General features: G+C 57.0%; 2 protein-coding genes and 1 non-coding gene across 3 annotated transcripts in view; all 3 read left to right on the forward strand.

Annotated features, from left to right (window-relative positions):
* Nucleotides 1-21490: 21490 nt before the first annotated feature.
* LOC133769222 (U6 spliceosomal RNA) lies at nt 21491-21597 on the forward strand. The gene has a single exon (XR_009867124.1). It is a non-coding gene; the product is annotated as a U6 spliceosomal RNA (small nuclear RNA).
* A 2340-nt stretch (nt 21598-23937) lies between these two features.
* Nucleotides 23938-46516, forward strand: BPI (bactericidal permeability increasing protein). Its single transcript, XM_062202353.1, has 15 exons — nt 23938-24067; nt 26357-26471; nt 27427-27555; nt 29420-29578; nt 30694-30757; nt 33658-33721; nt 34560-34651; nt 35317-35493; nt 36526-36585; nt 37974-38141; nt 39435-39502; nt 41195-41237; nt 44452-44515; nt 45164-45240; nt 46460-46516. The coding sequence occupies exons 1-15, from the start codon at nt 23938-23940 to the stop codon at nt 46496-46498; spliced, it is 1449 nt and encodes a 482-aa protein (XP_062058337.1). The 3' UTR covers nt 46499-46516.
* A 7559-nt stretch (nt 46517-54075) lies between these two features.
* The window catches only part of LBP (lipopolysaccharide binding protein), a 21638-nt gene continuing 6826 nt past the window's right edge, over nt 54076-68887 (forward strand). The window contains exons 1-10 of the mRNA XM_062204189.1: nt 54076-54252; nt 56571-56685; nt 57634-57762; nt 59069-59224; nt 59606-59669; nt 63347-63410; nt 64874-64965; nt 65458-65634; nt 67229-67288; nt 68755-68887. The exon at nt 68755-68887 is cut by the window's right edge and continues 35 nt beyond it. Of these exons, the coding sequence (XP_062060173.1) occupies nt 54126-54252; nt 56571-56685; nt 57634-57762; nt 59069-59224; nt 59606-59669; nt 63347-63410; nt 64874-64965; nt 65458-65634; nt 67229-67288; nt 68755-68887 (1117 nt within the window). The 5' untranslated portion in view covers nt 54076-54125. The remainder of the gene's footprint in view (nt 54253-56570; nt 56686-57633; nt 57763-59068; nt 59225-59605; nt 59670-63346; nt 63411-64873; nt 64966-65457; nt 65635-67228; nt 67289-68754) is intronic.

The raw sequence follows: 68887 nt of genomic DNA on the forward strand, positions 1-68887 counted from the left end.
GAGACAATCACACAGGTGTCGTTCTGTCCTGCTAAGGCTGCAAGGAGCCTCTGTCCGTGCCCTGTAGCGGTCATAACATACCTGAGGCCAGGTGACTTCAAAAGTAGAAGTTTATTTGGTCCATGGTGGAAGCTAGGACACCCAGGTGCAGGGTTCCGGCACGTGGTGACATGGCGGGCAGAGCGAGTGTGCCAGCTCGGCTGTCTCTTCCTCTTCTTATTAAGCCACCAATGGCTTAATTGTAGGGCCAATTAGCAAGGAGCTGGGCTAGGGCTTGGTTGGAGAGGAGACTACAGCTGACTTCCTCATCTCATCCTAATTACTCCCCTGAGACCCTGCCTCCAAGTGCCATCAACATGAACTTGGAGATTCTGTTTCCGGCACGAGAACTTTTGATGGACACATTCACACCGCAGTAGAAGTCATGGGTGTGTATATCGCCCCGGAAGCAGGGGCCATTGGAGTGACCATGACAGCCCCTGCCCCCGGGTAACTCGCAGACTACAAGGGCATCGGATGCAATGAACGCATCACAGAAAAAGCCAGTGGGGATCCAGGAGGGCTGCCCTGAGACGCAGAGAGAGAGAGAGAGAAGGCAGGAAAAGCATCACAGAAGGGGGACGTGCCTGCGGCAGCCCTGGAGCAGGGGTGCGTGCTGCAGGCCTGCAGGGCAGAGAGTGTGGCAGGCAGGGTGGGCAAGGCCCTGCGGATCAGGGAGCTTGAATTTTCTCCTAGAGCCATGAAAAGCCATGGGAGGGGATTAACAAGGGAGTCATATGATCAGATGAGTTTATTTTATTTTTTTCATAAGATTCCTCCAGCTGCTGGGTGCAGGAGACGGTAGGAAGGGGCGGGACCTGCAGGGGGACCCTCCAGGGAGGGGCTGCTTTGCAGTTGGAGAAGAGTCAGGCTCCAAGGTTGGTGGAGGCCAGGAGCCAGGGCCCCAGGGAGCCTTGGCGGGGGTGGGGGGGAGGCCCCAAGGCAGGGAGATCTAAGGGCCGCTCGGCTCTTACCCCCCCACCCCCCACCCCTCTGGGTCCTGCACCCCTGCAGTTTTCTTCTCCTCCCAGTCCAGCCTCGCCTTGTTTTCGTGGGACACACGCCATGGATGACTCACGCAGGAGTTGGGTTTCCTGTCCTAGCCATCTCCGCTCCCTGATGACTCCGGCACTGCCCCTCACTGTCTGCGGAGCAGCCGCGGGCCCCACCAGCTGGGGGAAGTCACGGGGAAAGGACCTCAGGCCCACCAGACTTTCCTGCCTCCATTTTGCTCATCTTCTGGGAATCCTGCTCCTCCCTCCAGGACCCCCTCCTCCGGGAAGCCCTCCTAGTGGCTCAGGCGTGCTTCCCCTCTGTGCCCAGTGGCACCTGCCTATTCACCCCCACTTCAGATCTCCTAAGGTCTATTGTCTTTCAGGATCTCATCTTCTGGTGAGGGAGGCAGGGGTACCTGGATGGAGCTGTGGAAGAAAGTATGGTAGAAGCCCAGGGGAAGGAACTGACCACTTCTAGAGGTTGAACCAGAAGAGAGCCCCGAGGAAGGGGCATTTCCATGGGGATTTTGAGGGAGGAATAGAAGTTCACTATGGGGAGAATGAAGAGAAGGCACTCAAGTCAAGGAAATGGTGTGTGCTGGGGGTGATTGCAACTGACTGTAACGTGTGACTATAACGTGGATATAAGTGCTTGTTGAGTGGACACATGGTTGGTGGGGGCATAGAGAAATTGGATGTGGCTGCATCAAAGTCTTCAAACGGGCCATGGACAGGCCAAAGCAGGCAAACAGAAGAATAAAACAGTGCTCAAGGGGTGGTCGGCATCTGCAGGTTGGGAGGCTTCACTTAAACTCCTGGAGCTGGGCAGCAGCTTCTGTCCCGGCCCAGAGCCCTGCTGTGCAGCTCGCCAGAGGCCCTGCCTGATTCACGTCCCATGGCTCTGTGGGCACAGAGTTGCAGCCCCGATCCAGCCGACGGATGTGATCCTTAGGGTTCTGGACCGTGAGCGCAGGACCAGGCACACAGCAGGTGCTCACCGAGTGTTTGCGGGCTTGATGGGGGGGTAACAGCTTCCTAACCTCTATTAGATTCCTTTACCACAACCCCTTCCCAGAGGTGGCGGCTCCTTCCACGTGGGCTGGACCTAGAGACTCACCCACGCAGAGTCTGACGTGGAGGACGGCGCGCTGGGTGACTTCAGAGACCAGCCCGCAGAGACACTGTGGGCTCTGGCCTGCTGCCCTGGGATCCGGTGCTGTACAGGAAGCCGGCCGCCATGTTGGTAGGACACTCCAGCAGCCCTCTGGAATGCTCTCTAGTGGAGAAAAACTCAGGTCTCTCGCCAGCAGCTGGCACCGACTTGCCCATCACGTGAGCGATCCTGTGGCCCAGCCAAGCCTTCCTTCAGATGCTGTAGCCCCGGTGGGCAACTTGACCGCAACCCCGTGAGACCCCCAGCTAGAACCTCTCAGCAAGGCTCCTTCCCAACACCTGATGCACAAAAATTGTGTGAGGCGGGGAACGTTCATTGTGTCGGGTGCTGAGCTGTGTGGTTCATTTGTTATGAGTCAATGGCTAACACGTATGGACGGATGGATTCAGGCATGGATGGAATAGGTGGGTTTTTGGGAGGATGGATGGAGTGGATGGATAAACAGGTGGGTGAGTGGGCAGATGGATGGTGGGTGGGTGGGTGGGTGGAAGGGTGGATGGATGGAGGGAGGGAGGGACTGAGAGGTGGTTGGACGGATTGATGGACTGGTGGGTGGATGGTTATAGAGACTGTCAAGGAGCAGGGAGTTTCTGTTGGGAGGGGTTAGTGCCCAAATGGGTTTTCCACCTTAAAAATGCAGAAGTGGGGGTTGTTGCTGTGGTGTAGCAGGTAAAACCGCTGCCTGCAGTGCCACCTGCTCTACTTCTGATCCAGCTCTCTGCTGTGCCCTGGGAGAGCAGTGGAGGATGGCCCAAGTGCGTGGGTCCTGCACCCATGTGGGAGACCTGGAAGAAGCTCCTGGCTCCTGGCTTCAGATCAGCCCAGCTCCAGCCATTGCAGCCTTTTGGGGAGTGAAGCAGTGGATAGAAGACCTCTCTCTTTCTCCCGCCTCCCTTTCCCTCTCCCTCTCCCTTTCCCTTTTCCTCTCCCCCTCCCTCTCCCTCCTGCCTCTCTGTAGCTCTGCCTTTCAAATAAATAAATAAATATTTTTTAAAAAGAGAGAGAAAGAAAGAAAAAAACTGGGGCATGCCATGGTCAACTCGGAGTCTCAGGTCATTCAGGCAGCCAGGCAGAGAAGCTAAACCTTATGGAGAAGAGATCAGCTTGAGGCTGAGCCAGTGGTCGAGGGAGACAGGGTGCTCTGTCTCCAAGTCCAGCTTCACCCAGCAGCAGTCCTGCCCGGCTCCCTTCTGCCCCACCCCCGTCCTGGCGTCGCCATGCCTCGGCCCCGCTGCCCTCCGACCGTGGAGGAGGTTAGAGCTGCAGCATTTCTCGGATGCCAAGTCTCCTCACCACTCACAGCGGTCTTTGTGTGCAGGGAGAAGTTTCTCCTTCAGCTGGTGGGGGGCTGCCGGTGGGGCCAAGAGAGGGGCAGTGAGGAGCTGTGGCCCTCCAAGGAGACCCTGCTGTCCCCAAAAGCATGGTGAGGAGTCACAGCCACCAACCAGGCACAGGGTTAAGTCAACCCCAGGATCCAGCATCTGCGGTTGTTTGAGATGCCCCGGCAGGTGTCCTGCGGAAACACAGATACCGGCGGGCCGGGTACACAGGCGTTTTACTGCAGATCAAAGCGGCACAGAAAGGCCCTTCCTCATCTGTCGCAGCGGCGGAAGCTCACAAGATTGGTGACACGTGTTGACAAGGCGCCGGGCACAGCGCCACCCTCAAACATGGCTGATGGGAAGGCCAGGTGGTAACCAGCCTCATTGAAGGCAGTTGGGTCATTTCTAACAAAACAGCACCTGGGCTTACCCTCAGCCCCGGGATTTCCAGAACTTACCCTAAAGATAAAAAGCCACAAATAGGGAGAACTTCTGCACAAGGTCATTGAGGTTCTCCTCCGCAGTAGCACAGCGTTGACGATGCTCAAATGTCCATTGGGAGGAAACAGAATGGCCTGGGTGCCCGCCGAGGAGCTGCTATGCAGCTACAAAAGCAAGGTGACAGGGCTGCGGGAACCTGGGGACCAGGATGTGACGTCCAGCACAACACTGAGCTAAAATAAAAATGGGCTGCGAAGGACTGAAAATAATTGCTACCTCTCCGCTAAGAACGGTAAAAATAAAACATTTATTTATTTGCACACAAACTCATTTATTTAACTATGCAAAAGAAACCCAGGAAGGGTAAATCAGAAACTTCGTGATGCTGCTCACCCACAAGGAGCTGGTGGAAATACAATGGACGAGAGACAGGAGCGAGACATCTCTGAATACATTTGTATATGGTGTGGACATGTTTACCACGTAGGCATTTGACATTTACAAAAAACTAAATTCAGTAGAAAGGCAAAAAAACAAAACAAAACAAAAAAAAAACCACGAGCTCTAAATTTGAAAACAAAAAGCGATGATCTCAATTGTGTATCACAGTAATAACAGAACCGCACAAAGAAAACAATCCGTTCAGGACACTGGCTCTGGGTATTGGTGCTATAATTCTGAGATTACTATTTTTTTGTATGACAGAAAAAAAATGAGCAAATATTTTGGTATTTGGGGAATCAGAGTTTTCACTATGGGAGAGGGGCTGGTGTTGCAGCACACATGGTTAGCTCCCACCCGAGATGCCGGTATTCCATGTTGGGGCACTGGTTTGAGTCCTGGCTGCCCTGTCTCTGATCCAGCTCCCTGCTAATGCACCTGGGAAAGCAGGAGAAGATGAGCTAAGTGCTTGAGTCCCTGCCACCCACATGCGAGACTCACATGGAGTTCCTGGCTCCTGGCTTCTGGCTGTTGCAGCCATTTGGGGAGTGAACCAGAGCAAGAAATTATCAAGTAACAAGGGGCTACTCTGATTCATGTGATAAAGTATCAAAGCTGAGGCAGTAGCCTCATAAAGGAACAGCCATACAGAGATGGATAGAGCAAGAGGTAAAAGTAGAAATATTGATAGGTGTGTGTGTGCATAAATAGTACTGTAGAGACACACACAAAGGTATGTTGGAAAGCTCTGGGAAATGGAATAAAAAGACAAGCTAGGGCCGGTGCCGTGGCTCAATAGGCTAATCCTTCACCTGCGGTGCCAGCACACCGGGTTCTAGTCCCAGTCAGGGCGCCGGATTCTGTCCCGGTTGTTCCTCTTCCAGGCCAGCTCTCTGCTATGGCCCGGGAGTGCAGTGGAGGATGGCCCAAGTGCTTGGGCCCTGCACCCCATGGGAGACCAGGAGATGCACCTGGCTCCTGGCTACGGATCGGTGTAGCATGCCAGCTGTGGCGGCAATTGAGGGGTGAACCAACGGAAGAAAGACCTTTCTCTCTGTCTCTCTCTCTCTCTCACTGTCCACTCTGCATGTCCAAAAAAAAAAAAAAAAAAAAAAAAAAGACAAGCTAGGCCAGTACCACGTCTCACTAGACTAATCCTCCGCCTGTGGCGTCAGCACCCTGGGTTCTAGTCCTGGTTGGGGAGCCGGATTCTGTCCCGGTTGCTCCTCTTCAGTCCAGCTCTCTGCTGTGGCCAGGGAGTGCAGTGGAGGATGGCCCAAGTGCTTGGGCCCTGCACCCGCATGGGAGACCAGGAGGAAGCACCTGGCTCCTGGCTTTGGATTGGCGCAGCGCCGGCAGTAGCGGCCACTTGGGGGGTGAACCAACGGAAAAAGGAAGACCTTTCTCTCTGTCTCTCTCTCTCACTGTCTAAACTCTGCTGTCAAAAAAAAAAAAAAAAAGCTAATTTTGGTGTAAAAGATATTTATTTTCAAATTTCATAACTTTCACATTTTCCATGAACTTTTTGTCGTATAGGTGGATTTAAACATTTTTTAGCCAGAATAAGCCAATCTTTCAATTCCGCTTTCTGCAAACCTCTTGGCGTGCTCGCACATGCTCTTATTTCCTGTCTTCCTCAGCTGAGAGAGCTTAAATACAGCAGCGTCCCAGCAGCGACCACACACCTCACATCCAGACCTTGGTGCCTAAGCCCATGCCCCCATACAAGGAACCAGGGCTCCTGGAGGAAATGGCTGGTCCTGGGGTGGGGCAGCAGATTGCCAAGGTGAGCCCAGAGCCTCTGATGGTGCACGGGGTCAGACAGCGGAGGCAAGTCACAGGGACACAGGGATCCTCGGGCAGAGCAGCTCCCGGCCAACACTACAAGCATCGGAGTGAGGACACAAATCCCTACCCCGACATTCAGAGAGGAGTGAATACATAAATAAACGGACGAGAGCAGGCACTTTTCCCAGGCAGGAGGGTTGCTCAGTGGCCACGCACGCCCCACCCGCCAGGAGACGGAGAGACGGTCGGTGTTAAGGACTCGAAGGCACGCGCAGAATTCTGTCGCCGCACTCACGGGACTGATGGGAGCGTTGCCAGGGACCAAATGACTGCACCTCAGCGGCTCGAAGCCACGCTGAACACCCATTGTCACTCACAGTTTCTGTGACCAGGCAGCCAGGAGCGGCTTGGTAGCGTAGTTCTGGCTCAGAGCTGCCCGTGAGGTTCAGGTACCAGGGCTGCGGGCATCTGAAGGCTGGAGCATGGACATGGCTGACGGATGGACGCTGCTGTGGGCTGGAGGCCTGGGGTCTTCGTCCTGGGGGCCTCTGCAGAGGGCTGCCTGGATGCCCCACAGCCCTGGGACAGGCTTGCCCCCAAGCCAGTGACCCCAGGGAGAGCCAGGTGCAACCCAAGGGTCTTAGGACCCCACCTCAGAAGTCAGTGCTGTTACCTGATAATGCCCCCGGTGGTCTGCCCCATGGGCATGTCTCAGGGGTCAGCAGAGCATGATGGGAAACAGCCGCAGTAGCTCGGTTTGTGGGCGTGGTTTGTAAATGTGGCTGAGGGCCACCCTCTGCCTGCCTGGGCTCTCACCTGAAAGGGTGCCCTTCTTCCCGCCCCCACCTCCTATCTGTCACGTTTCCCCACTCCTTCAATAAACGTGTTTTTCAAAAATACTGATCAGATGACTGGTGAGTTTGCCTTCATTTATTGAAACCACAAAGACTGCTTGAGTGCCTCCATGGGCCCAGTGCTGTTCTTGGCACTGGAAGTGGTGTCGGGGACAGAGCAAAGGGAGCCCCCTCGCCAGCCGGCTGACATCCTGGGGCTGCCAGGGCTTGACGCCTTCAGCAATGCACAGTTGTACAGTGCACAAGCAGGGGCCAGAGGGGCCGAGTCCTTCTGAGGAGGGAGGGGCGGCCGGGGTGAGCCGCAGGTCGTTGTCTCACACCCGCACCCACAATGCCCGCCTAGCCCTTAGTGTGACACTGGCCGTGCTGGGGCAGGGCTGGCCCTCATGGCCTCATCTTCACTTGGGTGCCTCTGTAAAGGCCACTCTTTTGAACGAGGTCACACGTTGTGGTGCTAAGGGTGAGGGCATCCACAGAGGGATTTTGGGGGACAGCCATGTAACCCACAGATTTGCCCTTCCAGTGCGGGAGGCAGAGGGAGTAGGGGTCAGGCAGGAGGGCCAGTGAGGCTTGGAGGAGATCCAGCTAGGGACGGACCCAAGGGTGGGGCTGCAGGGAGACCTGGGGGTAGGCAGAGCCTGCTCAGATCCCGTGCTGGAGAATCTTGTGAGCTAAGATCAAAAACTCAGAAATAGACGACAGGACTCCAGTTGGAGGCCCAGCCATTTCTGGGGGCTGAGAGGAAGGGTGAGAGGAAGGAAAAGGCAGATAGTGTGCGTGTGTGTGTGTGGTGTGTGGTGTGCACATGCATGCGTATGCAGGGGCCAGCACCTGTGTGCATGTGTGCAAGCAGTGCGTTGTGTTGGGCTTGCATGTGGGCATGCGTGTGTGTGCACATGTGTGTGTGTGTCCTGTTGTCCTGGGGGGAAAGGGCTTGGTGAGGGAGCAGGGAGCCTGCGGGCGGGGGGGGGGGGGGGGGCTCCCGCTCCTGGCCCCGGCTCAGTTCCCATCCCCCAAGCCCTGCAGCTCTTGTCCTTCCTGCTTCCTCCCAGCTCCCCCAGGGCCCTCATGAGGCCTCCGCATGACGCCTCTGTGGGCCTCCAGCTGTCCTCACTCATCAATGGATGCTGTGTTCTCTCCCTCCCCTGCTCCGTGAGTGCCCCCTCATAGGGGCCACAGGGCCTCACCCCAGGACTCCCAGGCCCGTGGCCCAGGCGCTGTAGGAAGTTCTGTCTATGAGGATGACGATATGCGAAAGCCCTTGGCAGCTGCGCCATCTCATCACAGCCTGCGACCCTGCCCCATCCTCCGAACCCCGCAGCGACACCCTGCTGCCCAGGGAACAGAAGCGCAGCCCTGCAGAGTGGCACCCAACGCCCTGCGTGGTTTTTAAAACGGCTTTCAGTTGAAACCATTTTGGATGTTAAGGAGTTGCGCAGCCAGCATGAAGAATTCCAGCTCCACCTTGCAGCAGCTCCCTTCCTGTTAACATCCCCCTTACCCACAGCCCTGGGGCTTCCATAGTAATAACAAGGAATAGGGATTCTTGTCACTTTTACTGTGAAACATGCCGCGGGACAAAGGCATGCTTTGTGCAGTTGGAGGAATACCAGGGCACCGCAAAAGTTTGTGAAAGATGGAATTCCAAGTGGGAGCTTTCTCTTGGCTCCAGATCCTGACCCCAGCTCCCCGCTAATGCAGACCCTGGGAGGCAGCGGTGAGGCCTGAAATCCCTGGGCTCCTGCCTCCCGCGGAGGAGACTGGATTGAGAACCCAGCTCTGGGCTTTGGCCCTGGCCCAGCTCTGACCATTGCAAGCACTTGTGGAGTGAACCAGCAGGTGGAAGGAAGTTCTCTCTCTCTCTCTCTCTCTCTCTCTCTCTCTCTCTCCCTCCCCACTCCAAACAAATGCTCAAATATATATTTTAAAGTATGATTTGATTCTGCTGTCACAAAATGTCAAATCCATACATAGTTTGTCAGAACACGCGCTCTCCGTGTATTAGGAAAAAGAATGCTTGCACGGAGATCAGTTCCTCACTTTCCCAAGGACTTTGCGAAGCACCTTGAGTTCAGAAGCCCATCTAAGAAAGAGAGCAGGACGGTTCCCTCGCAGCTGTTGGCCCTGGCCCAGCTCTGACCATTGCAAGCACTTGTGGAGTGAACCAGCAGGTGGAAGGAAGTTCTCTCTCTCTCTCTCTCTCTCTCTCTCTCTCTCTCCCTCCCCACTCCAAACAAATGCTCAAATATATATTTTAAAGTATGATTTGATTCTGCTGTCACAAAATGTCAAATCCATACATAGTTTGTCAGAACACGCGCTCTCCGTGTATTAGGAAAAAGAATGCTTGCACGGAGATCAGTTCCTCACTTTCCCAAGGACTTTGCGAAGCACCTTGAGTTCAGAAGCCCATCTAAGAAAGAGAGCAGGACAGTTCCCTCGCAGCTGTCTCCGTGGGCCCCTTCCTGCTCCAACCTCGTCCCAAAGAGCGAGGAGAAGCTGATGGGTGGGGTTTAGGTTTACAAAGGAGCACGGACAGACACGCGCGATGCAGAGTTTGTTGCTCACCTTTTCCAGCAGAAAGGGGGCTTGCCACGCCTCACAGTGCCATGGGGGCGAGCCCCAGGCCTGGCAAGGGCACAGAAGCAGGAAGGAGGGCCCGAGTCTTGGCTGGGGCTTCCACGTTCCGGGCAGGGCAGGAGAGAGGAAGACATCGCAGGGCCAGCTAGTTTCAACACCTCCACAGACTCTGGGCTTCGGAGAGTCTCTGGTCACCTGGGACCTGGCCTTAGCTGGACTTAGGACAGGAGAAATACTGGCTTGACGAATGACAGTCAGAGGGAGGAGGTGCATGGCGGGGGATAGGCCTGGGGTTGGTTGGTCCATCTATGAAAGACACACACCGGGCCAAGCTTTGGCTGTCTCTAAGAACTGGTTGGTCCAGGAGGGGCAGTCTCTCTCCAGCCAGTAAGATTTGTGTCTTCCTTAACACATGACACTTACACTTATTTATGGGGGAAGGTGTCATCATTGGTTATGTAACACAGCAGGCAGCGATCCAATCAGGGTAGTTTGCGTTTCCACCTCCTCGAACATCGATCATTTCTACGTGTCAGGAGCCTTCACATTTTTCTAGTTATCCTGAACTATGTCATAGATTGCACCAAGATTTTGAAGCCACCAAAACACCATAAGATACAGAAAATGAAAAGAAAACAGGAACGTGCCCTTGGTTTTCTCTGCCTTTGACTCCTAATATATAAATCCCTGCACAAAATAGCCTATGATGCTGTTCTCGGACTTTCTCTAACTGGGGCTGTGCTGAATGTATTCCTTTGTGATTGCTTTTCCTACCAACACTCTGCTTTTGAGCATGCCCCTTGCTGACACAAGCCGCAGGGTTCCTTCTTGGTCACAGTTGTGTAGTATTTCACCACATGTTACCATGTATACAGGGAATTTTAAGAGTTCATAGGAATGGAATCAAAAGATAAGTTTATTTGACTGTAAAACACTTCAAAATCTGTGCATAGTTTTTCCAGAATGTGCATTTTTTCATAGACTTTTTTTTAAAAAAATATTTATTTTATTTATTTGAAATACAGAGTTACAGAGAGAGATAGAGAGAGAGAAAGAGGTCTTCCATCCACTGGTTCACTCCCCAGATGGCCACAGCAACTAGGGCAGAACCCATCCGAAGCCAGGAGCCAGGAGCTTCTTCCAGATCTCCCACGTGGGTGCTTGAGCCATCCTCCACTGCTTTCCCAGGCACATTAGCAAGGAGCTGGATCGAAAGTGGAGTGGCCGGGTCTCAAACCTGCACCCATGTGGGATGCTGGCGTTGCAGGCTGGGGCTTTAACCTGCTGCACCACCGTGTCAGCCCATTTATGGACTTTTTGAAGACCCCTCATCTGCATGGATTGAACAAGTGCATATCGCAATGTATCCATATTCCATTGTTTATGGGTGCCTGAGCTGTGTCCACGTGCACAAGGCTCCTATTTCTGTATCTTGCTGACCTACAGAGGCAAGGGTTTCTGCTGCGGGAACCCAAATTGAAGTGCACGTGTGTGTACACGTGTGCTTGCATCACAGTGCAGCAGCCACGGCTTTACTGAGGACCACAGAGAACTGTGCCTGCCAGCGCCTCCACCCCAGACCCCGTCGTCCTTCGGTGCTGTCTGACTCCCACATTTTTCTGCAGTCTCTGGGTCTGTACTACTGCCTCATTAAGTCTAATCCATGCTTCCTTTACTGAGGAGGTTGACAACTCATCTCACATTTGCGTGTCCTCTCTGCTGTTGCTTTTGTGAAGTTTCTGTTCCTGGTTTTTGCTCATCTTCCATTGCACTATTTATTACTGTCATTCCTTTTTTTCAGATTTATTTATTTATTTGAAAGACTAAGTTACAGAGAGGTAGAGGCAGAGAGAGAGAGAGAGAGAGAGAGAGAGAGAGAGAGAGAGAGAGGCCTTCCATCTGCTGGTTCATTCTCGAGATGGCTGCAATGGCTGGAGCTGAGCCGATCCAAAGCCAGGAGCCAGGAGCTTCTTCCAGGTCTCCCACACAGGTGGGACTTGGGCCATCTTCTACTGCTTTCCCAGGCCATAGCAGAGAGCTGGATGGGAAGTGGAGCAGCCGGGACTCGAACCAGTGCCCATATGGGATGCTGGCACTGCAGGTAGCAGCTTTCACCTGGTATGTCACGATGCCAGCCCTATTACTGCCATTCTTATACTCACAGGTGTTTTTCCATATCAGATATTGTTCTTTGGTTGGTTATTTGTGTTGCAAACACCTCATGACAGATTGTGACTTGTCTCTTCATTCTCAACCTGGGGTCTTTGGATGAACGGACATCCTCAATTTTACTGTAGTCTAACTTATCACACATTTCCTTCATGGTTCTAACTTTTCCTATCTTGTTTAAGAAGAGTTTCATTAGAGGACCTTTCCATAAAGATACTCTCTGAAATTTTATTCTAAAGTTGTAAAGTTTCATCATTTTCATTTGGAATGGATCCTTACTGTGTGGTGTGAGGTAGGGAATCATTTTCATGTTGTTCCGTATGAAAGCCCACTTGTCCCCATGCTGCTTGTTGGAGAGATCATCCTTCCCTGCTGGGTTTGTCAGGCAGGGTGAGCTGAATAGCAGCTTTCCACTGTGCACGAGAAAAAAAAAGTTAAGAAAAAAGCCAAGCGAAACAAAGTGCTTTGCAACTCTGTCACAGAAGTCTTTGGTTAGGAATTTATTCTCAACAAAAAACTGTAAATGTGAAAAAATTATTCCACTCGAGGGTGTTGTTCATAACAGCCAAAATTAGGGGTGGGTGTTTCGGCTGCTGGTTAAGATGCCTGCGTCCCAGCTGTGGCGCTTGGATTCAATTCCTAGCTCCAGCTCTGGCTCCTGACGCCAGCTGCCTGCTAATGCAGACCCTGGGAGGCAGCAGGGATGGCTCGAGTGATTGTGTGCCTGCCAGAAATGTGGGAGACATGAGTTGAGTTCCCAGGGCCCGATTTCTGCCCTGGCCTAGCCCTGGTGGCTGTGGACGTTTGGAGCATGAACTAGTAGATGGGAACACACATCCTCTCTCTCCACCTCTTAATTAATGAATTAAAAAAACAGGAAATTTGTTTTATTTGACAGGTAGAGTTATAGACAGTGAGAGAGAGACAGAGAGAAAGGTCTTCCTTCCGTTGGTTCACTCCCCAAATGGCCGCTATGGCCAGAGCTATGCCTATCTGAAGCCAGGAGCCGGGTGCTTCCTCCTGGTCTCCCATGAGGGTGCAGGGCCCAAGCACTTGGGCCATCCTTCACTGCCTTCCCGGGCCACAGCAGAGAGTTGGACTGGAAGAGGAGCAACCGGGACTAGAACCCGGCGCCCATATGGGATGCTGGTGCCACAGGTGGAGGATTAACCAAGTGAGCCACGGCACCGGCCCCAGGAATTTCTTTTTTTAAAGAGGAAGAAAAAACTAGAAAACAATCTAATTGGATGTCCAAAAGGAAGTGATTGTTTAAACTTTTGTACGGCACACTGTGCGGCACTGACAGTAATCCAGAAAGAAAAGGTAGACGGCAATGTGGTGATATGTGAAGAAATGCTGAAGAAGCACACAATAAAGCTGCAGATACAGGATGGCACTTAAAAGTTTGTGGAGGGGCCGGCGCTGTGGTGTAGTGGGTTAAGCTGCTGCCTTCAGTGCCAGCATCTCATGTGGGCACCGGTTTGAGACCCGGCTGCTTCACTTCCGATCCACCTCTCTGCTATGGCCTGGGAAAGCAGTAGAAGATGAACCAAGTCCTTGGGCCCCTGCACCCGCGTGGGAGACCTGGAAGGAGCTCCTGGCTCCTGGCTTCAGATCGGCACAGCTCCAGCAGTTGTGGCCAACTGGAGAGTAAACCAGTGGATGAAAGACCTCTCTCTCTCTCTCTCTCTCTGCCTCTCCTTCTATCTCTGTGTAACTCTGACTTTCAAACAAATAAATACATCTTTAAAAGAAAAAGAAAAAAGTTTGTGGAAAAATGGGGTGAAAATATGAGCACCCGAAAAGTTCGGGGTGCCAAAAGCCAAAGCCCTTTCTCCACAATAAATAGAAGATGTGTATTATGAAGCACTGAGTATATTTCCAAAAATTTTTGGCACGAAATAAACTCATTCCTTTAATTCTACTTTTTCATGAACCTTTTGGGGGTAATCCTTATATGTTCATATATGTGTTACAAACTGCTAGCAGTTTATTTGTATTGTTTCAATTTTTATGATAGTATCAGATAATAACTAAAACACTATTTATTCTCTGTTTAAAAAAAATGAGTTTTGGGGCCGGCATTGTGGCACAGCGGGTAAGGCTACCGTCTGCAGTGCTAGCATCCCATGTGAGTGCCGGTTCAAGTCCCGGCTACTCCACTTCCAATCCAGCTCTCCTCTATGGCCTGGGAAAGCAGTGGAAGATGGCCCAACTCCTTAAGCCCCTGCACCCACATGGGAGACCTGGAAGAAACTCCTGGCTCCTGGCTTCAGATCGGCACAGCTCCAGTCACTGCAGCTATCTGGGGAGTGAACCAGTGAATGGAAGACCTCTCTCTGTCTCTGTTTGCCTCTGCCTTTCCTAACTCTGTCTTTCAAATAAATAAACAAATCTTTAAAAAAAAAAATGAGTTTCACGAGTTTAAGGTCATACCCTAGGATCCAGCCATCCTATTCCTAGGAATTTTCTCAAGAGAAATAAAAATCTGTGTTCATCTAAAAGCCAGAATGTGATGTTGATGGCAACTCTGTGCGCAATCACTCCAAACCAGACACGACCCAGAAATCCTTCAGCTGGGACGTGGCTGGACAAGCGGTGATGCGTCCGGCAGTGACCACCATGCTGCGATGAACGAAGCACTACAGACGGACGTAGTGGCGTGAATGAACTTCCATGCCCTCTGCTCAGCGAGAGAAGCCGGCCCCCAGCGGGCACACACTGCTACGTGACGTTCCGGAAACAGCAAGTTCATAGGAAACGAAACAGGGGCCGCCAGGGCTGGGTGGTGCGAGAGGCCGACTCCACAGAGGCACGAGGGGAGTTTTTTGGGGGAAGGAATTGTTCTGTATCTTGATTATACTGGTGTTCACAAGACTGTACAAGGACGGCTAGACTGTGAATGCCACTGTATTGGAATTACACTTCAGTAATCAGCTAAGGTGCCTGCGTCCCATATGGGAGTGCCTGGGCTCAACCCTCAGCTCCAGCTTCCTGCTAACGCAGACCCTGGGAGCAGCAGCCGATGGCACAAGGGGCTGGGCTCCCGCCACCCACACGGGTGGCCTGGATGGAGTTCCCAGCTCGCAGCTTCAACCTGGCCCAGCTCTGGCGGTTGCTCGTATTTGGGGAGTGAACCAGTGGATAGGAGATGGTTCTCTCGTTCTCTCTCTCTCTCTCTCTGCGTGTATGCATGTGTATGTGTGTGTGTCTGTGTCTGTCTCTTTTCTCTCTCTCCCCCGTCTCTCTGCTTCTCAAAGGAATTTTTAAAAATTAAAATAAAAACCAAACACTGCAAGCTATAAATACCCTTGTAAATTAGAACAAACCAATAATGCGAAAGCTGAACAAAAATATGTTGCATAAGAACATAATGATCTGGGAAAACAGTTACGACGCTGTCAGATGAATATCATGTTGCAGCACTACACAACACACACCCACGCACCCCCGAACGCTCAAATGCTCGCACCCAGGCACCCGCTGGGAGAAAGGAAGCCTGCAGAGCAGCAGCTCCAGACACGGTGTCCGTGTCGCCAAATGAGAGCTGCCACGGGCTGCGCTCCCCTTTACTCCCTGCGTTTTCTCATTTTCCCACGATGACCGCACTCGGCTTGGCGCTTTGAAGCCGCTGGAGTCCAGGGCTGCCTTGGGGATGCTGGGAGGAAGTGGCCACTCCACAGCTGGGAAAACAGCAGCCCCCAGACAAGCGCTGGGCCCTATCCTGTCCACATTCATTTTTCCCCTGGGCAGACAGAATGGGAGACTGGAGGAGGGGGCAGAAATCCAGACGCAGCGCCCCCTCTGGATGCCCCGGGGCAGCAGGGTCCTCTCTGAACTATTGGCTCCCATGTGGGTACCTCTCCCCCGCTGCCTGGGCTCTCGTGGACCAGGCCATGCCAAGGAGGCCCCCCCTGGTTGCTGCCCCATGAGATAGACTCCCAATTAGCCACTGACACTGTGTGACACTGGGCCAGCCACTCAACCTCTCTGGGCCTCCGTGTTCTCCTCTATGACATGGGGACATGGACGGCGCCTGCCCCACAGGAATGGAGCGAGTATGCACACGGGCAGCGAGAGCTGAAGACAACACCTGGCGTCCTTCACAGGGTCCGTGAATGGAGGCACACTGTTGTAAAAATCCAGCTGACACACGCATGCGCCCCCTGGCCCCGTGTCAGGGCATGCCGTCCTGCACCCCACTCCCACCCCAAGTCACTTCAGAACGACCTCAAGCACTCCCCTGTGTGTCTGAGCCTCCCGACGGTGACATGCGTGGGCACGGGGATGCTGCCCGATGCTCCCGCCAGGCTATCACAGTCCTGTCTCCGAGGGTCCCTTCCCCAGACTCCCAGCCAACAAGTGTTTACTGAGCACATCCTGTGGACCAGAGGCTGTTCTGAGCTCCTTGAATAGATCAGCAACAAAACAGGTTAGGACCCGCTCACTGCAGGGGGGTTTGACTCCGCGGTTAGGGCGTTGCCTGGGACGTCCGCTTCCCACACTTGAGTGCCCGGCTCGGGTCCCGACTGCTTCTGATTCAGCTTCCAGCTAATGTGCTCCCTTGGGAGGCTCAAGCCCTTGGCTCCCTGCCACCTCCATGGTGGATCGGGGCGGAGTTCCATGCTTCTGGAGCCAGGGAAGCCAGACACTCTCCAGAAAGCAGGGCTCAAGCCGGGGCTGGGAGTCCTCCACCCTCCAGCACCCTTGAGGTTTCCAGAGCTGAGCTGGGGAAGCAGGGGCCAAGGCGGGGTTGGGGTGATGCTTGCCAGCCCAGCTGTGCTTTCTCCAGAAATCACAGTGTCCCGCACTGGCAAGCACACTCTCCCCTGTCTCCTACCCCGTAGTCCTCGAGGGAGCTCTGTGAGTCCCAGGGGACAGGCAGTGGGGGCAGCAGGAGAGTCTGGGCTTGTCCTGAGCACCACTCCTTAGGCCCCGGGAGGGCTCAACAACCACCCTGACCCTCAGCAGCTTCGACAGCAGAATGCACATGCTAACCACTGCCTTAGTGGAGATTAAATGAGATGTACGTGGAAGCATTTGGCAACACTACTCCTCTCTGTCTAGGGAAGGAAGCCTCCGCCTTGAGGCTATCACGCAGCTGGGCACAGACCCCAGGATACCGCCGTTTGTGGCTTTGGTCCCTGTGGTCGCCTCACTTGCTCAAGGCACACGGAAGCTCCAGGGCGTTGCACCATCCGGGGCTCCCAATTGCAAGCTGTGGCTGATGCGAGCAGAAGAGCAGTTTCTGGAAAGGCTGTCGTTTGGCTCACAGCATCACAGGAAGTCCTGCGGGCCTCTCCAGGGAAGGGGGTGAGCCGATTCCAGCAGTTACAACGTGTACTTGGCATGGTGCTTTGAGCTCAGAAATGGTACTGAGCACTGGGCTGGAACCGTGGCACAGTGGATTAAGCCTCCAGTGGCACCAGTATCCCATATCCGAGCACCAGTTCAACCCCTAACCGTCCTGCTTCTGATCCAGCTTCCTGCTAACAGTCCTGGGAAAGCAGGGGGAGATGAACCCCTGCCACCCACCTGTGAGACCAGAAGGAAGCTTCTGGCTCCTGGCTTCCACTTGGCCCAGCCCAGGCTGTTGGGGCTGTTTGGGGAGTGAATCAGCAGATGAAAGAACCCTCCCCCTCTGTCACCCTGCCTCTCAAATAAATAAGTATATAAAGCTTTCAAAACTGGTATCTAATAACAAAAACAGATCTTAGCATGTAACACTTTGTTCCACTGTCCACCAAGGAATCCAGGCCTCTGGACTGTGGACACTGCTGGTGGAGGTGGGGTGAAAGCTCTGAGGTCCAGCAAGCGCTCTGCCAATCCACGCCCCCAGAAGTATTGTCTGAGCCCACGCACTCTCCAGCGGCCACTGCCTGCGCTGGGCTCCGGCTCCTTCCCCTCCCCTAGGAATCTGGACTTGGCCGCTGGGCTGCATCGTGGAGTACCGACTGGGCCTTGTTTTCTCTCGGGCAGGAGCCCCTGCGGTTAAAAGGTGCCCTGTCTCTGAACTCTGCCTCTTGACCAGTAAACCACGCCTGAGCCTCTCTCCCCCCATGTGGCCGAGTCTGCGGCCACTGCGGCCATTGGTCCCCGCTCCAGCCCAGCTCAGCCCCGGCCAGGGAAGCTGCGCTCGGCTTTGAGGTTCAGCCCCTCATGTACTGGGGTGCAGGGGGCACACACCTGGCAGGGCAGACGTGGGGCATTCTGCTCTGCGGGCCCAAGGCCACACACTAAGAGGTGTCATGAGACACAGCCCTGGCCCCTCACTTCCAGCATCTGCGAACGGGGACCCAAACAGGCGCACTTCCAGGGCGCCATGCCCGCACCCGCATCAGAGCGCCTGATTTCAACTCCCGGCTCTGGCTCTGGACTCCAGCTTCCTGCTAACGGACCCTGGCACGAAGCAGTGAAGGCTTAAGCAGTTGGGTTCCTGTCACCCATGTGGGAGACCCAAACTGGGTTCCGGGCTCCTGGCTTTGACTGGACGCTCTCTGCCTCAGATAAGTAAGACAGAAAATGAATCAACAGAACATGCACATTTCCAAGAGCACAGCTTTGGCTCCATCAGTGCTTGGCGAAGCTGCCAGTCCCGGGAGGCCCTTGAACTTGGAATGCTTAGAGGAGTCACCAGCCTCCCAGAACGAGACCAGAACGTGACCCGTGGCCCGGCCCCTCTGCCTTCCCACGTGGCAGTCACCTGGATTGTGGCCCCAGCCTCCTGCTGTGGGGCTCCCAGCCCACCCCATGCCCCTGCAGCCAGCACTCAGAAGGAAGGTTCCAGACATGCGTGTCTGGGCGCACTGCGTGCTCTGGGCCCTGCTGCAGCCGGGGAGCAGGGTTTGGCATAGTCAGGGTCTCCTACCGGATGTCGGCCGTTGGATGGTGACAGACTTTTCCCGTGCAGCTTTCTGGGGCTCCTGGGGTCAGGGCGATGGGGCAATAGCCCGAGTGAGGGGAAGAGCGCCGTTGAACCCTGCTTCCTTCCCCTTGTGCAGGGGACTCATGCCCTGGCTGAGGGAGGCAGGCCCCTGGCCTCCAGCCCGGGAGACCCCGCCCCTGAATGTATTCAGGCACCTGAACCAAGAGGCAGGCTCCGGTCCACGGGAGACAAAGAAACCAGGCTTTGATGAGCAGCTACCAAGTGGCAGGTCCAAGCGCTGCTGCGTGCTGGGTCCACACAGTCACAAGGACTCCCTGGTGAGCCCTGCACTGACGTCACTGACCCCTCACAGATAAAGAAACCAAAGTATGGGTGTGGGTACAAAGGGGCAGCACGGAGAGCATTTATCCCCCAACAAGGAGTAGTGACTGGCAGGCCCAGCGCTGTCCATTTGGTGTGGGACAAACATGAGACACCACAGAGGGCAGGGAAGGCTCCCTGGAGGACGCGGGCTGTGTTCTGCCTCGATCAACCCCATCAGGGTCCTGGGGGCGGAAAGAGAACACCAGCCTGGGGCTGCCTTGGTTTCCAGCCTGGAGGAAGCCCTTCCAGATGATGGCTCTTGACCCCAGAGCCCAGAGAGGAGCAGCGATTGGTTCAAGTTCATTTGGCCAGGGAGGCAAGACCGGGTCTCGCCGTTCCTCATTGACCTCACCCTAATCCCGGCTTGCCCGTGTCCCCTGTCCCATGGGGCAGAGCCAGGCCAGGAAGCCCTCCCAGCAATGCTTCCCTTGGGACTAACCCTTGGCTCCTGGGGGCTCACCTAGGTGCAGCCCTGTTTCCTGCTGTGGCTCAGAGCTCTGGGTGCCAGAAGCTGTTGGATCTTTGGCCACGGCCACTGATTTCCTGTCTGTGACCTTCTTTGGGGCTGGTGAAGGTCAGGCTGCCCAGAGCCACCGTGGGGACACAGACAAGCTCTGCAGTGTCCTAAGAAAGCCGGGAAGTGCAGACACCCTCCTGCTCCCAGAGCCCACTCCCCGGGGGGGCTGCTTTGCTGTTTCCTTGCCCCTCAGTCTCCAGACACTGCCCTCATGCAGTGCCCAGAAGATGGTCTCCCTCTATCAGCTCCCAGCCATCCCCCAACACATGCACCATGCCTGGCTAGAGTCTTGCCTCCTCCTGGAAGCCTTGGGGGATTGCCAGGCTAGGCTGAGCCCGTCCTTCTTAGTGTGCAAACACTTCCTGCCTGGAATCTGCACTGTGGGTTCTGCCTCCTGTTGCATTATTCACTATGGAATCCGTCTTGTGTCTCCCTTTGGATGATGATGGTGGTGATGGTGCCCCACGTTGCTGCTCTTGGGGGCTGGTGCCTCCAGGACCAGGCTGTTCAAGGGAGCCTTTGTGGGGGGCCCGGCTGTCGCCCGAGTTTGTGGGCGGAGCACAACATTTGCACCTGTCTCTCAGAAGTTGCCCCACAAGCCCAGCCCTGCACCAGGGCCTCCCTTCCACCCCTGGAGGCCGCTGCCCCCAGCCCCTTCCTCAGCTGCATCCTCCCCACCCCCCACCCAGGATCAGAGCGCGGGGCCAGAGGAGGTGGGGCCTGGGCAGGTGAAGGAAGGCAAGGGCTGGGAGGAGGGAGAGGTTAGGGGCCTCCCTGGCCACAGGGGTGGCCTTTGCTTAACCCTGAGCTCCCAGGTCCAGAGCGTGGGGGCAGACAGGAAACTGAGACTGAACAAGGTTAAGTGAGGAGCTCCAGGTCACACAGCCAGGATGTGGCAGGCCAGGGTCTGGGCCAGGTTCGTCAGATTCCACGTGCACACCTTTAACTGTGCAACCAGAGACGCCGGACACAGGGGAGGCCGTCTCGGGTCCTGAGCGCCAAGTCCCACTTCCTTTGCGCTCACCCAGCCCAAGGTCAGCGCCGGAGGCCAGAGGCCCGGGGTGGGGCGGCCCTAGCTCGTCTCCCTGAGGTGCCGGGGCTCCAGGGCCAGCTGGCAGGGCAGCTTGGGTCAAGGCTGTTTCCTGAGGCACCTTCTGCATGCAGGGTGACAAGGTGACTCATGCCTGCGCTCTCCCTGCAGCCCCGGGACAGCCCTAGGGCGGCCACTGCTCCCTCCTGGCAGCGAGAAGCCGAGAAGCCCCGGCACATCAGCGGGGTCAGGAACCGGAGCAGACTCACAGGGGCCTAGGAGTTCACATGGGCCCGGCTTTCAAGCCGATTCGCTTTCTCCTAGACCAAGTCTACAGAGTAAGAACAGCAAGGAAAAAAGAGCAGGAGCCTGAGCCGCCGCCCACAAGGCAGCCTGCGCGCGGAGTCCTTCTGAGACAACGCGTCTTCCTTAGGACTCAAGCCACGTGGAGTGGGGCAGCAACAAGCCCACGTCCTGATTGTGGCCCCGGCCACACGTGATCTGCTCAGGCACTGAAAGTCACAGACCCACGGAGACCAGCCCTGCGAGGCTGGCTCCCGCCTGCTCCGGAATCCCAAGAAACCCCAGGGGAAGCTGACGTTCTAAGTGAATGCTACTCAAGTGAGCGCTTTCTGTGCACAATGAAACGAAGTCAATAGACTCAAGGAAACAGCACCAGGATACAAAGCTTGTGAAGAATCCTGGGCCCGTGAATACAGCTGTCCGGAAGAAGCACTTGCAAAGTGGACTCGTTCCTAACTTGAGGACTTTAGAAAAACGATAGATTCCTAAGCAAAAGCGGGTATCAAGTGAATACAAAAAGTAAGAGTCGTAGAACTAAAAGAAATTATATGAGGCAAATATGTCTTACTGTTAAGATTTTATACACTTGTGCTCGCTTCGGCAGCATGTATGCTAAAATTGGAATGATACAGAGAACATTAGCTTGCCCCCTGCACAAGGATGGCACGCAAATTTGTGAAGCATCCCATATTTAAAAAGAAAAAACAAAAACAAAAAAACGTTGTGTACACTTAGGTAGTCTGCTCTTCTCTGTGTGTCTGAAATGTTTTATAATAATTTTCGGGAAAAAAAAAAAAAGGCAGAAGAGCTGGTGTTATGGCATAGCGAGTAAAGCCGCCACCTGCAGTGCCGGCATCCCATATGGGCACCAGTTGGAGTCCCAGCTGCCCCACTTCCGATCCAGCTCCTACTAATGTGCCTGGGAAAGCAGTAGAAGATGGCTCAAGTGCTTGGACCCCTGCACCCATGTGGGAGACCTGAGAGAAGCTCCTGGCTTCTGATTGGCCCAGCTCCAGCCTTTGCAGCCATTTGGGGAGTGAAACAGATGGGCCAGGCTGCAGCCAGGAGCTGAGGACCCCACTGGGTCTCCCACATGGGAGGCAGGGGCCCAAACACGTGAGCCATCCTCCACTGCCTTCCCAGGCACATGAGCAGGAAGCTGCATCGGAAGTGGAGTGGGTGGGATTCAAACCAATGCGGGCAGCTTTACCTCCTGCGCAAGGCCAGCCCCTTGGGAGTCTAATTCTACAGCCATGTGAGGCATCATCATATGATTGCATCTAAGACTCCTTTCCTAGCTGACACTCTCACAGAAGCAAAATCTGCCCGGGCCTGGGGCCACTCAGGGCCGTAGGGCAGTTAAGAGCTAGAAGGTTCAAAAGTGTGCAAGAGAATTCGGCAAAAACCAGGTTTTATGACAAGTTGTCGATCTCTGTGTCTGGGCTCTTTCCCCCACACGGATGCTCGCGGCTCACCCTGGGTGCCCACGCTGTTCGCAGCAGGGTAGAGCTGGGATGAGCATAGGTCCTTCTTAGCAACTACCGCAGAGGGGTGGGAAAGTCTCCCTGAAAGGCAGAGTGACCACGACAGTCACTTAGCTGCGCTATGACTCAGTTTCATCTCCAAAGCGGGAAAGAATCGTCCCTCCCCTGTGGGGGGCTCTCAGGCTCGCAGATTCCCCACGTGAAGTACCTGGCACTTGGCTGACATCTAGACATGGCCACTGCCTGCCTCCCCCAGCAATCCAGGAGGAGTGCGCTTGTGCAGGCGGGGGCAGGGGGAGCAAGAAGGGAGATCCTTTTAGAAGCAGATGAAGAGAAAAAAAAAATCCTCGGGTTCAGCAGGCTTCTTTAGACTTTCATAAAATCAGAGTCCAGGAGACAGAGCACCAGGGGGCTGATGGGGACCCAGCAGGAGAGAAGCCGGCTGCCCCCTCTGCAGCCCCGCCCCTCCTCTCATCACCATGGAAACTGAAGGGCTGCCCGGCGGGGTTTCCGCCCACCCAGGGCCTGAGGCTGCCGCGAAAGGAGGGGCAGAGACTGCCCAGCAGACGGAAGCACGTCTGGGAAGCTGAGATGAGGCTGGGGCTGAAGCACTCAGGGCTGAGGTGGGACGTGTCTGGCCGACAGCACGGGGACCCCAGCTCTGTAAGCAGCACACTACATGTCTGCAAAACCTCAGGTTCTGCATCTGACAAGGGAAGGGCTGAAAAATGCAGAAAAACCAATGCATGGTTAAGGAAGCTGTGGGAGGACGATGCAATGATATATTTAAGTCTGGGGGAGCCCATTCGCACACACGCACGCACATGCGCACATGCGGTCATGCACGTGCACACCGAAGGTTCCCAGGCGCCACTTCTGGCAGCCTCGGGGGCTGTGGCCCCAACTGTCATGGAAAGTCCACCGAATCAGAACCACAAGGACAAGGTTCTGTGTGAACGACAGAGAACACTGACTCTGTGGATTAAGGAGGAGAGTCTCAGAGAGCCCGCTGTGCTGGAGGAGGGTGCTTGGGCCCACAAGGGGCTGCAGGGAAGGGGGTGCTGGCATGGCAAAACCACAGAAGAGCTGCAGGTGTCTGGTGTTAGGGGCCAAGGCTGGCCCTCCATCCATGGCAAGGTGTTCCTGTTGCATCACGCAGGTGCCTGAGGCCCACAGGTGGGGAGATTAGACCCGGTCTGACAAGGTCTGACAAGGTCCTCCAGCTGCACAGAAGAGACTTGAGATAAGGAACAAAGCAATGTGTGCCTTAGGATACAGCCGAGTGGGAAGCCAGCTGTCCAGCCCTGGAAGCCTCGGCTTCCCGGCTTTACATTGAAGTAGTACAAATTGTTTGCTTACGTTATTTTATACCTGGTTACACAACCTGGACAGGGAGCTGCAGCCGCCCGCCCCTCGCCCGCCCCCATCCGGTCCCTTCCTCCTTTCCAAGTCCTACTGGCTTGCACTTCCCCAGCCGGTTCCTTTATAGCTGCCTGCTTCCCCTCCAAGGCCTCGAGGTCGGTCGGGCAGCGCTGGAGGACCAGGGAGGACATGGCCAGGGGTCCTGAGGACGTGCGGAGCTGGCCAGCCCTGGTGCTGCTGGCCGCCGTGGTCACTGCTGTGACAGAGGCCACCAACCCTGGCTTCACGACCAGGATCTCCCAGAAGGGCCTGGACTATGGTAATTGGACGCCTTCCTTCCCTCCCCACCCCACCTCTGAGGTGCACTGACTGAGCACCTACTGCGTGCAGCCCTTTAAATCCAGTGCACAGTATGCTCACAGCTCTGCAAGGTAGGTGTCCCTGTTGTACATGTTGTACATGTGAAGGAGCCATGGCAAAGTGAATCAGCCAAGGCTGGGAAGTGGCGACGTGCGGACTGCAGCCCTCCGAGAGGACTCCTCGCCCGTGCTCAGGCTGCTAGGTTTCCTCGTGGTCCCCTCTCCCTACCCGACCTCCGTCTTGGGCTTCTAGGTCCTTCTCTTGTTTCCAAAGTCGGTGCTCAGGCTTGCTGTTTATGCCTGGAAGTTGGGCAGGGACGAAAGGGAGTGTGGGCTTGCAGAAGGGATGCAATTTCAGCTCTGGTCTCATCAATGCTGCAGCACAGGGCTGCTCAATGCTGCCTCTCAGTGGCCAAGAGATGAACTGCAGAGCAGCAGCAGATAGCCCCAGGGAAGCTGGCGCTGGGGGACTCGGATCCCCACCAGCTGTGTGTGTGTGTGTGTGTGTGTGTAGGAGAGAGCGGGAGCAGGACCGCACTCAGGGGCCTGGAACCCTACTCCTGAATTCCCACCCCAGCCCCGGCAGGGCATCTCTGAACCAGGGGTGCATACCGAAGGCCCTATGTGAGCTAGGAGGAAGGGCTGTGGCGGTCTCCAAACCGCAGCAGGGATGGCCTGAAGGCTTCCTGGAAACAGAGCCTGAGCTGAGGGCTTCAGCTGCAGAAGTGCTCACGCCCGGTCACAGCTGCCTCAGTTTCCCCGTGCGCCGCCCAGAGTGAACTTTGTCGAGCTCAGCAAGTCTGTCCCTGTCCCCGCCTCGCTCACACCACTCGGGGCTCCCTGGCATCTTCCCAACTTCTCTCGGTCCCCTCTGGCCCCCGCGACCTGACTGCCCTCAGCCACGGCACCTTTCCCGTCCCCTCCTGGCAGGGACCATGTGCTCATTTTTGAGCCCCCCCACCACCACCACCACCAAAGGCCGACCCAGGGCATGGGCTCTGGGGCCAAAAGGCCTGGGTTCCGACCCTGCTTCCACCCCTTGTCGGCTTTCACCACTGAGCAAGGTGCTCGCCGTTCTGAGCCTCAGCTCCCTCATTTGCGAAATGGGCGTAGTGACAGGGCTGGCTTCCTAGGACGGTTCAGACTCAATAACTTACTGCAGGTGCAGAGCCTGGCACAGAGGGAGAGCTTGGTAAATTCTATTATTATTTTTATTATTATTGTTGTTGTTGTTACTATTCTTCCTTTTTCAAATTGGATGTGTTATGATTTCTGGCTCTTGAAAAATACAAAGTCTGGGTCCCCTCCTCCCCCAGTTTACTCTCCGGGCGATGTATTTGCCTTCTCAGCAACTCTTTGCCGGCCACGTAATAGCCGATGGTGGAATTTCCACCTTTGGAGTGTTTATTCAAGAGTAAGTGCTGGGCACTGTGGCAGGCGGAGGGGATGCAGTAAATGCCACTGACCCTGCCATTGACCTTGGTGGCGGAGGGAGACATTAATCCGAGTCACACAAACAAATGCGTGGTTACCAACAGTAGTGGGGGCCTCAAAGGGGTTGTCCACGGCGTCGTGAGAATGACAAGGGGCGCGCCAGGCTCCTGAGTCAGGAAGGGTCCTGGAGGAAGTGAGGAGCAGTGGACTGGGGGCCGACCAGGGCATAAGAGGGGCACAGCTTTCTAGGCCACAGGAGCAGCACTTTGCAAAGGTCCTGGGGACGGAGTCCAAAAGCCAGAGGGAGTACTGTCTGTGCAGCCTGGCCAACAGCGTGGAGGAGGTGTTCAGCACCGCTGGAGGACACAACCACTGGTGTTTGGGAGGTGGTGTTTTCGAGCACGGGTCAGCAAACTGCAGCCCCCAGGCTAACTCTGGAGGGTCTTACGGGGCCTTTGAGCTGAGAGCAGCTCTCACACTTTCCAAACGGCTGATAGAAACCTAATGAAGGGCAGTACCTCCCAACCTGGAAGAACGATCCGAAACTCCAGTTGCTGGACTACAGCCACGTTCACCTGTCACAGCGACCTGGGGCCACCTGGGTGCGTGAGAGCAGAGCAGACCGAGACAGAGGGGCCTCCAGGGCTCGAGGCACTGACCTTCTGGCCCTTTACAGAAAAGCTTCCCTGGTCCCTGTTTGAGATCTCCCACAAGTCCCGCCACCCCTGCCACGCACAGGGCCACGGGCAGCACTGCCCTGCACTGGGCCCGGCCGCTGACCGCTGGCCCCTTGCCTGCCCCTCCTGTGCCCGCAGCCTGCCAGCAGGGGGTGGCCGTGCTGCAGAAGGAGCTGGAGAAGATCCGCATCCCCGACTTCTCTGGAAAATTCAAGATCAAGCCTTTCGGGAAAGGGCACTACAACTTCCACAGGTGAGGCTGGAGACCCGCCCTCCGCAGGATCCGCTTGTGAGCCAGACCTCGGATGGCAGGGGGCGGAGGAGCTTCCCTGGGGACCTGAGCCCCTACTAGGGGCGTGGAGGAAGCCCCTCATGGACCCCAGGACCCTGGGCCAGGCCCATCGCTGGGTGAGGGCTGGGGCATCAAGGACAGAGACCTAATGCAGGATGGCCTGAGCTGGAACAGTGGTGGGGGTGGCCCAGCTACAGGTGCAGCTGGAGGCAGGTGCAAATGTCCTTGGAGCCCGTTCCCCCCCCCCCCCGCCACTCCCCACTACATCTGAGCAGCACTGCCACGGAGAGGCCTCGTCCTCAGGCAGAGGGTCCCCTCGGAAGGCATGATGGCACTCAGCTGGGAGGTGCCATCAGCCTGGGGCGGGGCGGGGGAGGGGTTCTCCCATGGTGACGTGGCCATTCTCATGTCACAGGAGGGGTGAGTTTGGGCAGCAGAAAACCCATGAGTGTCCTCTAAAGAGCTTTATACACCCGCTCGTTCCCCGGATCCTCTGAGCACCTGCCCTGCGCCTGACACAGCAGGGCTGTGATACTGAAAAGAGGCAGACACGTCCCAGCCCTCTGCAGGGCTTCCAGGCCTTGGGTTCATGTGCAGCATCTTTGCTGCTGGCCACACACCCTGCAAGCCAGAGATAACTGTGCCCATTTTACAAACAGGGAAACTGAGGCTTGGGGTGATTCAAGGGTACACCCAGGGTACAACGGAAGAGCAGGACTCAAGCGCAGTTCTGTCTGCCTTCCCAGCCCAAGCTCCCCAGTGCCCACGGGTTTGCCAAGGCCGCCGTCAGAGCTCCTGGCTCCTCCCGGGGCGGACGGGCTGAAGGACCGGGGGGTGGGGGGCCGAGTCTGCTCTAACTCCTGGCCCAGTGCTCCACCAGCAGCCGGGGGGCTCACTGAACGTTTCCTTTCTGCAGCTTGGTTGTCCGCAGTTTCCAGCTTCCCAATCCCCAGATCAGGCTGCAGCCCAACGTGGGCCTTCGCGTCTCCATCAGCAACGCCAATGTCAGGATCGGCGGGCGATGGAAGGCCAGGAAGAGTTTCATGTGCGTGTCCGTGCTCAGGGGTGGGGGGCCAGGCTCTCAGGAGGGCCCAGGGTGTGCCTTGTCCATCACCAATGTTGCCCGGGGGTCCCTAGGGGAAGATTTTTTTAAAAGATTTCCTTATTCATGTTTATCTATTTGAAAGACAAAGCATGAGAGAGCCAGAGACAGAGAGAGATCTTCTATCCATTCGTTCACTCCCCCAAATGCCCAGAACAGCTGGGGCTGGGCCAGGCAAAAGCCAGGAGGGAGGCAGGCCAAGTCTATGGGCCTGCTGCCCCCCAGGGGAATTTTTTGAGCAGGAAGTTCAGTGGAATCCCTGATGAACAGCTGGGCACTTGGGCACATGCCCCCGCAGGCCATGGGCACTGCTGAGTCAGACCATGTCACACAGCACCTGTCGCTCACTCGCTTTGTCAGTCACCTGTCACCATGTAACAGACCATCCCCAGCTCAGTGGCTTAGAGCTGCCGCTACCATCCCCAGCTCAGTGGCTTAGAGCTGCCGCTACATGTTGCATTTCTTACCACTCATGTATCTGAGTGTCCGCTGGGGTCGGCTGATCTAGGCGTCTCCTTCGCCTCCTGGGACCAGTGGGCTGCCTAGAGCATGTTCCTGGAGACAGCAGAGGTACAAAAGGGAAGGCAAAAAAATGCAGATCCTCTAAGGCCCAGGCTCAGAACTGACCCATGGTCACTTCCGTACGTAGTCATTGACCAAACCATATCATGTGGCCAAGTCCAAAGTCAAGAGCAACAAAGTGCACCTGCCTCCCCCCCTCCACCCCTTGACAGACAGTAGCAGGGGTGTGGCTACAGGAAGGGGTGGAAAACTAGGGCCACTCATCCCAACTACAACTTTGAATCTAAACACTGGGCTGTCACCACGGGACCCCACCCGCAAAGACCTGAGGCTCAAAGGCCCAATCACTTGAGGAATGTCCGTCCCTTTGTGGGGAGTCTGGGGAGAAAATGCAAGAGAAGCCACCCTGGGCGAGGAGAGGGCTCCTGGGTCTGTCTGCTCCCCGTGGGAAGAGCTGCTTGATTCGACAGCCGTGGCTGTGCACCTGTTATCCCACTTCTTGGCCACTCACACACATGATAATACTTCATCCCCTTATAGAAGCATTGACAAATGGCATCCTTGGCCACTGTCTCACCCAAACCTCATTCATCCCGAGGAGTTATGAAGCTCATTAGCTAATTGCTGTCTCATTAGTTTAAGTCATTGGCCCAAGGGCGCAGGTGTTTAGTCCAGCAGCTACGATGCCGCCTCCCACCTGGGGGAGCTGGGTCTGACTCCTGGCCCTGGCTTCTGACTCCCACTTCCCGCCAATGCAGCCCTGGAAGACGGTGGTGAGGGTCCTACCTGTGTGCGAGATCTGGCTTCAGTTGCTAGCTCCCAGTCTTGGTCTTGGTCCAGCCCCGGCCATTTTGCAAGTATTTGGGAAATGAACCAGCAGATGGGAGTTTCTCTCTCTCTCTCTCTCAAATAAATGAATAATAAGTAAAATTTACAACGAAGTTATTGGCCCCAAGCTCCCAGATATTTAGTGGCAATGCTGAGATACACACTGCGATATCAGACTGCTGGTCCAGGGTCTGGGTGAGGATGCAAAGGCTCAGAAAGGTTGATTAACATGCCCAAGACCACACAGCAAGGGCAGTGGCTGAGAGCAGGGCTCTGCCAGGCAGACCTAGGTGGGACTTCAGGTGGGAATCCTGACCCCACCCCTCAGCTGCTGTGTGACCTTGGAAGATCACGGCTCCCACAGTGGGGATCGTGGTTAAACTGTGGCCCAGCCTGGGGTGTGAATGCAGTGGGGAAGAAAGCGCTCGCTCCAAGCCCTTTCTCTGTCTTCCTCCAGCAAAGTCAGAGGCAAGTTCGACCTGAGCGTGGAGGGCATCTCCATCTTGGCGGATCTCAAGCTGGGCAATGTCCCCGCCTCGGGCCGTGCCACTGTCACCTGCTCCAGCTGCAGCAGCAACGTCAACAGGGCCCGCTTGCGGGTCTCGGGCATCCTGGGGTACGACCTCCTGCGGCTGGGGCTGGGACAAGGGCCTTGGAGAGGAACTGCCCCACTCGTACCGGTGTCCCACGCACCAGCCTGTGCCAGGCCTTGTCCGAGAGTCTCAGGGGTGGAGGGAGTAAGAGGCAGGCAGGACAAGGTAGACACTGGTCATTCGGTATTCACTGAGCACTTACTATGCTCCTGCTAAGCATTCGATCCAGGCACTGAGTTGTATAATCCTCACGGTGAGTCTGTGGGCATTCATCCACCCACCCATTCAACAAACACCTGCTGACATCAGCTTTGCACAAGGCATAGGCAGGACAGACCCGGGTCACAGCAGCGACCGGTGAAACACGGAAGAGGGAACACCAGCCAGAGGCTTCCACGCACTGTCCTTGACTCTCACAGTGACTGCCAGGTTGGTCCATTGTTACCCCATTCTCAGGGGGAGAAAACCAAGGCACCGAGGCTAGGAAATAGCCTACATTGCCACAGCCAGTGAGTATTCCAGCCCAGGACTCTCTGGCCCTGGCCTGTGATGGGACAGCCCCGTGGGGCAGGCACATGCTGATGAAATCATTGTTTTCATGAACGGTTCACATACAATTATGGAAGGAGATAAGAACTAAGAAAAAGAGGTACAAAGTGCTGCCAATGTGCAGAACAGGAGGATCTGACCCAACCTGGGGGCTGGATCTTTCTTCATGATGAAAGGACATTGGGATTGAGATGAAAAGAGTAAGTAGGCGTTAATTAGGTAGATGTCGGGGACAGAGGGTGTTTTAAGCAGTGGGAACAGCATGTGCAAAGGCACTGTGGTGGGAGGATGCACAGAGTCCGCAGCAGGCCAGGGTGGCTGCTATATTGCAGAAGAAGGTGAGCGGGCAGAGAGGAGAGGAATGAGAGTGAGACTGGGGCAGGGGCCCAGCCGTGCAGCTGTTAAGGAAATAACCCCACAAGCAAGTCACTGCAAATGGGGGCAAGTGCTGAACAGGGTGTGTGCACTTGGAGCTCAGAGAGGAGGTGCCCAGGCCTATCTGAAGGGGGAGGAAGGCCCCCGCTGAAGCAGCCTCCTGAGTCCAGCTGGGGGACACCAGGACGCCTCACTCATGCTTGTCACTCTGCAGGTGGCTGGTTAAACTCTTCCACAAAAGAATCGAGTCTTCGCTCAGAAACACCATGAACAGCAAGGTAGGAGGGCCTTGGGGCTCCCCCAGCAGCTGTAACCTCACACCTCCAGCCCCTGCCTCGCACCCCAAAGCCGGCTGTAAAGGGTTGCCATGGTCACCTGCCCCTCCTCCCCAGAGCCCCTCACCACGCTCCCACCCAGGGCACACGCCTGGGGCTGGCCAAGGACCGGGCCCCGCCACGCCTGGATCCCTGAGCCAGCTGCTTCAGCTGAGAAGGGAGGCCAGCCGGTGCGTGGGGTCCTTGGGCAAACTCAGCGTCAGCGCCCACCTGATCCCCCTCGAGGGGCCCATGTTGAACGTGGGCTTCCTCCGAAGGCAGCGGGGAGCTGCTGATGGGTGGGAGCAAGTGGAGGACCTGAATCACACCCCTGAGAATGACCAGGAGGGCAGAGAGACCCCTGAGGAGGCTTGTGTGGGCTCCGGGGAATGGAGGGTGGTCTCCTGGGAAAGGCACAGAAATGCAAGGAGGGACACTTACGCCGAGTGGGCTGATCTCCGGCCGTGCTGGCTCCGAGTTGACAAAGGTACGATGTGTGCACCTGTCAGCGTGCACAGAGCGGTGGATTCGTGAACGGGTCAGGTCCCCTGAGACGGCCGGAGCAAATGACTTGGCCTCGTGGGCCTCCACCTATCCATCTGTGAAATGGGCACACGAGTGGCTTCTTCTCTATGGTGTTGTAGGGACTGATTGCTGCGGTAATGCAGACCCAGCTTGGCACCCATGCACTCGCTGGGCCTGCAAGTCCTCTGTCGGCGCTGATGAGAGCCACCGGGGTGCCGACGCCTTCGGGCCGGTGGAGGCGTACAGCGGGCCCAGCTCCCTCCATGCCGCCCTCTCTCCCCAGCCATAGGTTCCTCTGAGAGCGACAATGGGGTCCTCCCCGGGGATCCTGGAGCTTTCTGTGATAGGAACATGCCCCATGGGAAGCAGAGCTGTGCCTGCCCCCTCCCTCCCCGAGACTCCTCGGGGTGGCCAGTGAGGAATGGGGGAGGGGAGGGCCATGGGCCCTGGGCAGAGGTGAGGCCAGCCCCAAGCAGGAGCAAGAACCTGGGCAGTTGGCTTTGGGTTGTGCCAGTCTGGGGGCCTGTGGGACATCCAGGAGGCAGCTGGGTCCCCAGGCCGCAGTCAGGGAAGAGGCCTGGGACACACACCGAGCTCTGGCCGGGGGCTGCAGAGGCTCTGCTGCGGCACCCCCCCACCCCCACCCCCCGGGCAGACACTGCGACAAGGAGTTTGCAGGGGACGGGGAGCGCGCTTCACTGAGAGCCTGGCATCTGGGGCACTGGGGCAGTCCCGCTGGGGGTTCTCGGAGGCACCTTGGCTCCCCTCCCAGCCGTCCCAGAAGGGGAAGGAGGCAGCCGGGGGGGAGACTTAGGGTCCCCCAACTGCGGCCCTGCTGAGAAAGTCCCAGGCAGCGGGGAGCAGTAGCGTGCGAGGCAATGGATCACACCGGGTGCAGGTGACCCCACAGCAGCCCCAGAGGGCCCTGGGTGTGCTGACATGGCTCAGGGAGTGGAGCATGTGGGGGCAGCAGGGAGTTGAGGGGAGAGCCTGGAGGTGCGCCCCGGCCCTCAGCCAGGAGCGAAGAGCTTCTGGCAAGCAGTGGCTGGGGATGAGAGAGTAAGGCCTGGGAGAGTGGGCTGAGGCCTTGGCTAGAAGGTTCTAGAAGTTTTTCTAGAAGAGCGTGGGCAGCCGTGCCTGGGGCTGAAAGGCAAGGACTGAAGAGATCCAGCTGATGAACAAGCTGAAGGCCACCGAGAGTGACATGGGGGCGGGGCTGCCTGACCATGGTGGGCCAGCTCTGTCCCTGCATGTTGGGGCAGGCTCTGTGACGAAGCCTCCATGCCGGCTGCCTGTGGCTTTGCAACAAGCAGCCCCCAGGTCTGAGGTCAGGGGACAAGTTCTTGTTCAAGGACTCGGTGGTTCTGGGAGGAGATGGGTGCCTTGAGCATGGCTACGGCCTCTCCCTGTGCCCTGATGGCTGGGATCGTGGGGGAAGTCAGAAGCTCAGGGCTGGCGTCACCCAGATAGCTCCCCCTCCCATCTCTGATCCCTGGCTCCTCTTGCTGGGACTCAGGACCCAAGCAACGGCCCCACCCATGGCATGGGGCTCCTGCTGCTTGTGGCCAAGGACTGGGTAGGCAGAAGGAGCCCTGGCCAGGTAGCGATGATACAAACCAAAGCAGAAGCCACACACAAGGTCACCTCCCACTGTGTCCTGTCAGCTCGAAGCAAACCCACAGGCCCCTGTGGCTGGGGGTGTGGCACGGCCACAACGCAGGGCAGCGAGTGGGATGGGCGACGTGACTGGCCACGCTCCATTGACAGAGGACGAAGCAGAGGTCTAGAGAAACAGATTCGCTTTCTCAGTGGCCAGGTCAGCCTGACCCAAGCCAGCTCTTCCCAGACCACTGCTTGTTCCCCTGGGAGTCGTGGGCAGGAGTGGGGGGTGAAGCAGGGTTTGGCTTCTCTGGCTGTGCACAACAAAATCCCACCCCCCTGGGGCAGAGAGCCAGTCCCTGCTCCCAGAAAAGCTGACCACTGACTACCTTGTGTTTGTTCATTTTTTTTGAACCACCTCGTTTCACAAAGGAGCTAAGATAGCAAGAACAAAGGGAAAGCAGTCGGCAAGAAACCACGTTATAAGACAGAAACCGTAAATACATCAGGGCAGGAAATGGAATGCGGTTGTGCAGGCCACACTGTCACATGCAATTACCATTTCCAAGCTGTTGTGCCCTGAGCATCCTGGTGGCCAAAGAGCAAAGGGAAACTTGATTAGCTATGTGGTTTTTCAAGAAAACATACAAAGAAAGCAAAACCTGGCTGGGTTGTTATTCCCAAAGGATGTTTCCCACCGGGGGACGTCCTCACTGACTGATCGTCTTTGGTTCTACCAGATTTGCCAGGTGCTGACCAGTTCTGTGTCCTCCAAGCTGCAACCTTATGTCGAGACTCTGCCACGTGAGTGCGGTGGGGATGGAGAATAAGGGAATGGAAGCAGGGGCGTGAGGGAGGCGGCAAGGTTCCCAGACAGGCCTCGGCCTGGGAGCCACTGGGAAGAGCAGGGGCTTCTCTGATGGCAGCGGTGTTGGCCAGGACCTGCGGCAGGTGCAGGAGTGAGATGGAAAAGCAGCCGGAGACCCTGGGCCCCTGAGGCCAGACACGTGCCACTGACCTGAGATCTGGTGCTGGTGGCTTCTCCCTGGAGCTCAGTCCCCACGACACAGCATGGGGCCAACACTCTGTCCCCACCCCCCGCTCCGAGCGTGGGGCCGAAACTCTGTCCCCTCCACCCCGAGCATGGGGCCGACACGCTGTCCCCCCCAGCTCTTGGCCTGGCCCTGCCAAGGCAACCACAGGCTGGGCTCAAAATTCGGTCCATCTGCAGCGGGCTCGTTTTTAAGTGGGTAATTTTGCATGGCTCACGAATTGTTATAAATCTCCAGCAGAAAAAAAAGGTGCCCTGGCCCTGCTACTTGGACTTATGCCTCCCAGCATCTGCGAGCTGACTCGTGGCACCCAGTCCCACAAAGGACAACAAGTGGCTCTGAGACCAGCAAGGGCTTGTCCCCGTCACACGGGTGCCATTCACGCCCAGGTGTCTCTGCCCCCGATCTTGTCCTTTAGCCACTTATCTTGGGCTGAGAGGAAGGAGCAGGAGGGTGCCTGGGCAGGTGGGTGGGCTCCGTTTCCTCCAGTGGAGCTCAGGGCGGGCTCCTCGGAGGAGGCGAGTTCTTGAGCCAGTGTGAGAGGATGTTGCCATGGGAACCAGCTCACGGGCCATCTTCTTGCTGGCCAGTGAAAGAGAAGATCGATTCCGTGGCCGGGATCGACTACAGTCTGGTGGCACCGCCCAGAGCCACGGCCGACAGCCTGGACCTGCAGCTCAAGGTGAGGCTGCCTCTGAGACTCCCTGCCCGCGGGCGCTGCCTCAGCCCCTGCAGGCTCCCCGACCCCTGGGAAACAAATCTTCCAAGGACTCAAAGCCACCCTCTCGCCGCTCTCTGCCCCACTCCTCCCCGCACCCTGTCCTCCCCGCTTTGCCCCTCAGTGATGTAACAAACACAGCCCCCAAAACCCAAACCCGCAGTATCCGCCGACGGTGCACAAGGCACGCCCAGCGCTTCCCTCTTTCCAAATGTTGCTCACTTGGAAGCGGAAACAAACAGAACCGCGCTGTTCTTTGGACAGCATTTCTGTGCTTTGCTAGGGATGCTGGGACTGAGCGGGGGGAGAGGGTGGGGGCCGGCTGGCTGGACCCTGCGTGCCCTCTGCCGTGTGCTGGCAGTGTGGCCTCCGGCAAGTCACAGCACCTCTCTGGGCCTCGGCGGCGTCCTCTCCTGTGAAAGAGAGAGAGCAAGCTCCCTTCCCTGCCGGGGCCGGCGTGCAAAGCGCTCAGAAACTCACAATTGAGGGGCGCCTGGCGCCCTGAGGGTCTGGTGCAGCTGCTTCCCTTGTGAGCGCCCTCAGCCTGCTTCCCCCTGGTGTGGGGGAGAGGGGTTGTCACCCTTGCAGGCCGCCCGCTCACTCTGCTGCCGCGCACCCCCCCCCCCCAGGGCGAGTTTTACAACCTGGCCCACCACAGCCCACCGCCCTTCGCACCACCGGCCATGGCGCTTCCCAGCCTCCATGACCGCATGATCTACCTGGCCATTTCCGACTACCTCTTCAACACAGCCGCGCTGGTGTACCAACAGGCTGGAGCCTTCGGCCTGACCCTGAGGGACGACATGGTGAGGCCGGGCTGGGGGCGGATGCAGCCGGAGCCCTGGACTTCGAGTCCCGCAGCCCCTCTCGATCCGGAGCTCTGTCTATGCTGGGGGAGATGAAGGTCGGGACACAGAGCCTGCCACACCTGACTTTGAACTTGACCCCACCCCTTTGCAACTGGGTGTCCTGAGGTCGGTCAATCAACCTCTCAGAAGCTCAGTGTCCTTGTCAGTAGCAATAACGGTGTCTTCCCCCAGAGGGTGTCTTAAGGGTTCCTTGCTGTTATGTTATTATATTGTATCATTGCTACACATTCAGAGGGAATTGGGTTCCCACTGAAAGGCACTGAGCTCACAGAGGCAAGCACCTGCCCCATCCCAGACCCTCATCCAGTCTGCACATCATGTCACCTTTATCATCCTCCTCCTCCTCTTCGTCCCTATCATACATTCACGGCCGAGTCTCACTCTGGGCCTCAGTTTTCCCATCTGTAATACGGGGACATGACCATCATCTTCAGAGTCAAGGAACATCATGGTTCCAGTTTGGTCACCAGGCCCTCAGGGGTCGTGGAAGAGATGTCAGATTGTCAGATTCCCCATCGCTGTGCAGGAACGAACAGGACGCTGCCTGCCCATGTACCCCTGGGAGGCAAAGGCCCCCCAAGAGGGAGGGCACGGAGGCTGTTTATCCAGAGCCGGGGAGTCGGCTGCCATCACTTGCGTTTGGCAAAACGCAAAGGCAGAAGGGGTGGGGGTGGGGAAGCTTCTTAGCAGGAGAGGAGCAGGTGCCGGGGAGCAGGGTGGCCTGTGGGGTTGGTCTGGGGGCAGATTGGGCTTTCTCAGGGCAAAGAATGAAACCAAAGCTGACAGCCACCGAACAGGGCACCAATCCAGGCCGGTCCTTCGGGTCAGGCTCCTCCCAGGCTGCTGCCAGCCTTCTGCTGTCGCCTGTGCTGGGGCCAGTGTCCTCCTGTGTCTGCGGGCAGGATTCGCCCCCAGCTCCCGGCCTTTAATAAGCTCCTCCCAGGATCCTGTTCTCTTCTCTCCCTACAGATCCCCAAGGAGTCCAAATCCAGACTGACAACCAAGTTCCTCGGGAAAGCCCTACCCCAGGTGAGCGAGGGCTTGCTCTCTCGCCATCAGTGGTGAGGCAGCCTGGGCTCGGCGGGGACTGGGGTCCACGGAGTGGACAGGAGACCCTCTCCCCTCTAGAGGCAGAGGCCACCCAGCAGGGAGAGTAGCGCTGGTCTCACGCTGCCCGTGGCGGTACACAGACCGGGCTCCGGGCTCCAGGCAGCGCACGGCCCACGCACGAGGCGGAATGTGAGGGCCCGTGACCTTGAGCTGTTTCTCAGGTGCCCTGCGTGGGCCTGGGCCCTGCGCCGGGAAGCCAGCTGAACAGCCCACCCCCTGCCCTCCTGGAGCTCCAAGCCCAGTGGAGAGAGAAGAAAGTCATCCAGGTCCACAGAACAGTGGCAAGCACGGTGTCCACGAAGGTTGACGATGAGGTCACTCTAGACGAAGTGGCCACAGCAAATGCCCCGGACCAGGGAACCGAAACACCAGGACTATAGTCCTCCCGGTGGTGGGCCCTCGAAGTCCTAGGTCATGGTGCTGGCAGACTGGGTCTCTGGGGACGACCCCCTTCCTGGATGGTGGGCGGCCCCTGCTCGTGGTGTCCTCCTGTGCCCTTCCTCTGTGTGTGCTGGGGGTGGAGGGGACAGAGACAGACGGACAGACGGACAGAGAGAGCACACACTCTGGAATCCCTTCCTACAAGGCTGGTCAGGGCCCCACCGTATCACCTCACCCACTCAGTTACATCCTCAGAAGCGCCATCTCCAAACACAGGGCTTCACCACGTGACCCGGTGGGGGGGGGAGGCGGCACGCCACAGCCTCTCGGCGGGGAGCACCTGCAGCCACTGCAGCGCTTTCTCTACAGGGAAGGCCTGGCTGGGGGCAGTCGTGGCTGGCAGGACCCCTGGCTGTCGTAAAGCTGTGTTTGTCCAACAGTCACATCAGCTTTCCCCGGGCTGTGGGCTTCCCTGGGCAGGACTGGAGGCCAGCAGAGAGGAGGGGTCACTGAGAGCTTCCCTAGTTTCCCCACAAAGCCACCACATCTCTCTGAGGAGGTGACATTTGCTCCAAGACCCACAGGAAGGGAAAGAACCAACCTAGGGAGGACTGGGTGGACAAGCATTCAATGGCAGGGAACAGAGGGTGCGAAGAGACCAAGAGAGCGCATCCTATTTGAGGACCAGATACCCTTGCCTGTGGCCCGAGACGGAGGACACCATGAGAAGGGGCTGTCCACCAGCCAGGAAGACGCTGAGGCTGCTGGCATCTGACAGTGCACTTCCGGCTCCTGGAGCTGGGGGTGCCACGCCTTGCAGTCAGCTGCATGGATTCCAGGGGCAATGGGAGGCACTGGCTGTTTATGGAAAGGGCGGGCAGCAGAGAACTCAGCAGCCTGTTGGTTGTCCCCTCCGCGGGCTGCAGGTGGCCAAGATGTTCCCCAACATGAATGTGCAGCTCACGCTGTCCGTCTCCTCCCCGCCACACCTGACCACGCGCCCCGCCGGCATTGCCCTCACCGCCGCCGTGGACGTGCAGGCCTTTGCCATCCTCCCCAACTCCTCCCTGGCTTCTCTCTTCCTGCTTGGCCTGGTAAGCAGCTCCCAGGGGTGGGCAGAGGGGAGCCCTGGACAGTGCCATGAACACTGCCCTTGAAGTCGGGGGGGATGGGTGTGAATCCTGCCCGGATGGAAGCCTGGACCCCAGACCCGCAGGCCAGAGCCACTGTACTCACCTGCTCTGGCTCCCACAGGCATCACTCACCCAGCAGTCACTGAATCTTTATTTATTTATTCATTCAATTATTCATTGGCTGAATTCCTCACTCATTCAATTATTCATCGCTTCGCTGGGTTGACACTTGGGTGTGTTTCCCATTCGTTCATGCATATCTGTGGCCACTCAATTGGGCATTCATTCATTCATCCATTCATCCATTCATCCATTCATCCATCTGATTATTCATTCACTCCGTTATTTATTAGATTGTTGACTTGAAATCTGCTGTACTGTTTGCAGGCTCCTCCACTTACTCACACCTTTGCTCAACCAATCATTCATCTGTAGGTTTCTTCTTTCATTCATTCATTCACCATCCATCATTCATTCATGCATGCAAACCTTTGTTCATTCCTTCACTTGTGGATTTGTTCCGTTGAATCATGCACTCATTTCTTTGGTCGTCCCATTGCTCCACGAACATTTTTTTAAAAGATTTATTTTATTTATTTGAAAGACAGAGTTACAGAGAGAGGTAGAGACAGAGAGAGAGGTCTTCCATCTGCTGGTTCACACCCCAGATGGCCGCAATGGCTGGAGCTGAGCCAATCCGAAGCCAGGAGCTTCTCCCACACGGGTGCAGGGATCCAAGGACTTGGGCCATCCTCCACTGCTTTCCCAGGCCATAGCAGAGAGCTGGATCAGAAGAGGAGCAGCCAGGACTCAAACCAGTGCCCATATGGGATGCTGGCACTGCAGGCCAGGGCTTTAACCCGCTGCGCAACAGCCCCGGCCCCTCCTCCACAAATATTTGATGTCGCCTCCTCTGGCCTTTAGGGATGTGGCCCAGCCTCTCTCCCCATCAGGGGCCACGTAGCGACCTCTGTCCAGCTGACACCACTGATCCCCCTTTGCAGATAAAGTGGGTTTGGAGGAGATAGCCCAAGGTTCTCAGGCTGCAGGGGGCTGGGGCTGGAAGCTCGCTCTCCTACCTCAGTGAACTTTGTGGGATGAGTCGATGCATCGGCAGTTGTGAGACCAGGATGGTCTGCCTTAGCCAGCCCCTTAGGAGTGGACAGAGAGCCACGGGGCTGCCCCAGGGCCAGGGGGAGCACGTGGGGACTGGCTCCGAGCCCCGGATAGCTTAACGTGCACCTCCTCCTGCAGAAACTGAACACCTCGGCGAAGATTGGCACCAAGGCGGACCAGCTGGTTGGAGAACTCACGCTGGGCAGGTAAGTGGCCTGCGGGGACGGGGCGATGGGGCTGCCCATTTGTTCTTGATGTCTGTGGGGCAGCCAGGCCCCTACCGCTTTTGTGCTCAGCGTCACATTTCGGCCTCAAGCAGGTCGTGACAGACACAGAATCGCCATTTCACAAAGAGTGAAACTGATATTAAAGATGACCAAGGTCATACCCTGTAGGGGGACCCAGCATCTGTTTGCCCAGGAGTGTCTCCCTTCTAGCGCCGAAAGTCCTCCATCCCGGGACACCTGCCAGCCACAGGCCAACTCGTGGCCGGGCAGTGCCTCCCTTGCTGAACCGCAGCAGCATCTGGCTGCCCTCGGCACTCGGGAAATCCCACTTCACCTTCCCACCTGCCCTTGGACTCCAACAGCCACGCCTGCAGAGGCAGCGGCGGCGGCGAGCGGGGGCTGCCTGGCCTGGAGGCACAGCGCCCCCTGCCGAGCGCGGAAACTCTCCCGACTGCAAACCCGGCCCCATGCGTCTTCTTTGCCAACAGTACCATCGTGAGGTTAGCATTAGCTAACGTGTGCTGGCGTGTTTGGAACACTTCCAGGGCTGTAATCACCACTCAGTACACAAGAAGGGAAGAGAAAGGAAAGCACGGGAAAGAGAAATGCAGGGGGCGACACAGAGAAAGACAAAGGCACGTGAGAGGGAGGAGACAGAGAGAAAGGGAGAGCATGAGAGACGGAGGGAGACAGAGAGCAGAAGGAGGTGGACAGACAGCGAAAAGGGGCCCCTCCCAGGGAGTGGGCGTAGGACCCTCGCCTGCCCACCTGGCGGCCGGCTGTCCATCGCGGTCACGCTGGGTGAGCTGAGTCCTGACCCAGGTTCCTGCCCATCGCTGCCTCCCGGGCTCAGAGCCGTCTTTCCTGACCTGGAGCCCAGCCCTGACCTCTCCCGGCACCGCTCTGACAAGCGTCCCTGTACTGTACTTTTCCTGAGCCACCTGTGAGCCTCTCAAGCCGTGGAGCCGGACAGGGGCCAGCAGGGGGCTGGCTGAGCGCAGACTTCCTACACTTCCATGGGGACAGTGGCTGGGCTATGAGAACCCCCGCAGAGGGGCTCCTGGGCCTTCTGACTTCTGATGAACAAGAGCGAGCTTTCCAGAGTGCTGGGGACGGCGGGCTTGGACCTCAGCAGACCTGTTTGAAGTCATCCTGACTGTGTGGCCTTGGGCAGGTTGATTGATCTCTCTGAGTATCAGTTTCCTCATCTGTGAAATGGGAGTGTGGTGGCCCTTGCTTCTTCCGGTGTTGGGAGAAAGAGTGGACCCAAGTGCTCAAGTGGTAACCTTAGGCCCGTGATCCCTCCGTCCCTTTGAGGGCTCCACGCCTGCCAGGCTGTCAGCAAGCGGCGACAAAGCCACCAGCAGCAGCGCCCACTTTCCTGGAGAAAAGAGAGCAGTCACTCCCAGCATTTCTAGCGGAAAACTTGGGACTCCGGTGGGGCCAGCAGGAGGTCCCAGGTCCACCCTTGTGGCCAGCACCGCCCAGAGATCAGTGTGTGGTCGGCAGCACCAGCCGTGCAGTGACTGCATGACCACGCCTTCTACTGGAGAAACCGGGGTGTGGCCTGGCGCGGGTGGAGCGGATCCCGAGCGGGAGAGCCAGGCGCGCCCGTGGAGCTGCGGGGTTCCCAGGCCATCGGTGGCGTCAGCATCCCCTCTCTCTTCCCAGGCTGATCCTGGAGCTGAAGCACTCCAACATCGGCTCCTTCCCGGTGAGTCTGGCTCCTCCCCGTCCTCACCCAGGGGCACCGGTCAGCAGGCGCCTGGGTTCAGTGGCACAGAGCCAGTGTAGGAATTAATGGAGCCAGGAGCTTTGCGGGCAGAGACCTGCGCTGGAATTCTTGCTCTCTGCCTACTGGCTGGGGGGCTTTGGGCGAATCCTTTTCCTTCTCTGGACCTCAGACGGCCCCCGCCTGAGTCACCATGGTGAGGTCTCACTGAGATTAAGGGTACACAACGTGCTACAGAAGAGCCTCTCGGCCAAGGTTTGTTGAGTGAACAAATGAATTACGGTATAAGCACGTGTTGGGGGCTGGATACTGCTGCAAGTGTGCTGGCCACCAAGCCAGAGAAGAGATGCCCCTCGGGGCCTCACGCCAGAGTGGGGAGACAGGAGAGCAGAAAGATGGCCTTGGTCACGGTCACAGCAGTGGGCAGCACAGGCAGCAATGACAGTTAGAGGATGCGATCAGGGAAGGCTTCTCAGAGGAGGGAGGAGGTGATATTGGCTGACGATCAGATGGCAGAGGCAAAGGCCTGTGTTGGGACCAAGCTTGGCTGTGTGTTCCATGGCGAAACGTCCCTACAGGGAGTGCTGGGACCTGATTTGTGCCTCTGTAAGAGCTCCCTCTGGCTGGGGCAGGGTGGGGATGGATCACAGGCTGAGAGTCAGGGGACCAGGGAGGAGGCTGACGGAGGCGGGGACTCAGCCAGGAAGAAGGGGGGATGGTGGACTGGAGATGTGTGCAGAAGTATAGAGGAACAGAATTGGCTGCGAGACTGGCCGCGTGTGATGGCGACGGGACCGCCAGATGACCTGTCGGTGTCAAGACTGGGCAGCAGGTGGCGGGGGGGGAGGGGCAGGTGTCCCCCACACCCCGCTCCCTTCCCCGCCTGGCCAAGGAGAGGACTCCACTCCCCAGGAGTCCTCAGCTGCCAGCAGGATGTCAATGAGTGACCTGTCACTCCAGGCCACTGAGCTGGGTGACTGGGTCAGAAGCCATCACAGCACCACTCTGTGTCCCACAGCAGAAGGCAGGCTCTGACTTATGTGGCCTGGCTCTCCCGGGGGCCCTCTGGGAGGACATGTGCTTCGGTCCCTGGGCTGCCCCCAAGTTCCCTGCCCAGTGCCTCGAGAGCCAGCCAGCCCAGACATCTGCCTGTCCCCACCCCCTCCAAATCTGGTAACCATGCAGCACTTCCCCAGGCCGGGATTACAGCCATCTGGAGGGCGCAAAGCAGCCTCGGTGCATTTTCACGGCTTTGCTGGGCCCCGGCTGTCCCCACGGCAGGGCGGCGGGAGGGGTGAATAGCTAACTTCCGCTTCTGCAGTAAAGAGACCTTCTCAGCTCCCAGGATCCACGGGAAGGGAGGCACCTTATGTGGTGAGCCCAGGGAATTGTAGCCTGGGGAAGGAAGGACAATTGTTGCAGAAGCAAACATACATGTTTACAGATTGTAAAAGTCGCCCTGCACGCACTTGTCTTGAGGGGTCTACGCGATTTTTGAATTCTTTATTATCGCCCAAGCAAAGCCATATACACTATAGAGCATTCTGAGCGCACAGGTTTGCCAAACTCAAGCTATTCGTATGTTCACCGCTCAGTTAATCATCGATAGTATTTCCTCCCTGACCTTTTGCTCTGCCTGTGTAATTGAGAAATAGACCCTTGTGGCCACCGGCGCCTGCTTCGCTCACTCAGAAATGAACGGCGAATACCTGGGCGCTGGTGACCTCTCAGCAGCTGCGGAGAGCTTGCTGGTACCAAAGCTTCACCCCGCCCTTGGGCCCGGTGCCTGCCCTGCCGATGGGCGTGTAGGTTACTCCCAGGTGATCGCTTTGGGTGCATTTAGTGCTGCGGGGAGCATCCTGACATCTACAAGTTTGCCTTCCCACTATGTCATTTCCTTAGCGAATTCTCCCCGCAGTGCATTGGTTGGCCCAGAGGCGCGTACATGGCGGGGGCTTCCCGTGAGCCTTGCCTGACAGCCCTCAGAAAGGTTCCCCAGCCTGGCTGTCAGAAAGGGTGCATTTTTTAAAAATAAAGGTTTTCATGAGTCTTTAAAAAAATGTATCTGTTTGAAAGGCAGAGCGATGGGGTTAGTGGAGCGACAGAGAGATAACCCGCCCACGGGCTCACTCCCCAAGTGGCTGCAGCAGCCAGGTCTGGGCCAGGCCAAAGCCGGGGGCCAGGAGCTCCGTCCTGCTCTCCCACACGGACGGCAGGGTCCCGGGGACTCGGATTGTCCTCCGCTGCCTTCTCTGGTGGGAAGCGGAGCAGCCGGGATCCAGCCCGCCCTCCGGGATGGGTTACTGTTGCTGCAAGTGGCAGCTTATCCCTCCGCCCCACCGCAACAGCCCCAACTTTCCTGTTTGCGTTTGGCCTACCAGTTAAGGCACACCGGGTTCTAGTCCCGGTCGGGGCACCGATCCTGTCCCGGTTGCCCCTCTTCCAGGCCGGCTCTCTGCTGTGGCTAGGGAGTGCAGTGGAGGATGGCCCAAGTCCTTGGGTCCTGCACCCCATGGGAGACCAGGAGAAGCACCTGGCTCCTGCCATCGGAACAGCGCGGTGCACCGGCCGCAGCGCGCTACCGCGGCTGCCATTGGAGGGTGAACCAACGGCAAAAGGAAGACCTTTCTCTCTGTCTCTCTCTCTCACTGTCCACTCTGCCTGTCAAAAGAAAAAAAAAAAGAAAAGAAAAAAAGAAAGACACCAGTTCAGACACGTCCCAGAGGGCCTGGGTTCAAGTCCCAACTTCCTGCTAACGCACACCCTGAGAGGCGACAGCGTTGGCTCACACGGTCGGGTCCCTGCCACTGCTGTGGGAGACCCGGATGGAGTTCCTGGCTCCTGGCTGCAGCCTGGCCCAGCCCCAGCTGTTACAGGCATGTGGGGAGTGAACCGGCAGACAGGAGATCTGTCTCCAGCTATCCCTCTCTCTCTCCCTCTCTCTGACTCTCAATACTAAATAGTCTGTTGGCCTGGGCGTGAGGTCTTGCCCCACACAACATAAGCCATGCTTTACAGCTGAACCTGAGAGCAACAGAGATCACTCTGTGACCTTGGTGGCATCTGTGCCCCTCCCTCAGCCGTGTCCCTGGCTGTGTGTGGCTGCTGGGTGGCCTGGGGGAGGGAGTAAGGGGGCGGGGAAGGCCGGCGCTGCAGGGCCCTCACCATGTGGCTCTCCCTCGCCCTCCGGCCCCAGGTTGAACTGCTGCAGGCCCTCATGGACTACGTGCTGTCCGCTGTCGTGCTCCCCAAAGTGAACGGTAAGGGGCTTGGGAGAAGAGGGCAGGGGTGACAGTCTGGGGGTGCCTGACACCTGGGCCTCGCACAAGCTGATTCCCACCAGGGCCCAGCCCTTGGTTCACGAGCCTGTGGGACAGGGGCATAAGAATCTCCCCACAAATGGTTCTGTAGGATCCAATCTGCCCACCAACTCTGAGCCACGTGGCTTCATAATGACCCGGGAGCCCCGGTTCCGTCTGGCATGTTCCGTAGTTCCATCTCCGTGCGTGGCGGTTTGGGCCCAGCCGCCAGCCGTCTCTGGCTTCAGCCTGGCACTGAGGCGCTCCAGGAACGTCTGCAGCGATGGCCCCAATGTCACGTCCATGTTCCGGCCGCAGCGCTGCCTGCAGCTGTGTTTGGCCAAGGCTCGGGTGTGGCGGGAGCTGGCTGGGCTGGGCCCTCCGGAGGGCAGCCGTGGGGAAGAGGCCGTGCCTGTCCTGGAGGCGGGCCAGGGGCTGACGGGAGAAGGCAGAGCAGGGCGCAGCTTCCTGGCAGGCATGTGCCCCCTGCCAGCCCCTACCTGGGGGTGGGCCCTCCGCTTCACAGGGGCTCTCTCGCCCCCCTGCACTGCCTCCTCTCTCGCCCCCCACCCTGCGCTGTCCCGTCCTCACCATCACTCTCCCCTGCAGAAAAACTGCAGCGAGGGCTCCCTCTGCCGATGCCCCGGAAGGTGCAGCTCTACGACCTGGTGCTGCAGCCACACCAGGTGAGTCCCCGGGCCTCTGTGCCAGCTTCCCCAGGCCGAGGCATGGAGCCCGCGCGTCCCGCCTGCCCTGATGTCCACCCCGGCACATGAGGATGGCCACTAAACACATATGAGGGAGTCGGGCTAAGAAAAGCCACGCAATATCACAGAAGTCCAGGTTCAAAGCCAAGCTCCCAGCTTACAACCAACTGCACCGCTTCCTGGCTCCACTGGGCTAAACAGAACCCCCCAAGTGGCCTTTATCAGGGGGCTGCACTGAACTTCCCAACAGCCCCCTGTCGCGTGCCTGCTAGGCCTTCAGCATCCTGCCAGGCACCCGGACGTGGCCAGCGTCTGGCGGACGGTGACACTGACCCGAAGGCTATGCAGCCCGACTACGTCACCAGTGGCCACCGCCCTTCCCCTGGCCTAGTTCCCCCTGTCTCTAGTTTGCGAGACTCCGGGTGCTCGTGGTCCCCACGCCCCTGGGCTGCTGCAGCCCCTGTGCTTGCTCGCCCGCTCCCCAGGCCCCTTCTGTGCGCCACCGCTGGCTTTCCCAGTCACCCTCATCAGCTCCCTAGGACTCAGCTGCCACCTCCATGCCACCCACTGTCCCGGCCACTCTCCCAGCTTCTGATGTTTTTCTGAACTCCTGCCTCATGCATTTGCCAGCTTCCTTGGCATCTCCACCCGAAGGGCCCTTAAGCCCATTGTGTGCCGACCAAGCGGTCATCTTTGCCCCAAAGCCACCGCTCTGGGCGGCGTGCCTCACCTTGCTTGGCAGCCTGGAAACCCCGGCGTCACCCGGGTTCCAGCCTCCCGCTTACCCACAGCCGTCACTCACTCAGTCCCCAGTTCTTTAGACCCGGGAGCTAGAGAGGCTTAGAGACTAGAACAGCAGCAGAGAAACCGCCTTCCCCTCCCCCACCTTTCGCCAGGTTTATCCTCTACAAAACAAGGGCCCCAGGACACGGCTTAATTTCCTTCTGCAAAGCTGGGGAAGGGCGCGGGGGTTGGGGGAGTGCTGCAGAGAGAAGCGTTTTTGCAGCCTGGATGGGAGCCAGGCTCCCTAAGCTGCCATTGGCTCTGGGTCTCCACGTCACTGAAGGAAACAGCTGGGGGGGGGGCTGCTGGTGGATCCACGGGCCCCAGGGGATGCCTCCTGCTGGCCGCTGGCTTTCCCGGCCTCCCCCCACCACCCTGCACTCACAAGCAGGGCGCCATCCCTGTCTCTCCCCAGGATTTCCTGCTGCTCGGTGCCAACGTCCGGCATGGCTGACGTCGCTTCCCGGGCAAGGCGGTGTCTGCACCTGCTCCTGGTGGGTCACCGGGCACAGGCCACGCTTCGCCAGGGAATTCTCTCTAGGTCTCAGCCACGAGCCCCAGCCAATGTTTCTGAACTCGATTCCAAAATGACCCCAACACAGGGGCCGTGCTCACTGGAAAAGTGCACCTCGGGGGTGATGGGCTCCTTTCAAAGCTCCAGGAGTTGCATTTCAATTGTGACCACTCTGTGCTTCACAAAAAATACAAAAAAAAAAAAAAAACTTCTTTTTTTTTTTCCCTGCGGATTCTGGTGCTGGAATCATTTCTTGCGTCCACTCATTTGTTCATCCATTGACTGGGACCAGTGTGGGCCCCACTACAGTATACAGCTCAGGTGCAGTCACCTGTTTCTATTTCAGGAATTAAGTTCTGAGTGCCCCACATGCCTACATTAGCAGGTAATCTTGTTGCCCCCAGTGTCTTTGGGGCTCTCCTAGTCCAAAGGGAGTGAGTCTTGCCTCCTAATGTCAGGCATCCGGGCTGCTGTTTCTGATGCTGCCACATGGTGGTGCTGTTGGAAGATGACTCTGCCCAGCCCCTTGTCTTCCTGTGTATCTATCCATGGATCCACTGAAGCTGTGGCTCCTGGGACCACCACACGGTGTCGCTGTTGCGTAGTGACCCTGCACAGCCTGCTCATGGTGATTGTATTAGTCTGTTACTATAAGGAAATGCCTGGCCCAAGCTACTTTATAAAGAAAAGAGATTTACTTTGGTTCAGGGCTCTGGATGTGGGGAATCTAGGGGCCTCCTCTGACAGTGGCCCTCCTGCTGGCTGAGTCCGGAGCTGGTGCAGAGCCTCACATGGCAGAACTGGTCTCTCCCTCTTCCTGTGAAGCCACGAGGACTCAGCCATGGGAGCCCCAACCTCATGGCCTCCTCTTGTCCTAGTCACCTCCTCGAGCCCCACTCCTATCCACCATCAGGGTAAGTTTCTGCTCCCTCTACCCTACAGAGCATGTAAAATTCCACTTCTGAAGCCTTGTCGGACACTCACACCTTAGCAGCCATGGCTTCCTTAATCCCTGCTCTGTGCCCAAGACAGAGCACTGGGGACAGAGGCCATGGGGGCTTGCAGCTTCAGCCACGTGCTTGGTGCAATTGGAGTTTCCCCGGGACTCCGCAGGCCGGACGCCCAGCCCAGCCTGCCCCTGGACTGGTGGGGGTATCCCTGGAGGCTGTGGGCCATGTCCTGCCATGGGATGTCGGGAGGGGCTTCCGGGGGCCGTTGCATGTATGCCAGATTGAGTGAGCAGTCCCAGCAGCCTCTCTTGAGTCCAGGATGAGCCGCGACACACCCAGGGGTTGGGAGCAGGCCGTGGAGGAGGTGGTGACGTCACCAGATTTAGCTTAAAAAAATAATTGTGACTTCTGAAAGCTTCAGAAGGGCAAGAGTGGAAAGGAGTGGGCACAAATTAGGCCCCTGCTGTTTTCAGACTTTCGCATGTTGTTGACAGTAAAAATGGAGAGGAGCATTTGCACTGAGCAAAAGCAGATAAAAGGGGCTTTGAAAAGAAACACACGCGCACTTCCTGCTGTCACCGTTGCTTCTCTCTTAGGAGGCTGAGGCTCTGGGCCACGTGGGCAGGAGGACACTGAGCAGGTACTCGCAGGAGTGCAGCCCAGGACTGCTGGAGTTTTCCGTTTGGATCACACAGCTGGCAAGGGGCCACGCTGCGAGTCCCACCTTTCTGCCTTCAGGCCCACACTCCTCCCAGATGCCCAGTCTGTCTGTGAGGGGATCTGGCATATTTCGGGCAGGACTGCTGTGTTCCGTGGCATGGGTTATGCACTATAAAAAGACACCCATCCTAAGAAACAAAAATCTGTCTCAGGACCAGTGCTGTGGCATAGCGGGTAAAGATGCCGCCTGCAGTGCCAGCATCCCATATGGGCGCCGGTTTGAGTCCTGGCTGCTCCACTTCTGATCCAGCTCTCTGCTATGGCCTGGGATAGCAGTAGAAAATGGCCCAAGTCCTTGGGCCCCTGCACCCACGTGGGAGACCTAGAGGAATCTCCTGGCTCCTGGCTTCGGATTGGTGCAGCTCTGGCCAGTGCAGCCATCTGGGGAGTGAACCAGCTGATGAAAGACCTCTCTCTCTCTTTCTCTCTCTCTCTCTGCCTCTGCCTCTCTGTGATTCTGCCTTTTAAATAGATAAATAGATCTTTAAAAAAAAAAATCTGTCTCAACCTTGCTCACCAAGAGAGTGCGCCTTTTTCTGTGTGTAAAAGGCTAGCAGGGGCCTTGAGCAGGGAACAGGAGAGCAGCCAGCGAGGCTGGAGGGAGAGCTTCAAAAGCTCAGGGGATGCCGGGAGGCCACCCAGACCGTGGGAGAGGGACACAGACTCATCCACACTGTGCAGGGCCCCTGGCGGCTGCTGCTGGGAGAACAGCAGGTGCGTGTCAGGACATGCATGCCCTCGCCCCCCACTTCCTCTCTCCTCTTCCAAAATCAAGCCACGCCCTCTCCTCTCCAAAACCCACAGGCAGCTCCTGCCCACTCCACGGGAAACATGGCAATTAAAATTATTTCCTGGATCTTACAGTCTGGTGAGTGGAGCACGTGGTACCAGGCAGGTCTCTCTGGTGGCTGAGGAAAGGCAGGGTCGGGGGCTGGAGGCACATTTCCCAGCATGCTCCGAGTGAGCTGCCCACTGCTGCCCAGCTGTGGTGGGAGCAGCTTCTGCCTTCGGGCTCCTGCCCACTCCTGTGAGTGCCAGCATGCTCGGGCTTCTTCCGGGTGTTGGAGATGTTCTAAAACTAGATGGGGTGAGGGCTTCAAGCCCTGTGAGTGAGCTAACCCCACCCACCTGGACACCTGCAGTGGTGAGTGTCACAGTGTGTGCAGCAGGTGTCCATAAAGTTGTTTAAAAAAAAAAAATGTACTCAGGGCTGCGTAGAAGCTCTCACCATTCGATCAGAGAGACAGAGGGAGGAAGAGACAGGGAAGAGAGAGAGAAAGATTTTCTGGCTGCTGGTTCACTCCCCAAATGGCTGAAATAGCTGGGGCTGGGCTGAAGCCAGGAGCCCGGAGTTCAATTCAGTTTTCCCATATGGTCGTTGGGGACCCGAGTATTTGAGCTATCACCTGCTGTCTCCCCGCGTGTGCATTAGCAGGAAGCTAAAGCAGAAGCAGCCGCCGCAGCAGGGCTGGGACCTGAGCCAGGCACTGGGGTGTGGAATGCAGGCGTTCCAAAGGATTCTTAACCATCGCTGCAAACGCTCACCCCTGGTGGCCCATGAAATATGGAGCGGGTGGGGAGGGGCAGTGGGTCACAGGGAGACTAACCACAGGTGCGCGCATCATTCTGCCACATCCTATTAGTGGCCCCGAGTGGCCCTGACCTTGGCCAGTGGCTTCAAGCTGTTTATCCCTTTGAGTCAGATCCATTGAACACACTGCAAGGGGGCAGTGGGGGGGGGGGGGCGGTGCTGCGGCCACAAGGGCTGTAATGCATCCAAAGGACGCCCCCACCACAGCCACCACCTGTAATTACTGGTTTTCTTGTGGTCCAGAGGGTTCTGGCAGAGCTGGGGACTCTCTCGCCCACCAGGGGCCCTAGGCAATCCTCACAGTCCTTTCTCTCTAGGTCTCCGTATCCCATCTGTAACAGCAAGGGCTCTTGGGAATTCTAAAGGGAATGCAGTAAAGTGGCTTCTGGCAAATCGAGCCAAGTCTCTTCTCCCTGAGGGATTTCTATTTTTCATAGAAGGTCCTTGGGGTCCCCAAAGCCATCAAGAGTCGAGGCCACTGCCGGGCTTGTGGGTGCCGCCAGTGGCTGAGGCAGACAGGAGGCAGAGAAATGGGAGCGTCCTCCCGGGGTGAGGGCCGGGTGTGCCCAAGGCCAGCCCCTGCCCCATGTCATCTTCGAGCCCTTCCTGCTCTCCACTGGCATTGCTGGCTTTGTGGTGGATCTGCACGTCCCCGGGCTCCGGTGCCACGTGTGGGGGCTGGGAGAGGAGGCTGCAGGTGAGCTCAAACCCCGGCCCCAGAGCGCCCTGCCCCCCGAGCCTCGACAGGAGCCTGTGTGCACATCATCCTAGGAACTCGCGCTGAACCTGAGCCTGAACTGCGTTCTACGGAGCGCGGAGGGAACTGGCGGCCGGGTAGGTTCTTGTTCCGGAAGCCCCATCGGTGCATGTCCCCGGGGAGCTTGTTAGAAATGCAGGGTCAAGGTCGCAGCCCCCAGAGGAACAGCTGAGTCAGAGTCTGCTTTGAAACAAGACTCCTGCTCTCATCTGCTCCCTGGGAAGAGAGGAACAGAGGGGGTGGAGCCTGCCCGGACCAACCTGGCTCAGGGATCCCGCTTCCCGCTCGGCTCCTTCACCTTCAGGGGCTCTAAGTTTCTGCTTACCTGGCTCCCTTTTTCCGGGCCCACCCTCCACATGACCTCCACATGACCTTCACGAGCCAGCAGGACGTCCCCTCCCCTGGGAAGTCCTCCTCAGTGGCGGAGGGTGGGCCCTGCTGTGCCGCACCACACCCGGTGCGCCCCTGCTGCTGACACTGGTTCGAGGCTTCCGACCACACCTGGGATCCTTCCCTAGCCTCCTCCCACTCCCTCTCCTCTGAGGAGACCCGCTCCTGACAGGTATCTCTGCTTGTGGGGCGGCCCGCGCTCACGCGTGTGTGTGCGCTCACTCTCTTAAATAAATCCTGCTCGCCCTGGTGCGCCTTGCTTACGCCCCTGCTTTGAATTCTGATCTCTGCGGAGCCAAGTTCTCGGAAAAAGAGTTGAGACACTTTTTCCCATAACAGGCACTCGATGAACTCCGCCCTGGTTAAGGGAGAGAGAGAGAGTGTCCGCGGCGGTGGGGCGGGACCAGGGGTCATGGCAGCCAGGACATGCGTGGGTGGGCAGTCCCCAGAAGAAAGGCCAGGGCGTCCGCGTGAGGCTCACGCTGCTCGGAGGCCTCCACTGGGGCCCGGGGTCACCACCTGTTGGGGTGGGGGCCTGGCCTGGGGCCACCGGATTTGCATGCTGGCCATTGGCTCTGAGGGCCAAGGACACTGCCATGGGAAATTCCCAGCCCTGCCTACGGCCCCCAGTTGGGGACATCCTCAATCCACTGCCAGAGAAAGAGTGATGTCCCTGTCCCTGCAAGGATGCACTGTCCAGACTGGCCTCCTCCCTCCCCAAGCCGGAAGGGCCCTTGGGAGTCACCCGCTCTGCTCCTGTCATTTTACACAAGGGAACTGAGGCCCGAGGAGGAGAAAAGGTCCTGGGGTCCAGCAGGGGCTGGGCCAGATGGGAGCGCTGGACTCCCGTCTAGGGCCCCTCCCTCCCTGGGCAGGCACCCTGGGGACACAGCTGTGAGAATGTCCCCTCCCTGACCCCTTCCCCTGTTGGGTCTGAAACTGTTTACAAGGTTGGCGCCTTTGTTCGCACCCCTGGGGTCTCTGCAGGTCGCCTCCCACAGCCCTGGGCTCCCATCCCAGCCGGGTGGCTGTGAGCGGTGTCACCTCCGAGCTCAGTAGGTGTGTGTGGCACCTGGCACACAGCAGGCGCCCTGTGAGCACCTTCCAGCTCCTGCTGGATGCCTGTGGACCACAGGACAAGGAGGGGCTCAGTCTTGTCCTCAAGGAGCAGCCAGGCTGGGGACAGAGGGGACAGACAAGGACCTCAACAAGCCGCAGCCCAGTGGCAGGAAGCACACAGCACACAGTGGAGCCGAGAGACCTGGCCTGGGCTTCCCTGCACGTGTGTGGGAAGTTCCAATCTGAGCCCCAGTGCCTCTCGCCCCCCCCCCCCCAAAGTCCCTCTGTGACTCCTACCACATTCCCGTGGAGGCACCCAGGTGCAGGGGGAAGGATCACAATTCCAGCCTGGGAAATACTGAAGAATTTGTGGGCATAAATGAAAAAGGCCACCGTTACCCAGAGCAGAGAGCAAGAAACACTCCGGTGGAGAAAGCACAAGGGAGTCTGGGACCATCAGGAAAGCCTGGCAGTGGTCAGAGAGGGCTTCCTGGAGGTGACCACAGAATGAAGCTCACCCAGGGAGAAAGTGTTGGGGCAAAACTCTAAAGAGGGGCCAGCGCTGGGCTTAGGGGGTAACGCCACCGCCTGCAGTGCCAGCATTCCATATAGTCACCGGTGCGAGTCCCATCTGTTCCACTTCCCATAGCTGTCTGCTGTGGCCTGGGAAAGCAGTAGATGGCCCAAGTTCTTGGGCCCCTGCACCCACGTGGGAAACCTGGAAGAAGCTCCTGGCTTTGGATCAGCCCAGCTCCAGCCATTGCTGCAATTTGGAGAGTGAACCGGTGGATGGAAGACTCTCTCTCTCTCTCTCTCTCTGCCTCTCTGTAACTCGGCCTTTCAAATAAATAAATAAATCTTTAAAAAAAAAAAAAACTCTAAAGATTAAGCACAATCTTGACTACAAATTTTGTTTTCCCAAATGCAATTTTATTTGTGAAGTAACAAGATATGCCTAAAGCACACCTTAAGAGAATGAACACTGTAAATAGCAACAAGCAAAATAATTTTTCCTTAAAGCGCTCAGAATCCTACTCACCCGACAAGGGACCACACCTCGAAACTCCCCGCTAAATCCTTTCCAGTTTGGTAAACACAGAAACCCGTCTTGGCAGCGGGGTTCTGTCTCAGTGGGGTGGGCTGTCAATCCCGGCTGCTCCGCTTCTGATCCAGCTCCCTGCTAATGCACCTGGGAAGGCGGCAGGTGATGACCTGAGGGCAGGGGCCTCTGCCACCCACGTGGGAGACCCGGATGGAGTTCCTGGCTCCTGGCATCAGCCTGGTCCAGCCCTAACTGTTGTGGCCATTTGGGGAGTGAACCAGTGGATGGAAGATTCTCTCTCTCTCTCTCTCTCTCTCGTTCTGCACCCCTTCCACAGCTTTGGGAGTTGTGCTCAGCTCCCGCTGCTGCCCGTTCTGCTTGGGGCAGCCGCGGGCAGCTTCCTGCCTGGACGTGCTGGCCCGCTGACCGCCACGGACAGAAGCAGAGCGGCTGGGTCGCAGGGCACGCAGCTGCTGAACAACCTCTATGCTGCCTTCCAGAAAACCAGCAAGCTTTGAGAGAGCCCAACCCCCCTACGGGGAAACAGGCTTCCTTTTCAAAGAAACAGAGTCCAGTATAAAGAGGAGAAGGGTCACACAGTGCCAGACCTGGCTCCTGTCCCAACTCTGCCATTGGCCGAGTGTGGGATCCTGGGAGCCACGTGGCCTCTCTGACCTCGGCGTCCTCTTCTCTCTCCCAGGCCTTCCAAGCCCAGGCCTTAAGAGCCTGGCTGAGAAGAGGCAGCACCTCTGGTGGTGAGTGTGTCTTTTGGGGAAAAGGGGTGGGGCTTGCTCCCTTTGCTCCCTTCCCCCTGCAGCCCTGGACAGCTCTCTGACCCAGCGGGGGGGGGGGGGGGGTGACACAACCCAGGGCTTCTAAGCATGACCTGTGACCCCAGTTGTGTCGCAAGCAGCTTCCAGTCCCTGTGCCTCCCGTTCCCGCTCCCAGGAACCCACCCGCCCTCAGGAACCACCCCGGCCCTCTGGCCTTAGCTATTTAAGGGTGCGAGGCTCGGCCCACAGTATGACAGTCCCGGCCCACACCACGGGGAATCCAGCATGGGGACCTGGGCCAGGGCCCTGCTGGGGTCCACCCTGCTGAGCCTGCTGCTCGCAGCTGCCCCGGGAGCTCTGGGCTCCAACCCCGGCCTCATCACCAGGATCACGGACAAGGGCCTGGAGTACGGTGAGCAGTCGTGGCTGGCGGCTGAGGGCTCTGCAGGCCCAGGCCCCCGGCTGCTCTGGGTCCAGCAGGGGGGCTCTACACGGGCCTGGGGCAGGGGCTCTGTTCCGGCCCCTCCCCACCAGCTGTGGACTTGGACCTGTTGTTACTCGGATGAACATGGGCAGCCAGTCTGGGACATGATTGCAGCGAGCACCGCAGGGGAGGGGCCGTGAAGGGGGGCAGCCCCTACAGGGTGGTGGCCGGCAACCACCCCATGGGACAGGATCAACTCACCGGAAACTTCTTGGTGAAGTTTGAAAATGCACACTTTAAAATGAGCAGCCAGATGGCCGGTGCCGCGGCTCACTAGGCTAATCCTCCACCTGTGTCGTCGGCACACCGGGTTCTAGTCCCGGTTGGGGCGCTGGATTCTGTCCCGGTTGCTCCTCTTCCAGGCCAGCTCTCTGCTGTGGCCCAGGAGGGCAGTGGAGGATGGCCCAAGTGCTTGGGCCCTGCACCCGCATGGGAGACCAGGAGGAAGCACCTGGCTCCTGGCTTCGGATCAACGCAGCGGCCACTGGAGGGTGAACCAATGGCAAAGGAAGACCTTTCTCTCTGTCTCTCTCTCTCACTGTCCACTCTGCCTGTTTAAAAAAAAAAAAATGAGCAGCCAGAACCTGGGACCTCCCAAGGCAGGCAGACTCCAGAAGGGGACACAGGGGAGGCTGCGGGAGTTGGAATGTACTAGATCGTGAGCTCAGTGGTGGTCATGCGGCATGGAAAAAGTTCAAAGCTCCATAGTGATGCCTTTAAAACCAGCACCTGTTAGGTTATACATCCGCATGTGTGATACGCCTCTATTGAAAAGAATGCATAAAGGTAGGGTGACTTCTTCTTACTATTTTAGTATTTTTAAAAATTTATTTACCTAGTTTTTGGAAAGCAGAGTGACAGAAAAGAGAGATCTTCTATTTGCTGGTTCACTCACCAAATGGCCTCACCAGCCAGGGCTGGGCCAGGCCAAAGCCAGGAGCCTGGAACTCCATCCAGGTCTCCCACGTGGGTAGCAGGGACCCAAGTGCCTGAGCCACCACCTGCTGCCTCGCAGGTGCACGCACAGGGAGCTGGATAGGAGCAGAGCTGGGACCCCATCAGGCCTTCTGCTGTGGGGCGTGGGCCTCCCAAGTGGTGGCTTCATCACTGAACTACAAGGCCAGGACTTTTAATGCTAAGACAAAGCTTCAGAATTATCCTGTCCAAGGGGCTGGGGAGCTGGGGGATTGATCTTGAGGACTGAACTGGTTGGGGGCTGTTGGGGCACAGGTGCCAGTTCTCCAGCAGTTCTGTCCTGCTGCAGTTCCCAGACAGCGAGTCCCAGACACAGACAGACGTGGCCGCCCACCGGAAGGACGCAGGCGCATAAGTGTCTTCTCTGTCAAAGGGGTGATAACATTCCCCTGAGGAGGGTTGTTGGGAGCCCAGACTGGCTAGGTGCACAGAGAAACCAGGGAAAGCTTCCTGGAAGAAGTGGATAAGAAAAGTGGGGAATTAACCAAGGACAAGGGGCAGCAGGGCAGACAGAGGGGCCCTGGTGTGGGCGTCTGCAGGAAGGAGAACGCACGGGAAACAGGGGAAAGGGTGCCGCTGGCTGGCGGTACACACGTGGCCTGCTGGGGCAGACTCCTGGGACACACACACACACACACACACCATCGCAATCTGAACCAGGAGTGTTTGTCCCTTAATCCTTTCCACTGTGAGGACACACCGTGTGGTGAAACCTTCCTCTAAAGGTGCACATTTTGGCCTTTTCCATATTTTTAATCAAATAAGCCCTGCTTTCCTGTTCTAGGCGCTCGCTGGGCACCTGCCCTGTCCAAGCACCCAGCTGGGAGTGCAAGGGAGCCTCCCAGTGCCCTTTGTGCCGCCCGTTCTGTTATACCTGCGGCTGGAAAGGCCAGGAAAGTGAAGCCTGGGGCTTCCCTCAAAGTCACCTGGAACCCCGAACACCTGGAGTCCAGCCCAAACCCTGCCCGTTTCTTCTACAAGGGCCACATGTCACGGTGGGCGGGAAGGAGCCAGCGAGTGCCCAGCACTCCTTCCCTCAGGGAGTTGCTGGCACAGGCATTCCCTTCCCTCGCCTATAAAATGGGCACACACGTAGAAACCTCCCAGCAAGTGCAGGGACACCCCTTGTGTCTTGTGCTCCTTGGCACACAGCGGGGGCTCAGGAACCTGCACCTAAGTAATGCTGATGCGGAAGTCAGCAGGTGCGAGCCATGGAGGGTTTGAGCAGGGGAGGGAGGCGGACCACACTGACTCAGCTTCTCTCTCCCCAGCGGCCAGGGAGGGGCTGCTGGCTCTGCAGAGAAAGCTCCTTGGAGTCACGCTGCCGGATTTCACCGGGGACTTCAGGATCAAACATTTCGGGCGTGCCCAGTACAAGTTCCACAGGTGGGCCTCTGGGGCGGCCTGGGGGAAAGGCCCCGGAGAGGGAGCGTAAGAGCGCCTGGAACTGGGCCGGGGGGGGGGGGGGGGGGGGACAGTGAGCAGGAGAGTCGCTCAAGGATTTCAGAAGGGAATTCTGGGTTGGGAGGGATTGAGTTCCTCCAGCCGTTCACGCAGGGGTCTGTCTGACCTGAGCCTCAGTTTCCTCACCTGTGAGATGGAGATGATACTGCTTCCTCCTCCAGAGTGACAATCCAGGATCCAGTCTGGCCTCTTAGAGTTCCATCTAGGAGGGAAGATAGGCCTGAGGCTGTAACTAGAACAGCCAAGTGGTAGAGCTGAGCTTCATACCTGGGGGATCAGGGCAGGCTTCCCAGAGGAGGCAGCGTTTGGGAGCCACAAGATGGGAACAAGATGCTAAACAAAAGGCATGAGCGCTTCTCGCAGGCTTGGCCGTGCAGGGAGAGCAGCAGGCCCCGGGCCCATTCTACCTTCCCTGCTCGCTGCCACCGCCTTCTCCCTCCCTCCCTCTTCACCTCCCTCTTGTAGTCAGCCCATTAGTGAACACCCATTGAGCACCTACTAAGCGCCAGGCACATACCGTGGCCCCTGAACGTTCCTCTCCCACGGTGGCCATTTGTCTCTCCTTTCTGTGTCTCCTCTGAGCCTGGACATGTCCAGGGGAAGGTGAGGCTCCGGGCCCTGCTGGGCGCTAATGTGACCATGTGACTGGGACAGCCGCGTCCCTTCCTCAAGCTTCCCTCTCTGTGTCCCTCTCTGAAGAGGGGACAAGCACGCCACTGGGTGCTCTGGGAGGCACCACAATGTAAGGAGTGTAAAGGGCTGGGCGAGGCCACAGGAGCCAGGCTGGCACAGAGCAGGCGCCCGGGGAGAGGGTGGGCAGGCAGGCGAAGGCCCCGAGCTGACGTCTCCCTCCCGTGTCTCGCCCTCCAGTCTGGAAATCCCCAGATTCGAGCTGCTCCGTGGCACCCTGAGGCCCCTCCCCGGCCAGGGCCTGAGTCTCGACATCTCCGACGCCTACATCCACGTGCGGGGCAGCTGGAAGGTGCGCAAGGCATTCCTGTAAGTCGGCTCTGCTCTCAGGCCCTTGACCTTGGCCTGAGGTGTCCCTGGCTCATCAGACAGACCATGTGCGGGAGGCAGCCCGCGCCCAGGACAGACCACTTCATCATGTGCAGAGTGCACTTTGCCCTGCGGCTTTTAGAGGCTGCACAGCGTGGGTGCCGTGGCTTCCTCGGGCTGAGCCCTCACGCATACTCGGGTTGTTTCTTCCCGGCTCATCCTCTCCCACGAGCTTCCGTGAGCGGCTCCCACACTTGGGCTGGCAGAAGGAACACAGGGTAAAGGCTCAGAAATCAAATCCTGAGCAGGGTGTGCATGAGAGAGCGAGGGTAGGGGCCTCTGGCTGTGCTCCCCAGGGGCTGTGCCAGTGCCAGTGCCCGCGTCGGGGGTTCCATTTACCAATATCGTCACCAGCCCTGTATCTTAAAATTTCAAAACTTCTATCAATCTGATAGGTGAGAAATGCTATCATTGTCATTTGTATTTTTAATAGCTTTCCATGATTCTTATTTGCCATTGAAACTGTTGCCATATCTTAGATCTTTTTTTTGGTGGGGGAGGTCCTGTTTTGCCCTCTTCTCACTAATTTGTATTGGCTTGCCCTTTGGAAAAAAGAAAATTTATTTTATTTATTTGAAAGTTAGACTTAGAGAAAGAGAGAGACAGAGATAGAGAGACTTTCTATCTGCTGGATTACGCCCTAATGGTCACAACAACCAAGGCTGGGCCAGCCCAAAGCCAGGAGCTTCTTCTGGGTCTCCCACATGGGTGCAGGGGCCCAAGCACTTGGGCCATCTTCTGCTGTTTCCCAGGCCATAGCAGAGAGCTGGATCGGAAATGGAGCAGCCAGGACTCGAACCGGTGTCCACAGGGGATGCCGGCGCTGCAGACGGCGGTTTAACCCGCTGTGCCACAGCGCTGGCCCCGGCTTGTCTTTTTCATGTGAAGGAAATTAGCTCGTCTGCAGCTTCCAATATTGAGGAGATTCGCTCTTTCTCTCGGGATGCCTGTTTTTTTCACGTTGCATGTGGTGCCTTTGTTCACTGGAGGTGTAGTTCTTGGAGACGGGAAGCCACTTCTTCAGGGCCTCTGAGACTCAGATCTTGCTGGACATGTCTCTGTCCATCCGCGACAATGCAGACTGGCCCCAGGCTTTCTTCCAGATCTTTCTGGGCCTTACTTGTGACTCTAGCTTCTTTGCTCTGCTCCACTTTCTTTAGGGTAAGAACTGAGCTTTCACATCTCCCACCCCAGCGCTGGCAGGCGCTGGGCGAGGAGTTAACCATTGCTCCTCTTCCCTCCTCAGGAGACTGAAGAACTCCTTTGACCTGTACGTCAGGGGCCTCACCATTTCTGTCCACCTCGTGTTGGGCAGCGAACCCTCCGGGAGGCCCACGGTCACCACCTCCAGCTGCAGCAGCGACATCCAGAACGTGGAGTTGGACATAGAGGGGGACCTGGAGTAGGTCACCGCCGGGACTCCGCCAGCTTGGGCCCCGGCCACAGCCCCTGCATCCCCTCACCTGGCCTGGCTCCAAGTGGAACCGTCAGCCTCTTTCTGGGCCCCCAAACATAAACTTGTAGGGGCCACGGCTGGGAGGCTCAGGTGCAGATTCAAGCCAAGGCTTGACAAGTCAACTTCAGGGGCGCTTTCTCAGCCCCTCCCCCAAGTCCCTCACCTTGAGCAGGTCCAGCAGGTGGCTGGGAAGCTAGGTGCACTAAACTGGAATGGGTGGGACCCTGGGGCTTTGCAGGGCGCCAGGACTGGGGGGAGGACCCCCTGGGGGCTGGCCTGGCCCCAGGCCTGTGCTGACCGGCACTCTGCCCCTGCGCGTCTCCACAGGGAGCTGCTGAGCCTCTTCCAAAGCCAGATCGACACCAGGCTGCGCAAAGTCCTGGAGAGCAAGGTCAGCGGGCCCGGCTGGGGGATGAGGGAGGCCATGGACAGGCATCCGGCCTGAGCCGGGCTGGGGAAGCGAGTGTGGACACACAGGGGCCCAAGGCCAGAGAGCATGTGTGGCTGCCCAGGTCACAGGCTGACTGTGCGGCGCTGGGGGCAGTGCTCTCGTGTCTGGCCTCTGCCTCTGTCCAGCCAGGCAGAAGCAGCCAGTGCTTGGTCAAGGGCAAGATGCAGGGGCCAGGGACCCGGCTCTACCTGCTCAGCTCTGCTCACTGCCACCGCCGCCTCGCATCCCACAAAAGTCAGAAAGGAACTCACAGGGCAGGAGTGTGGCCTAGTGGTTAAGATGCCCGCATCCCAGATCCGACAGCCCGGGTTCGAGCCCAGCTCTGTTCCTGACTCCAGCTTCCTGCTGGTGCAGACTTTTGGAGACAGCAGATGGTGTCTCAAGTACCTGGGTCCCCGGCCCCCTTGTGGGAGACCTGGATGGAGCTCCTGGCTCCTGGCTCTGGTCTGGCCTGGCCTGGTTTCAGCCCTGATGAGCGTCTGGGGAGTGAAGCAGTGGATGGAAGATCTCCCTCCCCCTGTCTTTCTCTCTGTCAAATTAAAAAAAAAAGGGGGGGTGGTGGTCAAAAAGTGGATTTAAAAGATAAGTTTATGAAGAGGTTTTAGAAAGGAGACCAGCACTCAGGTGCCCGCAGAGACAGGGGGCCCAGGCAAGCCTGGGTGGAGAGGCTGTGGCGTTGTCAGACAGTCCTGTTTTAAAAATATGTGAAATCTTCATATTTTATAATCTTTGGCTAAAATAAAACTCATTTCATCCCCAAAATCCTATTTTTGAGGTGTTGCACACCCAGACCTGGGTCTGCAGTGAAGACTCTGGGAATAAAAGGAAAAATTCACATGTACCCCCCATACACACACCATAAACCACACATACACACACATACACACGTCACACCTGCACATACCACACACATGCACGTACCACACACCTATGCACCACACACCATACACTAAACACATACACATACCACATATACACCACATCACACACACACCACACACACCACACATGCATGTACCATACACATACATACCACATATGCATGTACCACACACATGCATGTACCACACACCATACACTAAACACAATCACATACACTCATACATACCACACGTGCATGTACCACACACATACACACCACACACCATACACTAACACATACATATATCACATATGTGCATCAGACTCATACCTACATGCATCTCACACACCAGGCACACCACACATACATGTACCACATGTGATACCACACATGCATGTACCATACACATGTGCGCCACACACCATGCACTCCACATGCACATATCACATATGCGCATCACACACTCATGCACACACATGTATCACACACACACCACACACACACATGCATTTTTAAAGGCCAACCATCTGCATGGTGTACAGTATCTAATTGCTTCCACTTTCTTTTTTTTTTAAAGACTTATTTTATTTATTTGAGAGGCAGAGTGACAGGGAGGGGATTTTCCATCCACTTGCATTCCCCACATGGCCGCACCAGTTGGCCGGCTAAGGCTGGGAGGCAGGACCTCCATCTCCCTTGTGAGTGGCAGCCCCTGAGCACTTGGGCATCCTCTGCTGCTCCCCAGGTACCTTAGCAGGAGCTGGCTCAGAAGCGGAGCAGCCGGCACTGGCCCCAGGGCTCTTCTATGGGAGGCCCACGTGGCAGGTGCTAGCAGCTAATCCTGCAGTGCCTCCATGCCGGATGCTCCACCAAACCTTGGCCTCCCTTGCTTCTGACAGCAGAAGCTCTGAGTAGTGGAGGAACTCGCCCCACGTCAGCTGGCTAGGGAGAGGACAGATCAGGGTAGAACTTCCCGGGACGTGGCGCCCCTTATGCTAAGGCCTCGCAGGACCCGGTGCCTTGGGACAGAGGAGTTCTCCCCTGACCCCAGTCCTTACGGTCCTCAAAGATCTCCTCCCATGGAAGCCAAGGGCCTGGGGCGAGTGCTTTCTAATTCTGCACTCGGGACAGGATGTGGTGTCCGAGCAGCAGGTCGGAGAAGCAGCAGCGGCACTCACTCACTTCTCAGCCCCACTGCCTCCAAAACCCCAGAGGCACGTGGCCTTGGCCTTGCCACTGCTTCCTGTGCGTGAGGACCACAGGTGGAGAGAGATGGCGCAAAGGTCACCGAGCAGGATTTGAACCCAAGCTTGTTTGGCTCGGCTGCTGTCTCACTGGGAGACCCTGCTGTGCCTCCATGGCCCCCTGCAGCAGTGGGGCAGGTGGGAGCACGTGTGGGCATGGCTGATGGGCCCATGTATGGGTGTGGCAGATGGACGCAGGTGTAGGAGTAGTTGATGGGCTGTTGTCTGAAGGGAAAAAGAGAAATGGGGAGGCCAATGGCACTTTCCAATTCCGCTGCAACTAATCTGGAATGTTCTTACCACCTTTCTCCCTGTTCTGGCAGCTCCTCACTGCTAAACTCCTCCCCAGAAACAGGCAGCTGCAAAGGGGGGATAAGCTACAAGCCCCTCCCATGCCCCAGTGCCTGATTGATGCCTGCTCACCCTTAACGTGTCACCTCTGCCCAGAAGCCACCTGTGAGCCCTACCTGAGGCCAGGGCCCCCCCCCCCCAGCCCTCTCAGGTGGACGTGTTACACAGTAGCTGGCAGCTGGCTAATGAAAACACTCCAGTGAGGACTCTCCTGCACACAGAGACAAGAGAAAATCTTGACACTGGAGCCCAGTGTTTGAAAACACAAGGACTGCAAATTCATTTGTCAGCTCTTGGTGGAGGGCGCATAACTCACCACCATGGCCTCTCATGGACAGTGCACTGGGTCTTTCCTGCATAAAGCTTTGACCTGCTATACATTCTTTCATCACAATGCCAATGTAAAGGCACTTGGGAAGCCATCCCAGTGCAGAACGCTCCTAGGTTTGCATGGCTGCTCTTTCCTCCTAAGGCTTTCTGTTGTCTTGTCCAAATTTGAACCTTTTTGCAGCACCTCCCCTGCCCAGAGTATGCATCTCGGGCTCTCGTGGAAACAGCCCCCTTCTCAGCACCTTTTGCTGGCCTACATACTAGATCATCCGAGGGATGGTGGCAGCACGCACGGCCAGCAGGGTTGGAGATGCGTTTCTCTCTCCTGAGACGCTCCCTCTCAGATGGTGACAAGTAATTGTGTGTGGGTGACTTCCAGACACGAGCGTTCGGTCTTCGCTGGGCACATGAGAATGGCAAGCCTCAGCTGTCCAGTGATGACAATGGGGAGCCTTTACTGTAACTCTGCGTTTACCTGCGTTCCTGTTCCTAGTTACCACCTCGCTCTGCCATGAAACTGAGTCCTGGGAGCCAAGGTCTCCCCAAGGAAACTATCTCTAATGGCGCAGTTTGGGGGAGTGTCTCCAGCTGGGTCCCCTTCACCTCCCTGCGGTAATGACTGCCTTGCTCAGATAATCAGCTGCGGGACAGACTCCCAGAAAGCCCAGGGGTCCACACGGGGGCGCACTTTTGTCTTTGTCGTGTCCAGCACACGAGAAACACTCACCGAGGTTTGTAGAATGGGTGATCCCTGGGTGAACGTGTGAAGACGAGCAGAGCGCCGGGTCAAACCCGGGGTCTCACCGAGCCTGTCCTGTCTGTTCTCTCAGATTTGCAGACAGATCGAGGAAGCCGTGACGGCCCACCTGCAGCCTTATCTGCAGACACTGCCAGGTAGGGCGCCCCATGCACTCCTGGGACGCTGGTGACGTCTGTTAGAGCACAGATGTCGTCAGACATCGCACGGGAGGGCACGAGGTAGAAAGGAAATGCTCCCTTTTTTGCCCCAACTTTTCTTCCAAGAGGTAGCTTCTGTCTGGGGCGCGTCTTTTCAGACACAAAGGCACGTACTCCTGTGCCTAGACCTCCACCCGTGCGTCCTCTCTGCTCCTGAGCCTATGTGGAACCGTGCGCGTGTGCCACCATGCAGAGTGTAGATGTGGCTCTGCGGGCTGTTTCTTTTTGAACTTGTAGCAGGATCTTCACATAGTGCATGGAGTTCAAATTTTTGCATCAGATAAACACCTTTTAATTCCATCTCCCCACAAACTTTGTGAAGGACCCTCAAATATTGTGGGGCTCTTTCTCGATCAGCATGCATACGTTGACCTCATTTTAAGAATCACTATCTCCGTGTATTCGTAGAGAACAGTGCTAAATCGCACGCGTGCAGCTTGCAGAATGCTCAGGCAGTGCACAGCTGTGTGGAAGCAGCTCCCCAAGTGCAGACACGGTGACCGGCCTCTCAGAGCCCCCCACACCCGCTCAGCCACCGCCCAGCCTTCAGGGCTAACCAGGGTTCTGGGTTCTACCAGCGAAGACTCATTTGCACCCTGTACAGAAGCGCGTCGTATGCTTTTTGAGTCTTTTTTCCAAAGCCTGAAAGGCTGAGCACCCTGAGGTGGCCCAGAGCCTGTTGCCTCCAGGCAGGCCCTGCCTTCTCCTGGCTGTGCCGTATCCTCCGGGCCGGCTCCACAGCTGAAGGCTGTTTGGGCAGTTTCCACGCGAGACCACTAGGGGTCGCGCTGCTCTGAATGTCCTAGAGCGTACACAGGCTCCCGCGGCACGCAGAGGTTAGCGTGACACCACACGGTTCTCTAAGTGGCTGTTGCAACGGCATCGTTCTAACAGCTGCATAGTATTCCAGCAGGGCGGTGTCTCTGCCTTGTTCTGTCTTTCTTGGCTGTTGCCAACAAGGGGTCCCCTTGCTCACGCCTCTCTGCCTGCACGTGTGAGTGCATCTGCAGGACAACCGTGTGTGCAGGAGGAGTCCCTGGGTCCCAGGAGCACGAGGAGAGTGTGCAGCCAGTGACAGCTGTCTGAGATGTCGTCTGATGGGCTGTGTGCTCCTGGGGCCCGGGCGGCCACAGATGACCCAATGTGTGAGAGCACAAAATGTGTTCCCTTAGGGCCTCGGAGCACGGAGTGTAACGCCCCAACCCGGCAGTGGGACCAGAGCTCCATGCAGCCTCTTCCATGGGGAAGCAGGTCTCTGTTGCTGGCCCCGCTCAGGGGTCTTTAGGTGGAGGGGCAGGGGGCTCAGAAGAAAGTCACAGGGAGCGGCCAGAGCCTTCACCTCTTCTCTGTCAGCCAAAGGCTGTGACCGGCCCCTCATTCTGCCCCGTCCTGGTCCACAGTCACGGTGCAGATCGACAGCTTTGCCAGCATTGACTACAGCTTGATGGAGGCCCCCCGGGCAACAGCCGGGATGCTGGACGTGATGTTTAAGGTGAGGTTCCTGGTGGAGAGGCTTGGGTGGGTCCAGCCCCAGCGAGGCAATCCCCAGGGTCAGCCTGTTCCTCTAACAGTCAGCTCCTCTCCCCTGTGGTGCCCATTGTGCCAAGGGCAAGGCTATACGGAATGGTGAGGAGCATTCCCAGAGCTAGGAGCCCAGCACAGGCGTCTCACGACCCTAAGATCTTCAGATCTCCCGTCCTCCTTGTTCCCCCTGTTCCGCCCACCTTGCAGGGAAAGGTCCATCAGGGCTGGCCCAGGGTGGCACCGAGGGGTGGTCAGGACCGCTGTGGGTTAATATACCAGAGCCACGCCCGAGCTCAGCTACACTTTCACCCAAAGAAAGCACACTTCGTGATGGACTTTCAGGCCGTGTCCGCGGCCAGGTCGCTGGGCCAGGCCATGCGGCTGACTCCCTAGCGTGGACGCCAGCCTGGGGTGGGGGGAGCATGTGACAAGTCCCGCTGGACCCTGTTTCTCTCGCCAGGGTGAAATTTTCCCTCTGGATCACCGCACCCCAGTGGACTTCCTTGCTCCAGCCATGAACCTCCCCGAGGCTCACAGCCGAATGGTCTACTTTGCCATCTCCGATTACGTCTTCAACACCGCCAGCCTGGCTTACCACAAGTCAGGCTACTGGAACTTCTCCATCACAGACGCCATGGTAAGGAGCGGGCAGACGGGCGCTCTCGGAACCCTAGGACTCAGCCCTTCCTGCCTTCTTCCCTCTCCACCCTGTTTATGTCAGAAACATTGTAAGTTATGAGAGAGAGAAAAATCAGGATCAGGAAAAATACATTTAGAACAACTTCCCTTTTTCGCTCTGGCTACCAGCCAGCTCCAAGCCACCCTTCTTTCTCCCTCATAACAGCCATGGACGCCCCTGCAGCTCATTTGTCTGTGTTTTCCTTCCTTCCTAGTGCAGCCCTGTTATTCTAATTCAATTCCCTTTCCTCCTGGTGATGTGTGGAGATTAATTTAAAAATGCTTAGTGAATGAGGCGGGATAAAAGATGCCGTGTTAGATGAGACGTAAATAAAGATGAGGGTAAAGTAAAGCTCACTTGTGAAGACTCTGGGCCCATAAACAGCTCTAGCAGGGAGCTCCCTTGCAGCCCAAGTAAAAAGGGTCACAGTAAACAGGTAAAACAAAGTCTGCCTGATACTTACCTTGAGCATAACTGTCTCCCATGGGGCTTTGTGTAAGGGAGACTGGATTCTACAGGGGATCCGCTCTTTAGTATTTCTCTAGGTTCTTTAATGTTTCTAGTTTCAAAGTGTTCTTTTTTTTTTTTTTTAAGATTCTGTTTATTTAATTGAGAGGCAGAGTTACAGACAGAGAGGGGGAGAGACAGAGAGGTCTTCCATCCACTGGTTCACTCTCCATGTGGCCGCGATGGCCAGAGCTGAGCTGATCCGAAGCCAGGAGCCGGGAGCGTCTTCCAGGTCTCCCATGGGGGTTCAGGGGCCCAAGGACTTGAGCCATCTTCTACTTTTCCAGGCCACAGCAGAGAGCTGGATCAGAAGTGGAGCAGCCGGGACTAGAACCAGCATCCATATGGAATGCCTGTGCTGCAGGTGGAGGCTTAGCCCACTACACCACAGCGTGGGGCTCCAGGGTTGTTTCTTACAGCACTTCATAACAGTTGACATCTCATGAACATGAAACCAGGAATGGGCCCGTTTGCCCCAGTCAGGGACTGTCCAGCAGGTGGATGGAGTGACTCTCCCTTGCATGACTTCTCGTTTGCCCAGGCCTCTTCTCCCACGACCAACGGTGACTCACCACCACTCCCCCACACACACACACACACACAAACATCCGTGGCACAGGCCTCACTTATGGTGGTGCTGGGAGTGATCACAGCTGTTCCATGGAGCACTCACAATGTGCAAGGGCTTGTGCCCGCTGCTCGCTTGGCCTCGCAATGACCTAAGGCAAGGACAATTATCATCCCAGTTTTGTAGATGAAGTTGAGACTTAAACACAGGAAAGGACTGGCCTGGGAACACCCAGTAACCAAGCCAGGAGCCAAACGTAGGTCAGTGGGACTGCAGGAGGCACTCCGAGGTCCCCGAGGGAGGCCTTTGTGCCACCTCCACCCCAAGGAGAGTAGCCAGGGACGCAGGTGCTCTGCTTGGGGTGAATACAAGACCGGCTTCGAGAAGCTACCATCTGGGGCACTCCCCCTCCCCAACTTCTCTAGTCCCTTGGCTCCTGTGTGGCCCCCCTAAGACTCTACTGTGTCTCCACTGCAGGTTCCGGCTGACTCCAACATCCGGCTGACCACCAAGTCCTTCCGTGCCTTTGTCCCCCGGGTAAGAGTTCTCGCAGCCCCCCGGGGTGCAGACCAAGCGCACAAGAGTCCTGGGACTCCTCCTAAGCTCTCTGCATTCCCCTCAGCTTGGCCAAGAGTCAAAGGATGCCAGCCACCCATGGTGAAGGCCTTGGGGGGCTGCAGGTTTCGGGGCTCCCCGCGAAGTCACAATAACAAAAGCCCAGTCCCCGTGCTCCTGGGATCACAGGTTGTCCAGCCTTCTATGGGCGCTAAGAATCCCCAGCACGCTGGCGTGTTCCATAGCATGTGCCCTAACTAATGCCTCTAACAGAGAGGGCTTCTTAGGGGCCAGGCATACGCTCCGTGCTTTGAAACATTATTTTTTGAGTGAGTAACAGATTCTCATCGTTCAGCTTTCAAAAGACACATGAAGTTCGAGAGTGCAAAGTCTCCCGCCCACCCATGTCTCCCAACACCCAGCCCGTCTGGAGTCTGAGCCCTGCAATGATATTCTCAGCGTAAGGCATGCAGCAAATGGTGTGCATCTAAGTGTTTGCACAAATAGAGGACTACTAGACACCATTCCGTCCCTTTCCCCCTCACTAGATCTGCAAGACCATTCCCGACATATCTAGAGGAAACGCTCTCATTCTTTTCTTCAACGGTACCCACTCTGCCATGGCTGGGTTGACCACAGCTTGGTTAACCTGCCCTGGTGGAGGGCCCTGTTCCTTGTTTCCAATCTTTTGCTATATTGGTGTTGCAGTGAACAACATGGTAGCTCTGTCATTGCTGGACTTAATTTTTCAGGTGCGTCATCTCATTTAATAATGAAACAATCCACCAGTCCTGTCCCCTGCCCCCGAGACCCCGAGACACGGCTGAAAGAGGCAGCAGTGGGTAACATACCTTGCACAAGGTGTGGTGATAGCCAAGGAGAATTATAAAGGTGGGGAAAAGTGTAAACCTCACGTCTGACAGTGCCTGGGCTATGTCTTTATCCATGGCGCCCCCTACAGGCCCTTTCTGTTCCTAGAGCCCCGTTCACAGCCAGAACGGCCACCATGTTGTCCCAGCCAGCTTTGGGCTGCCCTTGGCCGAACTCTGGCTCCACTGTCCCTTTTGCCCCCAAAAGAGAAGGAAACCCTCCTCGGCCTTCCTGCCTGTTTCATTGTGGCCATGAGGAGAAGCAACACCCCCCATGAAGCTTCTCGTTCAAGAACAGGATATAGATTTTACACTGACATAACCAAGAGGCTCATGGGAAAGTTGTTCTTCCACCAACTTCCCCTGCAAAGGAACGGTCTTGCCCCAAACTAAATTCTGTCCCTCCCTCTAGCTAAGCCACGCAGTGCAATCGTGTTTGAAACAGTGGGCACAGAGCATTGCGTAGAGACGAAGTCAACCACAGAGCACTCTCCGCCTGTTGGACTTCCTCCGAACTCACGGTACAGCCACATCCACGGAGTTTCTTCTCTTGACATAATCTCTCCATTCTTCTCCCAGCTGGCCAAGCTCTACCCCAACATGAACTTGGAGCTCCAAGGGTCAGTGGCCTCGGCCCCACTCGTGAACCTCAGCCCCGAGAATCTGTTCGCGACACCCCAGATGGACATTGAGGCCTTCGTGGTCCTGCCCA

The sequence above is a fragment of the Lepus europaeus genome, chromosome 10 (genome assembly GCF_033115175.1).
Source record: "Lepus europaeus isolate LE1 chromosome 10, mLepTim1.pri, whole genome shotgun sequence".
In the NCBI taxonomy this organism is placed as follows: domain Eukaryota; kingdom Metazoa; phylum Chordata; class Mammalia; order Lagomorpha; family Leporidae; genus Lepus; species Lepus europaeus.

Bases quoted from the DNA above. Each gene is read 5' to 3' on its own strand.
- BPI (XM_062202353.1), top strand. From the start codon at position 23,938: ATGGCCAGGGGTCCTGAGGACGTGCGGAGCTGGCCAGCCCTGGTGCTG. The intron at 36,586-37,973 runs GTGAGCGAGGGC...CGCGGGCTGCAG, and splicing joins TCGGGAAAGCCCTACCCCAG to GTGGCCAAGATGTTCCCCAA. The intron at 38,142-39,434 runs GTAAGCAGCTCC...CTCCTCCTGCAG, and splicing joins CTCTCTTCCTGCTTGGCCTG to AAACTGAACACCTCGGCGAA.